A 72,089-nucleotide genomic window follows, 5' to 3' on the forward strand; every position below is an offset into this window, starting at 1 on the left:
TTGTCACACACCACTTTGACGATCTCCAGTTGGTGCGGAGTCAGCCACTTATCCACCTGTGCAATCAGGGCGGACAGGAGTGCTGGTCCGGTGTGACTTTCTGCTTTCAGGCAAGTCAACCCCAAGACGGCGTGACACTGTCGTATCTGGGATGTGGAATAGCCCCTGGGGAGTTGGGGGGGGCAGTTGATGTGGAGCAAGACGCAGCAGCAGAAGAGGACTCAGCCGAGGAGGTTAGCGAAGAGGATGGAGTAGGAGGAGTAGAGGAGGTGGCAACAGGCCTGCCTGCAAGTCGTGGCGGTGTCACCAACTCCTCTGCAGAGCCACGCATTCCATACTTGGCAGACGTCAGCAGGTTTACCCAATGCGCAGTGTAGGTGATATACCTGCCCTGACCGTGCTTTGCAGACCAGGTATCAGTGGTCAGATGGACCCTTGCCCCAACACTGTGTGCCAGACATGCCATGACTTCATTTTCCACAATAGAGTACAGGTTGGGGATTGCCTTTTGTAATAAAAATATTTGGCCGGGTACCTTCCACTGCGGTGTCCCAATAGCTACAAATTTTTTGAAGGCCTCAGACTCCACCAGCTTGTATGGTAAAAGCTGGCGGGCTAAGAGTTCCGACAAACCAGCTGTCAGACCCCGGGCAAGGGGGTGACTCTGTGACATTGGCTTCTTACGCTCAAACATTTCCTTGACAGACACCTGACTGTGGGCAGAACTGCTGAAGGTGAGAGGCGGAGTGGCGGGTGGTTGAGAGGGGGCAAGGAGGACAGCAGTGGTTGACGTGGCTGAAGATGCTGGACCAGGAGGAGGATGGTAGCTTTGAGTTTGTGTGCTGCTTGTACTCATCATGTGTTGATGCCATAGGCGTTTGTGATTTGAGATCATGTGCCTTCGCAAAGCAGTTGTACCTAGGTGGGTGTTGGACTTCCCACAACTCAGTTTCTTTTGGCACAGGTTGCAAATAGTATAGCTGTTATCAGAGGCAGACACACAAAAAAAGCCACACTGCTGAGCTTTGCAATGATGGCATTCTGGTGGTGGCAACAGCAGGCGTTGATTGGCGTTCTGTCTGGCTGACCCTGGGTGCCGATACATGCTGTCTGACTATGCCACTAGCTCCTTGCGACTACCTCCCCCTGCTTCCAACTCGTCTCCTCCTCCTCTCTGTCTTCCCATCTGAACTTTCCCCCTGTTCTTCTTCTCTTCGAGCGGGCACACACGTGACATCCACGGACAAATCGTCATCATCAACCGCTTCACTTGTATCTGACAACTCAGCAAAGGAAGCAGCAGCGGGTACAACATCATCATTATCACACCGTACGTCCATGTGTGTAATGCTGCTTGACTGAGACATATTCCTGTTATCTACATCCTCTGGCAATAATGGTTGTGCATCACTCATTTCTTCCAACTGATGTGTAAATAACTCCTCTGACAGATCAAGTGAATCAACTGTGGTGCTAGTGTTGGTGGAGGCGGCAGGCGGGCGAGTGGTAACTTGAGAGGTGCCCGAAGCTGAGCTGGAGGAGGATGGTGTGTCAAGGTTCCGAGCAGGGCCGGCCTTTGGGGTGTGCGACCTGTGCGGTCTCACAGGGCGTTTTGGCAACAGGGGCGCGCGGCGGCCGACACAGCTCGCAGTCGGTCTCTACAGGCTACAGCAGCCGGCCCGACCTGAGCCGAGATTGGGCGCAAAATTGCAGGGGGCGCCAGGCAGCAAACACTAAAATGAGGATCATGGGAGCCTATGGCTCCAGTCCCCTCCGTTCTTCCTCATAGGCTTCAGCGCCTGAAGCCTATGAGGCAGTAGAGCGAGCAAAGTGTCTAGAATGTAGTTGATCCTAGGAGGTATGATGTCAGGGAAAGAGGCGGAGTCTCGTCATCCAGGGGGCGGGGCCTAACGATGTGCAGGAGATTCTACAGAGCAGGAGCAAAGTCTGCAGATAAGTATGTGGAGGAGAATAGTGACTGTTATTTTTACTTGGAGGGCTTTTTGCAGGGGCTGAATGGAGAAGGAATCATCTTTGTACTGGAGACTGTATGTTAGAGGGGTCTGAAGAGAGGGTAGTTGGGGTGATATTATTTACATGGGACTGTATGCTGGAGAGGCTGAAGGCAAGGGGGTGATATTATTTTACATAGGACTGTATGCTGGAGGGGCTAAGGCAGGGAAGTGATGTGTCTTACATGGGACTGTATGCTGGAGGGGCGTTGTATCTTACATGGGACTGTATGCTGGAGGAGCTGAAGGCAGGGGGAGTGATATATTTTACATTGGACTGTATGCTGGAGGGACTGAAGGCAGGGGGAGTGATGTACTTTACATAGGACTGTATGCTGGAGGGGCTGAAGGCAGGATGAGTGATGCTTTTTACATGGGACTGTGCAAGAAGGACTGGAAGGCAGGGGTGTGATGTATCTTACATGGGACTGTATGCTGGAGGGGCTGAAGGCAGGCGGCAAAGAGAGGGAGTGTGATATTATTTACATAGGACTGTATGTTGGAGGGGCTGAAGGAGGGGAGTGATGTATTTTACATGAGACTGTATGCTGAAGGGGCTGAAGGCAGGAGAGTGATCTACCTTACATGGGACTGTATGCTGGAGGAACTGAAGGCAGGGAAGTAATGTGTCTTACATGGGACTGTATGCTAGAGGGGCTGAAGGCAGGGGAAAGGTTGTATCGTACATGGGACTGTATGCTGGAGGGGCTGAGGGGGGGCATAATTATTACTATAATACTACAGAGGGGGCCATTGAAATATTAATAATAATAATAATAATAATAATAATACAGAGGAGGAAATAATAATAATAATAATAATATAGAGGGGCCAGTATATATTATAATTATACAGAGGGCATTATAGTTATGGGCACTACGGGGGAGGGGAGGTCTGTTATCTGAGGATGATAGTAAAGTGAGAAATCCCCAAAGTTATCATGACGGTCCTATCTCCGAATGAAGATGCTGAGGAAAGTCTACATTACAGGAGATGTCACTGGATGTAACAGGTATGGTGCGGTACTCTTTTTTTTTTTTTTTAACCATATATCTTTCTTTAAATGGGGCCTGGGGGCAGGGGACTGGATAACGATAAGGGTGACAGACACTGGGTATGATTAAGGGGGCAGAGGACTGGATAAGGTGGGTGACACCGTGACAGTCACTGGGTATGATTAAGGGGGGATGCGGACTGGGTAAGGGTGACACTGGGTATGATTAAGAAGGGCAGGGGACTGGGTAAAGGTGACAGGGTATGATTAAGGGGGGCAGGGGACTGGCTATGGGTGACACTGGGTATGATTAAGGCCCTTATTCATACCCAGTGTCACCCAGAGCCAGTCCACTGCCCCCCTTAATCATACCCTGTCACCCTTACCCAGTCCCCTGCCCCCCTTAATCATACCCTGTCACCCTTATCCAGTCCCCTGCCCCCCTTAATCATACCCTGTCACCCTTACCCAGTCCCCTGCCCCCCTTAATCATACCCTGTCACCTTTACACAGTCCCCTGCCCTTCTTAATCACACCCAGTGTCACCTTTGCCCAGTCTCCTGCCCCCTCAATTAGACCCTGCCCCCCTTAATCATACCCAGTGTCACCCATAGCCAGTCCCCTGCCCCCCTTAATCATACCCTTTCACCTTTACCCAGTCCCCTGCCCCCTTAATCATACCCAGTGTCAACTAAAGCCAGTCCCCTGCCCCTTTGTCATACCCAGTGTCATCCTTATCCAGTGCCCTTCCCCCTTAATCATACCCAGTGTCTGTCACCCTTAATTTAAGAGGGGCAGGGACTAATTAAGGGGGCAGGGGACTGGGTAAGGGTGACACTGGGTATGATTAAGAAGGGCAGGGGACTGGGTAAAGGTGACAGGGTATGATTAAGGGGGGCAGGGGACTGGCTCTGGGTGACACTGGGTATGATTAAGGGGGGCAGGGGACTGGGCAAAGGTGACTGGGTATGATTAAGGGGGGCAGGAGACTGGCTATGGGTGACACTGGGTATGATTGTACTTGTTTGCACTTGCACGGTGCCACGAGATTAGCTCGCACAGGGCGCCTGAACACCTAAGGCCGGCCCTGGTTCCGAGCGGAAGCTGTAAAAGATTGGGTGTCCTGTGTTAGCCATTCAACTATGTCCTCAGAACTTTTTGAGTTCAGGGTACGTGGCCTCTGAACACTGGGCATTATTCTAGGGCCAAAGGAAATCACAGCACCACGACCACGACGGCCCCTGCGGGGTGGCCTGCCTCTGCCTGTCATTTTTTTTTCGATTAGTGGTACTATGCGTGCAAGGTACTGTGCCACCAGATATGAGTGGTGGGCACTGGCAGTAGTGGGTACAGTACACGCTGTGGGCCTGACACACACTGGCAGGCAACTGCAATTATATTACAGTGAAAAAATTGTTTTACTGTTTTAAATGCAAGCTACTGTGACACCAGATATGAGTAGTAGGCACAGTACATGCTGTGGGCCTGACACACATGCTGGCAGGCAACTGCAATTATATTACAGTGAAAAACTTGTTTTACTGTTTTATGTTATGTTATGTTATGTTACTAAGTCCTTGTATAGCGCTCTAGAGGAACTCAATCCGACTGTTTTAAATGCAAGCTACTGTGACACCAGATATGAGTAGTGGGCACAGTACACACTGTGGACCTAACACACACGCTGGCAGGCAACTGCAATTATATTACAGTGAAAAACTTGTTTTACTGTTTTAAATGCAAGCTACTGTGACACCAGATATGAGTAGTGGGCACAGTATACGCTGTGGGCCTGACACACACGCTGGCAGGCAACTGCAATTATATTACAGTGAAAAACTTGTTTTACTGTTTTAATGGCAAGCTACTGTGACACCAGATATGAGTAGTGGGCACAGTACACGCTGTGGGCCTGACACACACGCTGGCAGGCAACTGCAATTATATTACAGTGAAAAAATTATTTAACTGTTTTAAATGCAAGCTACTGTGACACCAGATATGAGTGGTGGGCGCTGGCAGTAGTGGGCACAGTACACGCTGTGGGCCTGACACACACGCTGGCAGGCAACTGCAATTATATTACAGAGAAGAAAAAAAGCAGACTGATGTACTAGCCCTAAAAAGGGCTTTTTGGGGTGCTGTTTGGACGCTGTCCTTACAGCAGATCAGATGAGTCTTTGAGGACTGGAGTGGACACAGAACACTGGCCTAGCTAACGATTTCCCTATTAAATTAGCAGCAGCTGCACTGTCCCTGCTCTCACTAACACTGCAGCTTCCGAATGAATCTAAGATGGATGCTGTCCATGCTTTTTGATAGGAGGTGGGAGGGTCTGGGAGGGAGGGTATGCTGCTGATTGGCTGGAATGTGAGGTACAGGGTCAAAGTTTGCTCAATAATGACGTATAGGGGGCGGACCGAACATTGCATATATTCGCCCGCCGCGGCGAACGCGAACAAGCTATGTTCGCTGGGAACTGTTTGCCGGCGAATAGTTCGGGACATCTCTAATGCTCGGCACATGGCGCTCGAGCGCCATGCTTGAGTCTCCTCCCCGCACGTTTCTTGGCTGCCAAGAAACGTGCAGGTAAATACAGCCCTCACCGTAATGCCAGTAGCCATGTTGGCTACTAGCATTACAGGGATTGGCTGGCTGGAACGCATCTCACCCGATGTTCGGCTCATTCGTAGTCAGGGAGAGCTGAGCATAGGAAGGGACAGAGAGTGTAGGGAGTGTAATTGAATATTTTTTCTGTACAAAAACGTTTCAGAGACCAAAGGTTCTTGTAAGGACTATTGTGTGTGACAGCAGCAATATATGTTTGTAGTGCAACCTGTGCTAAATTGCTCAGTGTTAGGGAGAGCTGTGCAGAAGAAGGGACAGACAGTGTAGGGAGTGTAAAAAACTTTTCAGAGACCAAAAAGTCCTTGTGTGACAGCAGCAATATATATATATATATATATATATATTTTTGTGCATCCTTTCTCTAAATACCGTGTAATTGGCTGCTGTGGACAGTTACATTATTACATTATTCGCGCCACATCTCCTGGGTAAAGTGTATGCATCCCTAAAATATCAGTGACATCAAGTATACTTTTTCCATAGACTGTGTCCGCTGCGGACAGTTAAATTATCCACGCCACATCTCCTGTTTAAAGTGTGCACATCTCTAAAATATCAGTGACATCCAGTGTACTTTTTCCATAGATGGTGTCCGCTGCGGACAATTAAATTATCCGCGCCACATCTCCTGTTTAAAGTGTGCGCATCCCTAAAATATCAGTGACATACAGTGTACTTTTTCCGTAGATACTGCGAGCAGTGACAATTAAATTATCTGCGCCACATCTCCCGTTTAAAGTGTGCGCATCCCTAAAATATTAGTGACATTCAGTGTACTTTTTCCGTAGACGGTGTCTGCGATGGACAGTTAAATTATCCACGCCAAATCTCCTGTTTAAAGTGTGCACATCTCTAAAATATCAGTGACATCCAGTGTACTTTTTCCATGCTGGTGTCCGCTGCGGACAATTAAATTATCCGCGCCACATCTCCTGTTTAAAGTGTGCGCATCCCTAAAATATTAGTGACATTTAGTGTACTTTTTCCGTAGACGGTGTCCGCTGCGGACAGTTAAATTATCCACGCCACATCTCCTGTTTAAAGTGTGCGCATCCCTAAAATATCAGTGACATCCAGTGTACTTTTTCCGTAGATACTGCGAGCAGTGACATTACCTGTGGTACCTGTCCTGTATAACATTTCCTCATCACATATACCTTTGTAAAAAAAAAATGCGCATACACTTCCATACTATCAAGCATTAAAATGAAGAAGGCGAGCAGTAAGGGACTGGGAAGTGGCCATGATGCTGATGGTGCACGCAGAGGCCGTGCCCTGGGCGAGGAGAAACTGTGCCTGCTGCCAGAGCACAAGAAAAACAATCATCCACGATAACTAGCTTCATGTCCCAGTGTGCAGGGCGGCGCAGCACAACGCTCTCAAAGTCAGCCCAGTGCAAGCAGCTGGTTGGTTGGATTGCAGCAGATAATGCTTCCAGTTGGTTAAGCACCACCCTGTCTTCCACCAAGTCCAGTCTCAATAGCCAGGAATCTGGTCAACACAATCCTCACCCTGATCCTCCTTCCTCCCACCATGTACAGTCTGGCCAAACAAGTGATCCCACACTCGGATATTCTGAGGACCTCTTTTCATTGCCACTACTTGACTTGGCACTCTCGCCAAGCACACTTGAAGAGGGACATGACATCTTGTGCCCTGATTCCCAACCTCTTGAGCATCCACAGTCACAAGAACATGACGGTGGAAAATGACAATTAGTGTTTAATGAGGTGGATGATGATGAGACACAGTTGCCAATGAATCAACTGCAATTACTGTCTCAAGAGGTTGATGAAGAGGATGAGACACAGTTGTCAATCACTGAGGTTGTGGTTAGGTCAACAAATCAGAGGGATGATCAGAGTGAGGAAGTGGAAAAGGAGGTGGCGGACGATGAGGTCACTGACCCAACCCGGGAAGGTGGAAAGCCGAGCGAGGACAGCAGTACAGAGGGGGAGGGATTTGCAGCACCGCAACAGGCTGCAAGAGGCAGTAATGTACCAAAAGGGAGAAGGCGGGCCACACTAAACAGGCCCGAAACTGTTCCACGGAGCACCCATTTGCTGCAATCTCCCTTGCCAAGGGGTAGATGTTCAGCAGTATGGCGCTTTTTGAGGAAAGTGCGGACGACAAATGAATAGTAGTTTTCAACCTGTACCATACAAAAATGGGCCGGAGAGCGAACACTAGCAACCCCACCACCACCAGCATGATCCGCCACATGGAATCCAAGCACCGTAATAAGTGGGACGAACGCCTGGGTCCACAATCTGTTTCTGTGGGTCACACCACTGCCTCCTCCTCCCCTATGTTATGTGCTGGCCAATCCCCTGTCGAAGGGCAAGGCCCGGATGCCTCCCGCATTGCACCTGGACCTTCGCAAGCACCATCAGCGACCACATCTACTTCCGTGTCCCAGCGCAGCGTCTAAATGTCCTTACCATAGGCTTTTGAACGCAAGCAAAAATACCCAGCCACCCACCCACATGCCATAACACTAAATGCGCAGCTTTCCAAATTACTCACCCTCGAAATGTTGCCATTAGTCTTGTGAACACTGGAGCCTTCCGCAGCCTGATGTCGGCGGCCATCCATCGTTAAGCAGTCCCCAACCGCCACTATTTTTCAAGGTGTGCCATGGCCGCCTTACACCAACATGTAACAACCAAAAAAGTATTTCCCAAAAAGAGTTGGATACACCTAAATAAAATGGGAATGGTTGGTGATATTAACTTCCTGTTTGTGGCACATTAGTATAAGATGGGTGGTGACCATGGCGGCCATTTTGAAGTCGGCGATTTTGAATCCAACTTTTGTTTTTTCAATAGGAAGAGGGTCATGTGACACATCAAACTTATTGGGAATTTCACAAGAAAAACAATGGTGTGCTTCGTTTTAACGTAACTTTATTCTTTCATGAGTTATTTACAAGTTTCTGACCACTTATAAAATGTGTTCAGTGTGCTGCCCATTGTGTTGGATTGTCATGCAACCCTCTTCTCCCACTCTTCACACACTGATAGCAACACCACAGGAGAAATGCTAGCACAGGCTTCCAGTATCCGTAGTTTCAGGCGCTGCACATCTCATATCTTCACAGCATAGACAATTGACTTCAGATTGTGGAAGCGCCATTGTGGAAGCGCTCATCTCCAGTTATCTGTATCGCAGTCCTCAGGACAGCCATACAGATGCCTGCCTGTGCTGTGGTAGGGGAGGGAGAGGCGTGTCCCTTTCCCTTCCTCTGATAGGCTGCCGGCCTAGTGCCTGGTACTAGCGGGGGCTGTTATTACTGGCAAAGGGGGGGCTGTTTCTTATTACTGGTAAAGGGGGGGCTGTTATTACTGGCACAGAGGGGCTCTTATTACTGGCACAGAGGGGCTCTTATTACTGGGGGCTGTTATTACTGGCACAGAGGGGCTCTTATTACTGGGGGCTGTTATTACTGGCACAGAGGGGCTGTTATTACTGGAGGCTGTTATTACTGGCACAAAGGGGCTCTTATTACTGGGGGCTGTTATTACTGACACAGAGGGGCTCTTATTACTGGGGGCTGTTATTACTGACACAGAGGGGCTCTTATTACTGGGGGCTGTTATTACTGGCACAGAGGGGCTCTTATTACTGGGGGCTGTTATTACTGGCACAGAGGGGCTGTTATTACTGGGGGCTGTTATTACTGGCACAGAGGGGCTCTTATTACTGGGGGCTGTTATTACTGGCACAGAGGGGCTCTTATTACCGGGGGCTGTTATTACTGGGGGCTTTTATTACTGGGGGCTGCTATTACTGGCACAGGGGGGCTGCTATTACTGGCATAGGGGGCTATTATTACTGGCACTGGGGGGGCATTATGGTGGGCTTTATTACTCCCCCATGGTATGACCCCCTAGTAGCAGCACCAGCCTCTCCCTGCTCTGCTATCCCTCTGCACCTTCTCCAAATACTTATTATGAAATCTTTCTCATTAGGATAAAACACCTCATCAGCTCCACCGAGCCCCCGGCCAAAGTGTGGAAGTGGCGTCCGAGATCCCCAAGGGCCAAGCCAAGTAACTGTAAGTTTTCCGGCCCTTTGAGGGTGACCAAACTGCTGATGCGGCCCCCGATGAATTTGAGTTTGACACCCCTGGGTTAGATCATGTGATATTTAGATATAGACCAGGTTGTCACGGATGCGGCGATACCTAATATGTATACTTTTTTTTATTTATGTAAGTTTTACACAATGATATCATTTTTGAAGCAAAAAAATCATGTTTTAGTTCCATAGTCTGAGAGCCATAATTTTTTCAGTTTTTGTGCGTTTACCTTGGGTAGGGTATTATTTTTGCAGGATGAGATGACAGTTTTATTGGCACTATTTTGGGGTGCGTGTGACTTTTTGATCACTTGCTATTACACTTTTTGTGATGTAAGGTGACAATTTTTTTTTATTTAGCACAGTTTTTATTTTGAATTTTTTACGGTGTTCTTCTGAGGGGTTAGGTCATGTGATATTTTTATAGAGCCGGTCGATACGGATGCGAAAATACTAAATATGTATACTTTTTTTATTTATGTAAGTTTTACACAATGATTTCATTTTTGAAGCAAAAAAATCATGTTTTAGTGTTTCCATAGTCTGAGAGCCATAATTTTTTCAGTTTTTGTGCGATTACCTTGGGTAGGGTATTATTTTGCGGGATGAGATGACGGTTTTATTGGCACTATTTTGGGGTGCGTGTGACTTTTTGTTCACTTGCTATTACACTTTTTGTGATGTAAGGTGACAAAAATGGTTTATTTATCACAGTTTTTATTTGAAATTTTTTACGGTGTTCATCTGTGGGGTTAGGTCATGTGATATTTTTATAGAGCCGGTCGATACGGACGCGGCGATACCAAATATGTATACTTTTTATTTATTATGTAAGTTTTACACAATAACAGCTTTTTAAATTAAAAAAAAATATGTTTTAGTGTCTCCATATTCTGAGCCATAGTGTTTTTATTTTTTTGGGCGATTGTCTCAGGTAGGTGCTAATTTTTTGCGGGATGAGGTGACGGTTATATTGGTACTATTTTGGTGGGCAAACGCCTTTTTGATCACTTGCTGTTGTACTTTTTGTGATGTAAGGTGACAAAAAATGGTTTATTTAGAACAGTTTTTATTTTTATTTTTTTTTCATCTGAGGGGTTAGGTCATGTGATATGTTTATAGAGCCGGTCGATACGGACGCGGCGATACCTAACGTATACTTTTTTCTGCTATTTTTTACCAATTTTTTTTTACTTTATTTGGGGAAAATTAGGTTTTTGTTTATTTTTACTTGAAACTTTATTTTTTTGGGGGAAAACTTTATTTTTTCAACTTTTCTTTTCACTTTATTTTTTGTCCCACTTTGGGACTTGAACTTTTGGGGGTCTAATCCTTTACAATGCATTCCAATACTTCTCTATTGGAATGCATTAGCTGTATGAGTAATACAGTGTGTATTACTCATACAGCTTCCGGCCTGTGAGATCCAGGGGGCTGGATCTCACAGGCTCGTCACCGGAAGGCAGCGCAGATGCCTCAGGAAGGCATCGCGCTGCCTTCCATGCCATCAGGTCCCCCCCCGCAGCCCCATGGGGACCCGATGGCACCGCCGCCGCACCAGGTAAAAGCCGCAAACCGGAGGTCTGAATTGACCGCAGGTCACGGGACCCCCCTGCGCATTTAGCCGAGGTGCCTGCTCAATGATTTGAGCAGGCACCTTGTTCCGATCACCGCCCGCCGGGCGGTGGTGATCGGAACAACACATGACGTACCGTCTTAAGGACTCGGGAACCATGCCGTACCGATACGTCATGGGTCCCTAAGGGGTTAAAATATTAAAACAAAAATGACTGATGGTACAGGATAATAAAGTGCTAGTGCAAATTTAGCATAGTCAGTAAATAAGCTACTCAGTGCAAAATATTCACCACAAAGACTGTATAAATGGCAAACAAGCTGAGTACACAGATGATTAAACTCCTGACTAACATGTAAGTAATTCATAATCATAAGCACTGTACTGATCCGAGAAGAGATTCCCATCACAGAAATGCACCACCAGTCCACACCCCGACACGCGTTTAGCGTGCTGCTTCCTCAATTTTTGTTTACCATTTATTTAGTCTTTGTGGTGATTGTATGGTATTTATGTATCTAGTCTCGTTATTTATTAATTGTTCACTGGTGTGATCTATTCTTTTACTATGGATGAATGTACCTTGGGTATCTATTAGGTACTAAACTTGGCTGCAGATATAAAAAATCTCACAGCATTTTCTGAGCTAGCTATAAATTTTGCACTGAGTAGCTTATTTACTGACCATGATAAATTTGCACTAGCACTTTATTATCCTGTCAACAGTTATGTACCATCAGTAATTTTTGTTTTAATATTTTAAATGTTGTGTATTGTCAATCATGTGAATAGATATCATGAAGTGATGTACTAATAAAATATATTTTTTGATATGTATATGGTGTAACACCAACATGTGTCCTGTAACATTACACGTGCCCTGACCAACTCAGTTACTGGGAAGGTCCACTTAACCACGGACACATGGACAAGTGCATTCGGCCAGGGACGCTACATTTCCCTGACGGCACACTGGGTGAATGTTGTGGAGGCCGGGAGGGAGTCGTACCCTGGGATGGCACAGGTGCTAACAACGCCAAGGATTGCGGGCCCTAATTCCATCAGGCTTTCCGCCATTACCTACGTTAGTGGTTCCAAACCCCACTTCTACTCCTCCTCGTCCACTTCCACCTCTGAATTATCTGCATGCAGCATCAGTCAGTAGCTCTAAGCAGTGTAGCACTGCAGTGGGCAAGCGGCAACAGGCCGTGCTTAAGCTGATATGTTTAGGGTACAAACAGCACACCACTGCAGAGCTGTGGCAGGGGATAAAAGACCAGACTGAGCCATGGCTCTTGCCACTCAACCTACAACCAAGCATGGTTGTGTCTGATAATGGCCGTAACTTGGTGGCGGCTTTGGAGCTCGGCAAGCTCAAACACATCCCATGCCTAGCCCACGTGTTCAACTTAGTGGTTCAGCGGTTTCTCAAAACCTACCCCAATTTGCCTGAGCTACTGGTGAAGGTGCCCAGCGTGTGTGCACATTAGTCATTGACAGCTTCAGCCGGTCTGTCAACGCTGTAGCAGTGCTCCAAATTACCAGCTCATCGGCTGTTGTGCGATGTGAGCACGCGCTGGAACTCCATGTTCCACAATTTGGCCAGGCTTTGTGAGGAGCAGAGGGCAGTAGTGGAATACAGCTTCCGCTATTGACAAGCGAGGAGTGGGCATGGATGTCTGACCTCTGTGAGGTTTTAAGAAACTTTGAGGAATCAACACAGATGGTGAGTGGCGATAACTAGAGTTGAGCGAACACCTGGATGTTCAGGTTCGAGAAGTTCGGCCGAACTTCCCGGAAATGTTCGGGTTCGGGATCCGAACCCGACCCGAACTTCGTCCCGAACCCCATTGAAGTCAATGGGGACCCAAACTTTTCGGCACTAAAAAGGCTGTAAAACAGCCCAGGAAAGGGCTAGAGGGCTGCAAAAGGCAGCAAAATGTAGTTAAATCCCCTGCAAACAAATGTGGATAGGGAAATGAATAAAAATAAAAATAAAATAAATAAAAATTAACCAATATCAATTGGAGAGAGGTCCCATAGCAAAGAATCCGGCTTCATGTCAGCAGAGAATCAGTCTTCATGTCATAGCAGAGAATCAGGCTTCACGTCACCCACCACTGGAACAGTCCATTGTCAGATATTTAGGCCCAGGCACCCAGGCAGAGGAGAGAGGTCCCATAGCAGAGAATCTGGCTTCATGTCAGCAGAGAATCAGTCTTCATGTCATAGCAGAGAATCAGGCTTCATGTCACCCACCACTGGAACAGACCATTGTCAGATATTTAGGCCCCGGCACCCAGGCAGAGGAGAGAGGTCCCATAACAGAGATTCAGGCTTCATGTCAGCAGAGAATCAGTCTTCATGTCATAGCAGAGAATCATGCTTCACGTCACCCAACATTGGAACAGTCCATTATCATATAATTTAGGCCCTGGCACCCAGACAGAGGAGAGAGGTCCCATAACATAGAATCTGGCTTCATGTCAGCGACTCAGCAGAGAATCAGTCTTCATGTCATAGCAGAGAATCAGGCTTCATGTCACCCACCAATGGAACAGGCCACTGTCAGATATTTTTAGTCCCGGCACCCAGACAGAGGAGAGGTTCATTCAACTTTGGGTTGCCCTGCAATATAATGGTAAAATGAAAATAAAAAGAGGATTGAATGAGGAAGTGCCCTGGAGTACAATAATATATGGTTAAGGGAGGTAGTTAATGTCTAATCTGCACAAGGGATAGACAGGTCCTGTGGGATCCATGCCTGGTTCATTTTTATGAACGTCAGCTTGTCCACATTGGCTGTAGACAGGCGGCTGCGTTTGTCTGTAATGACGCCCCCTGCCGTGCTGAATACACGTTCAGACAAAACGCTGGCCGCCGGGCAGGCCAGCACCTCCAAGGCATAAAAGGCTAGCTCTAGCCACGTGGACAATTTGGAGACCCAGAAGTTGAATGGGGCCGAACCATCAGTCAGTAAGTGGAGGGGTGTGCACACGTACTGTTCCACCATGTTAGTGAAATGTTGCCTCCTGCTAACACGTTCCGTATCAGGTGGTGGTGCAGTTAGCTGTGGCGTGGTGACAAAACTTTTCCACATCTCTGCCATGCTAACCCTGCCCTCAGAGGAGCTGGCCGTGACACAGCTGCGTTGGCGACCTCTTGCTCCTCCTCTGCCTTCGCCTTGGGCTTCCACTTGTTCCCCTGTGACATTTGGGAATGCTCTCAGTAGCGCGTCTACCAACGTGCGCTTGTACTCGCGCATCTTCCTATCACGCTCCAGTGTAGGAAGTAAGGTGGGCACATTGTCTTTGTACCGGGGATCCAGCAGAGTGGCAACCCAGTAGTCCGCACACGTTAAAATGTGGGCAACACTGCTATTGTTGCGCAGGCACTGCACCATGTAGTCGCTCATGTGTGCCAGGCTGCCCAGAGGTAAGGACAAGCTGTCCTCTGTGGGAGGCGTATCGTCATCGTCCTGCGTTTCCCCCCAGCCACGCACCAGTGATGGGTCCGAGCTGCGTTGGGTTCCACCCCGCTGTGAACATGCTTCATCCTCATCCTCCTCCACCTCCTCCTCATCCTCGTCCTCCTCGTCCTCCAGTAGTGGGCCATGTCTGGCCACATTTGTACCTGGCCTCTGCTGTTGCAAAAAACATCCCTCTGAGTCACTTCGAAGAGACTGGCCTGAAAGTGCTAAAAATTACATCTCTTCCTCCTCCTCCTCCTCCTCCTGGGCCACCTCCTCTTCCATCATCGCCCTAAGTGTTTTCTCAAGGAGACATAGAAGTGGTATTGTAACGCTGATAACGGCGTCATCGCCACTGGCCATGTTGGTGGAGTACTCGAAACAGCGCAACAGGGCACACAGGTCTCGCATGGAGGCCCTGTCATTGGTGGTGAAGTGGTGCTGTTCCGCAGTGCGACTGAACCGTGCGTGCTGCAGCTGAAACTCCACTATGGCCTGCTGCTGCTCACACAGTCTGTCCAGCATGTGCAAGGTGGAGTTCCACCTGGTGGGCACGTCGCATATGAGGCGGTGAGCGGGAAGCCCGAAGTTACGCTGTAGCGCAGACAGGCGAGCAGCGGCAGGATGTGAACGCCGGAAGCGCGAACAGACGGCCCGCACTTTATGCAGCAGCTCAGACATGTCGGGGTAGTTGTGAATGAACTTCTGCACCACCAAATTCAGCACATGCGCCAGGCAAGGGATGTGCGACGAGATTTCGCCCATTATCGCACACCACCAGGCCGGGCTTGAGGCTCACCGGCAGCAACCACTCGTTGTTCTGTTGTTCTATACCCCCCCCACAACTCCTGTGCGGTGTGGGGCCTATCCCCCAAACATATGAGTTTCAGAATGGCCTGCTGACGTTTACCCCGGGCTGTGCTGAAGTTGTAGGTGAAGGTGTGTGGCTGACTGGATGAGCAGGTGGAAGAAGAGGAGGAGGAAGCTGAGTAGGAGGAGGAGGAGACAGGAGGCAAAGAATGTTTCCCTGCGATCCTTGGCGGCGGACGGACGTGCGCCAAACAGCTCTCCGCCTGGGGCCCAGCCGCCACTACATTTACCTAGTGTGCAGTTAGGGAGATATAGCGTCCCTGGCCGTGCTTACTGGTCCATGTATCTGTGGTTAGGTGGACCTTGCCACAGATGGCGTTGCGCAGTGCACACTTGATTTTATCGGATACTTGGTTGTGCAGGGAAGGCACGGCTCTCTTGGAGAAGTAGTACCGGCTGGGAACAACATACTGTGGGACAGCAAGCGACATGAGCTGTTTGAAGCTGTCTGTGTCCACCAGCCTAAATGACAGCATTTCATAGGCCAGTAGTTTAGAAATGCTGGCATTCAGGGCCAGGGATCGAGGGTGGCTAGGTGGGAATTTTCGCTTTCTCTCAAATGTTTGTGAGATGGAGAGCTGAACGCTGCCGTGTGACATGGTTGAGATGCTTGGTGACGCAGATGGTGGTGTTGGTGGTACATCCCATGTTTGCTGGGCGGCAGGTGCCAACGTTCCTCCAGAGGCGGAGGAAGAGGCCGAGGCGGCAGCAGCAGAAGAGGCCGAGGCGGCAGCAGCAGAAGAGGTAGAAGGGGGAGCCTGAGTGACTTCCTTGTTTTTAAGGTGTTTACACCACTGCAGTTTATGCTTTGCATGCAGGTGCCTGGTCATGCAGGTTGTGCTAAGGTTCAGAACGTTAATGCCTCGCTTCAGGCTCTGATGGCACAGCGTGCAAACCACTCGGGTCTTGTCGTCAGCACATTGTTTGAAGAAGTGCCATCCCTGGGAACTCCTTGAAGCTGCCTTTGGGGTGCTCGGTCCCAGATGGCGGCGGTCAGTAGCAGGCGGAGTCTCTTGGCGGCGGGTGTTCTGCTTTTGCCCACTGCTCCCTCTTTTGCTACGCTGTTGGCTCGGTCTCACCACTGCCTCTTCCTCCGAACTGTGAAAGTCAGTGGCACGACCTTCATTCCATGTGGGGTCTAGGACCTCATCGTCCCCTGCATCGTCTTCCACCCAGTCTTGATCCCTGACCTCCTGTTCAGTCTGCACACTGCAGAAAGACGCAGCAGTTGGCACCTGTGTTTCGTCATCATCAGAGACGTGCTGAGGTGGTATTCCCATGTCCTCATCATCAGGAAACATAAGTGGTTGTGCGTTAGTGCATTCTATCTCTTCCACCCCTGGTGAAGAGCTAGGTCGATGCCCTTGGGAAACCCTGGCAGCAGAGTCTTCAAACAGCATAAGAGACTGCTGCATAACATGAGGCTCAGACAGTTTCCCTGATATGCATGGGGGTGATGTGACAGGCTGATGGGCTTGGTTTTCATGCGCCATCTGTGCGCTTTCTGCAGAAGACTGGGTGGGAGATAATGTGAACGTGCTGGATGCACTGTCGGCCACCCAATTGACTAATGCCTGTACCTGCTCAGGCCTTACCATCCTCAGAACGGCATTGGGCCCCAACAAATATCGCTGTAAATTCTGCTGGCTACTGGGACCCGAGGTAGTTGGTTCACTAGGACGTGTGGCTGTGGCAGAACGGCCACGTCCTCTCCCAGCACCAGAGGGTCCACTAACACCACCACGACCATGTCCGCGTCCGCGTCCCTTACTAAATGTTTTCCTCATTGTTACCGTTCACCACAATAAGAAAAATATTATTTGGCCCAATGTATTGAATTCAAATTCAGGCCTTTTTTCACAGACACCTAACACTATTTGGCTATCTATTTAGGTACCGTATTAAACTAATACAGACACAGCAGTAATGACAGATTTAGCTGAATATAAATTTGAGGCCTATTATTTAGGCGCTGGGTGACAGGTATACGTTTACAGACAGAATTAGACTTGGATATGCACAGTAGCGTGTGTGTGAAGTTATTGAGAATGACCCTATCAGCCCCTTGAATCTAATATACCCTTTTAGGGATAGATTTAAAGTAGGCCTGATACAGCAGAAACTGCTAATTTAGGAAATTGCTAGGTTGGGAATTGTATTTCAAACCAGAACAAAAACTGTGCTTTGACGGACACAATATAACTTAACCAGCTACAGCAATAGCCAGAGATTTAGCTGAATATAAATTTGAGGCCTATTATTTAGGTGCTGGGTGACAGGTATACGTTTACGGACAGAATTAGACTTTTTTTTTTTTTTTTGCAAATATTTTTTATTGGTGTCACCAACATATAAAGTTTACAATACTTTCGGTTACATGAGCAAAATGGCAATACACATTTTAATTTTAATACAAGACCCAAAACCCCACACCCACCCCCCTCCCCCAACCAACTAAGTCACATCAGCACATGCCCACCTCTCTATAATTCCAACAGATTTTTAATGATTTTCCCCATCATCTTAGACGTTTACTATAGGACCCTGTATAGTCAAATGGCCAGTTTTCCCAAAGTGCCTTTGAGGGTTTCCAAGTTGTACCATTCTGTATACTTGAATGACTGCATAATCTCGCCAATAACCTCTTGTTTGAAGTTGTTTGCAATAAAAGTTTTCCATTTTTTTAAAAACCCTTTAGTTTTCTTATCTTTATTAGATTCTGTGTCAAGTTTATCAATATACATGAAACGCACCAACTGTGACTTAACCTCCTGAATCCCAGGAACCTCAGGTTTCAGCCACCTCTGAAGAAGACAACGCAGTGAAACCAACAAAACCACGTCCACTATCAAAGGGGTATGATTTTGAGAGTCTTCAAAATCATGGGAGAGCATAATTTCAGGTGTTAGATTCAGATCCACTTTCCAAATTTCCCCAAGCCAACATCTGACCTGACTCCAAAAAGCCTGCACTTGAGGACACAACCATACACAATGAGCCAGATCTGCTTTATCCACCCCACACTTCGGACATGCAGTAAGAAAATCTGTCTTATTTGGCTTTTTAGGGAAAGTGAAAGCATAAATGGCTGAGTGCATTAAACGCAAATGAGATTCCCTCCACACCTCACAAGGCACCGCCTTGCACACTCTGAGCCAACCCTGAAGAACTTTTTCGGGTGCGACTGCAACACTTAACGTCTTTTCCCATTTTTTAAAGAGAAACTGGGCTGAGGCTTTGTTACCTGACTCCCTTAACACTTTATATATATAAGATATAGAGAGCCTGGACTTGTCCGCTCCCAGGGAGAAAATCAATGAGGCCCCTGCACATTCACTTGCTACATCTCTTAACCTATCCCTGCAAAACAGATACACCTGCTGAAAGGGTAACATATGATGTTTATCTAGACTATATTTTTGGCAGAGTTCTGGAAAAGTAAGATATCTTTTATCTTCAACTTGTAGAAGGTCAAATAATGTTTTAATGCCCCTAGATCTCCAGACCTGGAACATCTTGTTCGTCACTCCTTGCGGAAATTCGGGATGCTGCCAAATACCCATTACTCTAGAGGCTAGATAAGGTTTTTTGGATAGTTTACGGACCTCCTTCCATGCCACCATAGTATCACGGATTATCAAAGAGTGTTTCAGAGGCTGGGGCAGAGCCTGTCTCCTAGAGTGCAGTAGATTCACTAAAGGCCAAGGGTGAGTCAGCTGTGTCTCCAGGTCATAATTGGAAAAATGGCTAGTCTTGTGCACCCAATCTAAACCATGCCTAGTAAGGCATGCCAAGTTGTACAATCTAATGTTTGGTACGTTAAGGCCACCCAACTCTCTAGGTAACATTAACTTGGTTAAGGCTATACGGGGTCTTTTACCTGCCCAAATGAATCTAGTGATCACTGACTGAAGGTCACGCACATCAGAGTGTTTCAAAAGTACTGGTACCGTTTGTAGAGGATAGAGTAATCTAGGAAAACATATCATCTTCAGTAGATGACATCTTCCAGACAAAGACAAGGGGAGGCTCTGCCACCTGCTGAGATCAGATTTAATTTTTTTTAAACAAGGGGAGATAATTCAAACTATAAAGAGAAGAAGGAGATTTTCCTATTTTTATGCCTAAGTAGGTGATTTGGGAATCACTAATCCCGATACCCTCGCATACACTGGGAAATCTGCCTCCAGCCATCACTGGTTTTAGTGGCATTAGAACACATTTATCACGGTTTATTTTAAACCCAGACACTAGCTCAAAGGAGTCCAGGAGACGAATAACATTCTCCATGTCCTCCAAAGGATTGGCCATGAACAGGAGAACATCATCAGCGAAAAGTGACGTGAATAATTCCTTCTGCCCCACCTTGATCCCTCTAAAGACCTCTCCCCCTTCTAACATACGAGCCAAGGGTTCTAAAGTGAGATTAAATAATAGCGGGGAAAGCGGACACCCCTGACGTGTCCCCCTGCTCAACGGGAATGAAGGAGACAAAAAGCCAGGAATAGCAATCCTCGCCCTAGGGGAAGTATAAAGCGCTGAAATAAAGGTTCTAACTGGGCCACCAAAACCCATCCTATCTAGTATCTCATCCATCCAATCCCACCTAACACTATCAAATGCCTTCTCCGCGTCGATCGCCAAAAGCGACGGACACGGAGAAGGACAAGTGTTCCACTGAACCACATCCAGTACCGCCAGCACTTTTCTGATGTTGGAAACAGCTGCTCTACCCTTGACAAAGCCCGACTGGGATGGAGACACCAACCCCGGCATATATGAAGAGAGTCTGTCTGCTATAATTCTTGCCACCAGTTTCAAGTCCACATTAATTAAAGATATTGGACGGTATGATGAGGGGTCCGTTGCATCCTTTCCCGGCTTTGGTATTAATTTAATATACGCCAAGTTGTCGAATGAAGATAAAGGGGCACCCCCCAGCATACCGTTAAATACCGCATGTAGGGGCTCTTTTAGTTCATCCCCTAACATTTTATAGAATTCCCCCGTAAACCCATCTGGACCCGGGGCTTTATGCAGACCTAGTCCTTTGATGGCTATACAGATTTCCTCCTCAGATATAGGGGCGTTCAATGCATCTAACTGGGTTGAGGAAAGAGTAGGCAGATTAATACATTTAGAGAGAAAGGAAGACAACCGGGACTTAGGACCCGGATCACAATATAAATTCTTGTAAAAATCCCCTAAGATAGAGACTATTTCCTCCGGTTTATTATGCATTCTACCTCCAGTATCAGCTATTTTCAGGATGTGGTTCTGACGTCTAGAATTCTTAATAAGATTGGCCAGCATTTTACCAGGTTTATTTCCCCCCCTAAAATACCTATTCTCCAAGTTAGACATGTCACATTTCATTTTCCTCTCATACCAGAGCTCAAACTCCCTTTTAGCAAAAATCCAAGATTCCTTGTTTTGTGAGGTCGTACTAATCTGGTAGTTTGTATATGCTCTCCGCAGGGAGGAACTGAGTTCCTGGAGACGGTCAGAGATTTTTTTTGTTCAATCCCCTAGCATAAGCTATTATCCTACCTCTAAGGACCGCCTTTGCTGCGTCCCAAAACAAAGATGGATTTCCAAGACTAGATATATTATCTCCTCTATACTCTAGATACCAACCTCTAAGAATCTCCCTAAAATTCTCGTCATTATATAGGTAAGCAGGAAATCTCCAAATAATATCCTGGCCCTTTGGCTGGATTTCAGACATTGTTATAGATATCGGGCTATGGTCCGAAATCACCATGTCATGTATCTTTGAATCCACCACTCTCGTCCTCAGAGATTCCGAAACCAAAAGGTAGTCGATCCTGGACCAGGAGTCATGAGGAGATGAATAAAAGGTGAAATCCCTGTCGTCAGGATTGGCCACTCTCCAGGTATCAATTAAGGCTGTGTCTCTCAAAAAGGGCTCCAGCACTGTATCATGAACATGAACATGAGGGAGATCTGACCCTCTAACTGCACGTTTCCTGTCCTCTAAAGTGTTGAGCACTGTATTCAAATCACCCCCAACTATCTGTTTGGCCACCAAACCTCTATTTATTCTGTTTACCAATTCAGCAAAAAAGGTTTTATTCTCAGCATTGGGGCCGTATACGTTGTGTAATTTAATTTCTTCTAAGTTGAACTTCAAATGTAACATACACCAACACCCTGAATCATCTGAATCAACTCCTAAGATCTCATACTTTAGATTTTTATGTATTAGGAACATTACCCCTGCCTTATGATGCACTGCAGGAGAACCCACAACTCTTCCCACCCAGGATTTCTCCATGCGCTTGAAATCATTTTCCGTGAGATGGGTTTCCTGAAGCATGGCTATATCGGCTCCTAGGTGCTTTAAACGTTTCAAGATCATATTACGCTTTTGTGGGGAACGTAGCCCTTTAACGTTCCATGACACTAATTTCACCATTGCACAGCAGGAGAAAACAGAATCAATTGAGACAGACATTCGCGTGTGACTAACATGAATCCCTCATTAAAACCAACCCCCCGCCCCCCCAACTTATATAACATCCCTAGAGCAAAGCGCACTACAGATCTATCTAGTGCCCACTTTCTAGCTCTCATAACCTTCACTTTTTTCCTCATGTGATATCAGGCTAAAACTCCCTCACTCCCAAAACAGTTGAAAGTAAAATAAAATATAAAGCAGAAAATTAAGGCATAGACAGAACTGACGACATCCACCACTCCTGCTTGTACATCAGTCCTATCACCACCATCTCCTTTATCAGGAGGAAACGTCCTTAGACCATGACTGACAGCAATAATACATTACAAATCGGTATTCAGCGCAGTCTCTTGGGACGGGGATCATCCTGCTGGTCAGAAGTCTGCGCCAAATCTTCCTGCGCACCTTTCAGTAGGTTCCGTTGGCCTCTCGTCACTGGACCCATTTTACCCTCAAGTTCAGCTGCCGCTTTTTCAGGTGAAGGTCTTGCTGGAACCGTCCAGTTTGAACACTCTCAAGGTGGCCGGGTAAATTAGAGCGAATCTAACTCCTCCTCGATGTAACTGAGTGCACAGTGGGGAAAAAGCTTTACGCTTCTTGGTAACCTCAGCGGAATAGTCACCGAACAAGAGAATCTTCATGCCCCTCAGTATGACCGGTTCCTTGTGAGCTTTAAAAGCCTTGAAGATGGCCTCTTTGTCAGAATAGTCCAAGTACCGCATGATCACCTGCCTTGGGCTGCTTGGCTGATTTTCAATGACAGAGCGAGGAGGACCCACTCTGTGAGCCCGCTCCACTTTACAGCTCCTTGCTATCCCCAAGGCCTGAGGTAACTCCTGCTCACATATGGTAAGTAGATCTCCTTGAGGAATAGATTCTTTAAGGCCCACTAACCGTAGGTTGTTGCGCCGGGATCTATTTTCTAGATCTTCAATCTTCTCCCACAAGCGCTTGTTGTCAGCTACCGCTGACTGGAGTTTTGATAAAATCGACTCCGTGGTGTCCTCCAGCACTTGAATACGGCCCTCTGCTTCATCCAGCCGAGTCTCATGCTGCTGGACCGCCTCTTGTAGCTGTCGCATGACATTGGTAACCGATGTCGCTAAGGTTTCCCTCATGTCCGGTGCCAGCAATGTAGCCACCTCGACCGCAAGAGCTTTATAATCAATTTGTGGCGGAACATTTGAGTGTCCCGTCCGCTCGACCGCCTCGCCCGCTTCAGGTACCTTAGGCGCCATTTTTGCGTCAGCCTGGTCCTCAGACCGCGAGGGAGAAACCGCTCTGCCTTTCGTTTTTTTGCCCATATTAGTCAGAAATCGATCCATGCGTTGTAGTCGATGGTTCAGAGTCGGTATGCACTCGAATTCCGACGAAATACAGGCAATTTGCAACTATATGGAATACAACTGCATCGGAGCTCTCGTGCCTGCCGCTTTCACATGTCGGCGCCGGAACCGGAAGTCCCAGAATTAGACTTTGATATGCACAGTAGCGTGTGTGTGAAGTTATTGAGAATGACCCTATCAGCACCTTGAATCTAATATACCCTTTTAGGGATAGATTTAAAGTAGGCCTGATACAGCAGAAACCACTAATTTAGGAAATTGCTAGGTTGGGAATTGTATTTCAAACCAGAACAAAAACTGTGCTTTGACGGACACAATATAACTTAACCAGCTACAGCAATAGCCAGAGATTTAGCTAAATATAAATTTGAGGCCTATTATTTAGGCGCTGGTTGACAGGTATACAATTACAGACAGAATTAGACTTGGATATGCACAGTAGCGTGTGTGTAAAGTTATTGAGAATGACCCTATCAGCACCTTGAATCTAATATACCCTTTTAGGGATAGATTTAAAGTAGGCCTGATACAGCAGAAACCACTAATTTAGGAAATTGCTAGGTTGGGAATTGTATTTCAAACCAGAACAAAAACTGTGCTTTGACGGACACAATATAACTTAACCAGCTACAGCAATAGCCAGAGATTTAGCTGAATATAAATTTGAGGCCTATTATTTAGGCGCTGGTTGACAGGTATACAATTACGGACAGAATTAGACTTGGATATGCACAGTAGCGTGTGTGTGAAGTTATTGAGAATGACCCTATCAGCACCTTGAATCTAATATACCCTTTTAGGGATAGATTTAAAGTAGGCCTGATACAGCAGAAACCACTAATTTAGGAAATTGCTAGGTTGGGAATTGTATTTCAAACCAGAACAAAAACTGTGCTTTGACGGACACAATATAACTTAACCAGCTACAGCAATAGCCAGAGATTTAGCTGAATATAAATTTGAGGCCTATTATTTAGGCGCTGGGTGACAGGTATATGTTTAATCACAGAATTAGACTTGGATCTGCACAGTAGCGTGTGTGTGAAGTTATTGAGAATGACCCTATCAGCACCTTGAATCTAATATACCATTTTAGGGATAGATTTAAAAAACCACACTTTTGATGGTTAAATGGACTTGGTGGCAGCTTGCCCCTGATGTAGGATATAGCCAAAAAATAACCACACTATTGATGGTTAAATGGACTTGGTGGCAGCTTGCCCCTGATGTAGGATATAGTAAAAAATAACCACACTATTGATGGCTAAATGGATTTGGTGGCAGCTTGTGCTGGCGCACCACAAGCCACAAAATGGCCTCCAATCACCCCAGAAAAAAGTGACTGAAAAACGCTCTGGGCAGCCTAAAAACAGTGAGCAATTGAATAGCAGCAGTTCAATGATCCACAGCTGTAGATCGATCACTGTCTTAAGTGTTTTGGAGGAGTTAATCACTGCCTAATCTCGCCCTAACGTCGCAGCTGCAACCTCTCCCTTACACTTGTAACAGCAGAGTGACGTGCAGCGCTACGTGACCCAAGCTTATATAGAGGCTGGGTCACATGCTGCACTAGCCAATCACAGCCATCCCAATAGTAGGCATGGCTGTGATGGCCTCTTGGGGCAAGTAGTATGACGCTTGTTGATTGGCTGCTTTGCAGCCTTTAAAAAAGCGCCAAGAAAGCGCCGAACACCGAACCCGAACCCGGACTTTTACGAAAATGTTCGGGTTCAGGTCCGTGTCATGGACACCCCAAAATTCAGTACGAACCCGAACTATACAGTTTCGGTTCGCTTATCCCTAGCGATAACACTATTATCAGCGTAACCATCCCACTTCTGTGTCTACTCAAACGCTCGTTGCTCACAATTAAGGACGACGCTTTGCATGTGGAAGAGGTGAAAATGGGGGAAGACATTACACAGGGTGACAGCAAGACCACCCTCAGTTCATCTTCTCAGCGTGAATTGGATGATGAAGAGGAGGAGGAGGAGGAGCAGGAGACAGTTGCCTCTGCTACAGATGGTAGTACCCATCAAAGTTAAATTCCATCTGTTCAGCATGGGTGGGTAAAAGAGAAGGAAGAGGATGAGGAGATTGAGAGTGATCTTTCTGATGACGATAGCGAAGTCTTGCCTGTTGGTACTCTGGCACACATGGCTGATTTCATGTTAGGCTGCCTTTCTAGCGACCCGCGTGTTATACGCATTTTAGACAACATGGATTACTGGTTGTTCACTCTTCTCAACCCCCGCTACAAAGAGAACTTCTTATCTCTCATTCCTCTGGTGGAGAGGACGAGCAAAATGGTGCAATACCAGAAGATCCTTGTTGAAAAATTGCTCCAAAAATTTCCATCTGACAACGCTGGCGGCAGAGTCCGTAGTTCCTTGTCCAACCGAGGAGGGGAGACAAGGGAAACACACAGCTGTTCCAGCAGAGGCAGGGCAACACTCTCCAAAGCCTTTGCACGCATGCTGCCTTGCTTGGATGTGGTAGACTTAGCTGTTTCTCAGGCTCACTCTCCGGAATCGCACAATGATTCCCCCATTACCAGTGGTCACCATGGGTTGCGCTGAAACCAACATCGAAAGTTGATAAGGCAGACATCTGAATGGATCGTCATGGATCGTCGCCGTCACAGGGACGTGCGATTGGCCCCAGGTTATCTAGAGTCCCTCAAGGCTGTGTATGATGCCCTTCTCTATGTGTAACAAATGGTGTATTGAAGTGCCGGTTCCTTATAATTTTTGGCTGCCCTTTCATTTAGTGCATAGGCTTTATGACTGTAGGAGTCCCACTACATGAACAATTGTACCACAATCACTTTGGTGCGTATTATTGTCAGTCTGTAAAAGTGGCGTACTACTCGGACAACATCATTCCCAGCAGCGACCAAGATGCATCCAGACTTCTTCCTCATGATGTTCCCTAACCATTTCAATGACGTTTCCATCAATTTCTGACCTTTTCCTATGAACCAGGCACCCTCCCCTCTTCAGAGAAGGGGGTGCCTGGTTTAATGCTCGGGTTCTCCCATTGACTTTCATTGTGCTCGGGTCTCGGTAGAGCACCCGAGCATCCAGATGTGTTCGGCCCGAGCCCCCGAGCACCCAAGCACTATGGTGCTCGATTAACACTAGTCCTGAGTCATGGGTCTAAGATAAAAAAAAATTATGTCAGGTTTCTGTCTCAAAGAGTAAGTGATTTTGTACAGAGACTAAAGACTCCAGTTGTGCACAAGACTGCAGAATTGGACTGCACGTATAACAGTCACCTTTACCACATCTTAAGTGTAGCTTATTGTACTCAGATACACACAGGACAGTATGACTAAATTGCATAACAACTGGATGGTCGAATAATAAATATAAATGAAGCAAGTATGGATTTTGGCAGAAAAAAACACACAAACTTACTGGTAGATTACAGGAACTGAATGCTAAGAGTTATGGAAGGAAGCATTGATCTAGTAATGTAGTGGATGATAGATGTATGTCATATACAGTACAGACCAAAAGTTTGGACACACCTTCACCTTCTCATGCCTTTCATGACTATGAAGGCATCAAAACTATGAATTAACACATGTGGAATTATATACATAACAAACAAGTGTGAAACAACTGAAAATATGTCATATTCTAGGTTCTTCAAAGTAGCCACCTTTTGCTTTGATTACTGCTTTGCACACTCTTGACATTCTCTTGATGAGCTTCAAGAGGTAGTCCCCTGAAATGGTCTTCCAACAGTCTTGAAGGAGTTCCCAGAGATGCTTAGCACTTGTTGGCCCTTTTGCCTTCACTCTGTGGTCCAGCTCACCCCAAACCATCTCGATTGGGTTCAGGTCCGGTGACTGTGGAGGCCAGGTCATCTGGCGCAGCACCCCATCACTCTCCTTAATGGTCAAATAGCCCTTACTTTCAAAGTTTTCCCAATTTTTCGGCTGACTGACTGACCTTCATTTCTTAAAGTAATGATGGCCACTCGTTTTTCTTTACTTAGCTGCTTTTTTCTTGCCATAATACAAATTCTAACAGTCTATTCAGTAGGACTATCAGCTGTGTATCCACCTGACTTCTCCTCAACGCAACTGATGGTCCCAACCCCATTTATAAGGCAAGAAATCCCACTTATGAAACCTGACAGGGCACACCTGTGAAGTGAAAACCATTTCAGGGGACTACCTCTTGAAGCTCATCAAGAGAATGCCAAGAGTGTGCAAAGCAGTAATCAAACCAAAGGTGGCTACTTTGAAGAACCTAGAATATGACATATTTTCAGTTGTTTCACACTTGTTTGTTATGTATATAATTCCACATGTGTTAATTCATAGTTTTGATGCCTTTATAGTCATGAAAATAAAGAAAACTCTTTGAATGAGAAGGTGTGTCCAAACTTTTGGTCTGTACTGTATATACATATATATATATGTATGATTAAAAACACCAAATCAGAGTAACAATGGAGCTGGACCCTCCGTGTTAGAGTAGGTCCCACCTGATAAGAAGCTACCTTGTCGTCTGGTAGGTGGGCCCGACATATTTTTGATCAATAATATGCGCTAAGAGCTTCTTCAGTAAGTATTGGCGTCATGTATTTGACCCTGTTCACACATTCACCTGTTCACTCAGTCTTAGTGCATTTAGTGGTGTGCTGCTACTATTTTTGTTTGCTGTATTATTGCCGGGTAGCTTGCACCTGCGATTTGTCTCAGGAGGTGCTGTTCCGTTTTTTGGTTATATGTATAATATAGAGGACTAGGCATCCTCTCTGGAACTTAACACTCCCCGCCCATCCCCCACCCCTTGGTATTTTTAATCAGAGTAACAATAGAGCTGGACCATCCGTGTTAGAGTAGATCCCACCTGATAAGAAGCTACCTTGTCGTCTGGTAGGGGGGCCCGACATATTTTTGATCAATAATATGCGCTAAGAGCTTCTTAAGTAAGGAGTGGCGTCATGTATTTGACCCGGTTCACACATTCACCTGTTCACTCAGTCTTAGTGCATTTAGTGGTGTGCTGCTACTATTTTTATATACACTCACCTAAAGAATTATTAGGAACACCTGTTCTATTTCTCATTAATGCAATTATCTAGTCAACCAATCACTTGGAAGTTGCTTCAATGCATTTAGGGGGGTGGTCCTGGTCAAGACAATCTCCTGAACTCCAAACTGAATGTCAGAATGGGAAAGAAAGGTGATTTAAGCAATTTTGAGTGTGGCATGGTTGTTGGTGCCAGACGGGCCTGTCTGAGTATTTCACAATCTGCTAAGTTATTAGGATTTTCACGCACAACCATTTCTAGGGTTTACAAAGAATGGTGTGAAAAGGGAAAAACATCCAGTATGCGGCAGTCCTGTGGGCAAAAATGCCTTGTGGATGCTAGAGGTCAGAGGAGAATGGGCCGACTGATTCAAGCTGATAGAAGAGCAACGTTGACTGAAATAACCACTCGTTACAACCGAGGTATGCAGCAAAGCATTTGTGAAGCCACAACACGCACAACCTTGAGGCGGATGGGCAACAACAGCAGAAGACCCCACCGGGTACCACTCATCTCCACTACAAATAGGAAAAAGAGGCTACAATTTGCACGAGCTCACCAAAATTGGACTGTTGAAGACTGGAAAAATGTTGCCTGGTCTCATGAGTCTCGATTTCTGTTGAGACATTCAAATGGTAGAGTCCGAATTTGGCGTAAACAGAATGAGAACATGTATCCATCCTCTGATGGCTACTTCCAGCAGGATAATGCACCATGTCACAAAGCTCGAATCATTTCAAATTGGTTTCTTGAACATGACAATGAGTTCACTGTACTAAAATGGCCCCCACAGTCACCAGATCTCAACCCAATAGAGCATCTTTGGGATGTGGTGGAACGGGAGCTTCGTGCACTGGATGTGCATCCCTCAAATCTCCATCAACTGCAAGATGCTATCCTATCAATATGGGCCAACATTTCTAAAGAATGCTATCAGCACCTTGTTGAATCAATGCCACGTAGAATTAAGGCAGTTCTGAAGGCAAAAGGGGGTCCAACACCGTATTAGTATGGTGTTCCTAATAATTTTTTAGGTGAGTATATATATATATATATATATATATATGGAAAATGAAGACGCAGCACACTTTCTTGGTTGGGTGCAAAATCAGGCCAGTGTGAACCAGCACCAGGGTCCCATTCAGTAAGACGGAAAAAGCCAGCAGCACACCATTGGGATCAAAGAAACACGTGCGTTTTTTTTTTTTTTTTATATATTGAAAAAATAAATAACCTTACAATATATATATATATATATATAGTATAGATATTGCATTCTTGCAATCGTACTGACCTGGAGAATGAAAGTAACAGGTCAGTTTCATCTCATAGGGAATGTCGTAAAAAACAAAATCTATTTTTTTGCAATTTTACTCCATTTGGAATCTTTTCCAGCTGCCCACTACATTGTATGCAGTATAAAATGGTGGAATTAGAAAGTGGAACTTGTCTTACAACAAACAAGCCCTCATACGGCTTTGTGAATGGAAAACTAAAAAAAATTACGGTCCCAGAAACACAGGGAGTGAAAAATGAAAACATTAAAGTGAAAAAAAAAAACTCTGAAGCTGAAAGAGTTAAAGTCCTGAGTTCTGGTGTATACATACTGTGCAAGTTGGGAGGAGTTAAAATGTTATAGTATATGGATATTTTGAGGGCAAAAGAGGTTTCTAAGCAATCATAGGGCGTCTATAGACAGAGAAAACCTCTTTAGGAAGGTGGTTACAATTCAACACCACCACAATGGCCTGTATACCAAAATGCCATGTTTTTAAATGATTGAAGTATCAAATATTCCATTACGTTCTACGTAACATAGTAGTAACATAGTAACATAGAAAATAAGGCCGAAAAAAGACACCTGTCCATCCAGTTCGGCCTGTTATCCTGCAAGTTGATCCCGAGGAAGGCAAAAAAAAAAAAAACTGTGAGGTAGAAGTCAATTTTCCCCACTCAAGGGAAAAAGAATTCCTTCCCGACTCCAATCAGGCAATCAGAATAACTCCCTGGATCTCTAGTAGCTATAGCCTGTAATATTATTACACTCCAGAAATACAGTCCTGATCAAAAGTTTAAGACGACTTGAAAAATGGCAAAAAATCATATTTTACATTGTTGAATCTTAACAAGGTTCCAAGTAGAGCTTCAACATGCAACAAGAAGAAATGAGAGTGAGACAAAACATTTTTTGAGCATTCAATTAATTAAAAATAACGATTATACTGAAACAGGCTGTTTTTCAGCTGATCCAAATTTTAGGACCACATGCCTTTAAAAGGCCAAATCTGTGCAAAGATGTGGATTCATTGTCATTTTCTGTCAGGTAGTCACATGTTGTGATGGCAAAGGCAAAAAAACTCTCCTTTTTTGAACATGGTCGGGTTGTTGAAATGCATAAGTAGGGCCATCGTTGCTGAGGTGGGACGTAGTAAGACAGTCATTTGGAATTTCTTAAATGATCCTGAGGTTTATGGAACAAAAATGTCAAGTGGAAGACCCCAAAAAATTTCATCAACACTGAGCCGTAGGATCCAATTGGCTGTCTGTCAAGACACTGGACGATCCTCGACCCAAATTAAGGCCCTTACTGGTGTTGACTGCACCCCCATAACCATCAGACGGCATCTGAGACTGAAGGGCTTCAAAAACAAAAAACTCCTTCAAAGACCTCGTCTCCTTGAATGCCACAGAACAGCTCGTTTGGACTTTGCAAGAGAGCACCAAACATGGGACATTCAAAGGTGGAAAAAAGTTTTATTCTCTAATGAGAAAAAATTTAACATTGATGGTCCTGATGGTTTCCAACATTACTGGTATGTAAGCAGATCCCACCTGAGATGTTTTCTACGTGCCACAGTGGAGGGGGTGCCATAATGGTCTGGGGTGCTTTTTCCTGCAGTAGAACAATGGAGCTTCAGGAAGTGCAGGGGCTTCAAACGGCCGCTGTCTATGTCCAGACGTTGCAGAGAGCATTCCTCATGACTGAGGGCCCTCGTCTGTGTGGTAACGGCTGGGTTTTTCAACAGGACAACGCTACAGTACACAATGCCCGCAGGACAAGGGACTTCTTCAAGGAGAATAACATCACTCTTTTGGCCCATCCTGCGTGTTCCCCTGATCTAAATCCAATTGAGAACCTTTGGGGATGGATGGCAAGGGAAGTTTACAAAAATGGACAACAGTTCCAGACAGTAGATGGCCTTCGTGCGGCTGTCTTCACCACTTGGAGAAATGTTCCCACTCACCTCATGGAAACGCTTGCATCAAGCATGCCGAAACTAATCTTTTAAGTGATAAACAATAACGGCGGAGCTACTCATTACTGAGTTCATGTTTGGAAGTTGGATTTCTGTTTTGGGGAGGTTTAGTTTTCTTTTGGAGGTGTAGTCCTAAACTTTTGATCAGCTGAAAAACAGCCTGTTTCAGTTTATTCGTTGTTTTCATTAAATTGAATGCTCAAAAAATGTTTTGTCGCACTCCCATTTCTTCTTGTTGCATGTTGAAGCTCTACTTGGAACCTTGTTAAGATCCAGCCATGCTAAATATGATTTTTTGCTATTTTTCAAGTGGTCTTAAACTTTTGATCAGGACTGTACATCCAGGCCCCTCTTGAACTATTTTATTGTACTCACCATCACCACCTCCTCAGGCAGAGAGTTCCATAGTATCACTGCTCTTACCGTAAAGAATCCTCTTCTATGTTTGTGTACAAACCTTCTTTCCTCCAGACGCAGTGGATGTCTCCTCGTCACAGTCACAGTCCTGGGGATAAATAGATGATGGGAGAGATCTCTGTACTGACCCCTGATATATTTATACATAGTAATTAGATCTCCCCTCAGTCATCTTTTTCCAAAGTGAATAACCCTAATGTTGATAATCTTTCAGGGTACTGTAGTCCCCCATTCCCGTTATTACTTTAGTTGCCCTCTTCTGAACCATGGTTGGAAAGAGTTAAAAATATATTTTTTTAGGGCTTGTTATTATCTATGTTGGATGCTCCGTTCAGGGCCTCAATCGCAGATTTCATCAAAAAGACAAGACAAAAAAGTCCTGCATGCAGAACTTTTTTATCCAGTAAAAAAACTGGTTTCTGAATGGAAACTGAACAGACTTCATGTTCATCTCAGTTATGTGCTGAATCCAGCACTTCACTTATTTTCATTGTTTTGCTCCTGTAATGGAGCAGAATGTTGGGAATAACTAGCGTTGATGTCAATGTACCCTTATTTGATGTGACAATAGTCATTTTTAGGGTATAGCCACATGGTCAGGTTTCTGTATGCAGTTTTCGAAGCTAGAACCAGGAATTAATTTTTAAAAATGTTTATGATCCTTTTTGGCTTCCAAAACTGCATGCAGAAACCTGACTGTGGCCGTACCCTTATGGCTCATTTACACAAACCTATTTTCTTTCTGTGTCCGTTCAGTTTTTTTTGCGGGCCGTATGCAGAACCATTCATTTCAATGGGTCCACAAAAAAAAACTAAGTTACTCCGGGTGCATTCCGTTTCCATATGTCGATATTTCCGTTCTGCATAAAAAAGAACATGTCCTATTTGTGTCCGCATTACTGCTGTTCTATTAGAGGCCAGCTGTTCCATTCCGCAAAATACGGAACGCACACAGACGTCATCCGTATTTTTTGTGGATCCGTTTTTGCAGACTGCAAAATACATACAGTCGTGTGCATGAGCCCTTTACCTGCAAAAATGTAGTGAACATCATTTTGCTTTTGACATGTCCAAAATGCTTGGCAGAATGGCCTGTGTTGTTGTGCAAACTGCAGTGCTGGCAGCAAACATAATTCAAACTGACTGCCTCCAACACAGTGGATAGCAAGCATCATTACCTGTGTAGGATACCCATAATATTAACACATTTTCCTCAGCAACACTATAATTAGCATTCCATCACATGAACATATGTTCTCTGCTTTTTAAATAGTTAAGAGATTCCAATGAATAGCCGTTTCAATTTCCATTTTTAATTTACAGAATGCAATTGAACCAGCAATCATATTTTAAAATACTGTATCCTCAGAAAATGACATATATTTAAATAGAGTTTTATTATACATAGGGGAAAAATAATCGCGCCCTGCACTCCAGAATTCTGGCTTCAAAAAGTTGTAAAATAGGACTTTTTGGGGCTTATTTGTGTAAAAATGTTACAAGTTTGCAACATTTAGCAATTTTACACCACTTGCTCCAGCTTTAAAAAGTAGGTGGGAAAGTGGGCATGGTTTAAGCCAGATTCATTCATTTTTGCAAAAAATATAAAAATTGTTCAGTGAAGGGGTGGCATAGAAAATGATGTAACATCACAAGAAAAAAGAGGCACCAAATTCATAAAACATAGAGGGCTATTGATCAATGCAATTTACGCCACTACTGTGATGAAAATAGTGTTGAGCGAATAGAAGTCCACGAAGTGAACTTCGTTTCGAATTTCAGGATAAATTTCCTTGTGCTTTGTGGTAGTGAATTGATTTAAACTTAACAAAAAAAAAAACTAAAAGAAAATCATACTTACCTGCTCCATTTACTCACAACAGGCCGGCCGAAATCCTGTGCGTGGTGACGTATGACAATTTTGCTCCAGCTCTTCAAGCAAGATGGTGATGGCCAGCCCATCACGAGCAAATGGAGCAGGTACGTACAGGTATGATTTTTTTTTTAAATGTACACCGTGTTATGTACAGTGGATATAAAAAGTCTACACACCCCTGTTAAAATGTCAGATTTCTGTGATGTAAAAAAATAAGACAAAGATAAATCATTTCAGAACTTTTTCCACCTTTAATGTGACCTATAAACTGTACAACTCAATTGAAAAACAAACTGAAATCTTTTAGGTGGATGGAAGAAGATGAAAAAAACTAAAATAATGTGGTTGCATAGGTGTGCACACCCTCTTATAACTGGGGATGTAGCTGTGTTCAGAATTAAGCAATCACATTCAAAATCATGTTAAATAGGAGTCAGCATACACCTGCAATCATTTAAAGTGCCTCTGATTAACCCCAAATAAAGTTCAGCTGGAATATCTGGCAAGTACTGGCTGTGTGGTACATGTGACAACAATCTCGCGTATTCTTCATATGTCTGGGCTATGGGGTAGAGTGGCAAGACAAATGCCTTTTCTTACGAAGAAAAACACCCAAGCCAGGCTACATTTTGCAAAAACACATCTGAAGTCTCCCAAAAGCATGTGGGAAAAGGTGTTATGGTTTGTTGAACTTTTTGGCCATAATTCCAAAAATATGTTTGGCGCCAGGGCCGTTTGAAGGAATTTGGGGGCCCCAAGCAAAATAGACATGGAGGCCACCTTCCTCCACGCCCTCCCCACCTTACGCACGCAAAGCCTACAGGAACCACAGTATAGCCATACAGTTTAAGTTCACCCACACTTTATATAAATAAAAAAGGAGGTTTACAGTGCAAATACTGCTGTTGCATTTAATGTGCATGAAATTTGAACATTTTCAACAAATGTCCTACTTACTCTCCCCCTCCCTGTTTTTTTTTTTTTTTTTTACTCCCTACCCTACCTTAGATAAGTTAATTCAGTCCTCCGGCTCCTTCCCTGGACCCTGTAGCGTGGCCGAGCTCCTCGCTCTCTACCTCCAGTCCTGGCTGTCACTCAGTGCGGCCGGGAACCGCGTGGTACAGGTCAGGAGATTCAGTTTCCTGTTCCCGGCCGTGGCCGGACTAAAAGGAAGTGAGCACTCAGTGTACACTTCCTGTCAGTCTGGCCGGGAACAGGAAACTGAATCCCGTGTTCCTGTACCGCGCGGTACCCGGCCGGACTGAGTGACAGCCAGGAGGTAGAGGAGGAGAGCTCGGCCACGCTACTGAGCAGTAGTCAGCAGAGGAGGAACTCGGGAGGTAACCAGGAGTGCTGCAGCCACCTGAGCAGGGGCGTAGCTAGAAATTCATGGGCCCCATAGCAAAAAAATGCCATCCACAGATCTCCCCCCTAAACAGTGCCATCCACAGATCCCCCCCCTAAACAGTGCCATCCACAGATCCCCCCCTAAACAGTGCCATCCACAGATCCCCCCTAAACAGTGCCATCCACAGATCCCCCCTCCCCTAAACAGTGCCATCCACAGATCTCCCCCCAAAACAGTGCCATCCACAGATCCCCCCCTAAACAGTGCCATCCACAGATCCCCCATAAACAGTGCCATCCACAGATCCCCCATAAACAGTGCCATCCACAGATCCCCCCTCCCCTAAACAGTGCCATCCACAGATCTCCCCCCTAAACAGTGCCATCCACAGATCCCCCCTAAACAGTGCCATCCACAGATCCCCCCTAAACAGTGCCATCCACAGATCCCCCCTCCCCTAAACAGTGCCATGATGGCACTGTTTAGGGGAGAGGGGATCTGTGGATGGCACTGTTTAGGGGGGATCTGTGGATGGCACTGTTTAGGGGAGGGGGATCTGTGGATGGCACTGTAGGCGGATCTGTGGATGGCATTGCCATCCACAGATCCCCCTACAGTGCCATCCACAGATCCCCCTCCCCGACGCTCACAGCAGTATATTTATAAACTAATCAGTAACTACTTTAACTTTAATCATTGCTCATTGCTGAGCTCTTTGCTTGGATTATTTGGATATCTTACTTTGTCTTAGCTACGGTAATAGCAGGCAGTGCGGGGGTCGGCGCTCACTCACTGACGTCACGCGCCTGCGCCGCCTAGTGGGAGGAGCAGGCGCGTGACGTCAGTGAGTGAGCACCGCCCCCCGCACTGCCTGCTATTACCGGAGCTAAGACAAAGTAAGATATCCAAATAATCCAAGCAAAGAGCTCAGCAATGAGCAATGATTAAAGTTAAAGTAGTTACTGATTAGTTTATAAATATACTGCTGTGAGCGGCGTGGCCCTGTATATTCTAACCCCCAGGCAAGCGTCCCTGTCACCATGGGAATGCCTGGGGGTTAGAATATACCATCGGATTTGAGTTTTTACGATCTCACTGAGCTCGTAAAACTCAGATCCGATGGTATATTCTAACCCCCAGGCAAGCGTCCCCGTCACCATGGGAATGCCTGGGGGTTAGAATATACCATTGGATCTTCTGAGTTACTCAGTGGCCTGGCTGGAGCCTCCGCAGCCACTGTGTGGGCCCGGCCCTGCGTGCGCCCTGCTCCAGTCCTGACTCCTCCCCAGCCAGGCCCGAGCCTCGGACCGCCCTCTTCCCGCCCTCGTCCCGCCCACTACACTAGTCTAGTGTAGTGGGCGGGCGGTCCGCGGCTCGGGCCTGGCTGCCTGTGTGTGGTTGGTGTGTGTGTAAATTTAAAAAAATAAAATAAAAATAAAAATCAACAGAAGGCGGCACGGACGGGCCCCCAGTGGCGTAGGGCCCCATAGGCCCACTGCTATGGTTGCTATGGCGATCCCTACGCCACTGCGCCTGAGGCTCTCTATAGAGCGCTCAGGCGGCTGCAGCCTTAAAGGAAGCAAAACAAGCACTTGCTCTGCTTGGCCCCGGGCCAGCTCGGGGCCCCAAGCAATTGCTTGTTTTGCCTGTCTGTTAGCGATGGGCCTGCTCCTTCCCATACTGTGAAGTAGATCGCTGCATGTAATAGCAGCGGTCTTCCCCACTGACGAGTAGGTCATTGCTGGGAAGGAATGCTTCCCTCCCGAAAAAACGCCTGCATAATCTGCTTGTCTAATACAGCCTTTAGGTGCAAAGAGTTTACTAAACTATGATAAAATATATAGACACAAAGATATACAAATATAAACAACAGTTAGTGATGAGCAAAGTATTTTAAAATTCAATTCGGATGCTTCGCAAAATTTTACAAAAAAATTTGCTTAGTGACAAATTACTTTGTCACGAAGCGCATTTCTTTGTAAGTAGTGGGTGAAATTACAGGGAGCGGCGAGTGCACCCCCCCCCCCATCATTTTACCCCTCAGATGCCGCGTTAATACATGATAATACACTGTGTAAAATTAAAATTAAAATTAAAAAATCTTACTTACCTGATCCATTTGCGGGCCAGCCGTCATCCTGCTGGAACAGCTGACGCAAAATCTCGCACGGTCTGAGATGACACCGCGCATGGGATTTCAGCCAAGATTTTCAGGCAAGATGGCGGTGGCCAGACTTTCGTGAGAAAATGCATCAGGTAAGTATTATTTTTTTTTTTGCACTATTTCAGGTTACATTTATTCGCTACCACAAAGAACGAGGAAATTCAGCTTCATGCCAAATTGAATTTATAGTGGAATTCGGATCAAAGTCCACTTTGTGGACTTCGATTCACTCAACACTAGTAAAAACCATTGAAAGTCGTCAAACAGATAGATGGGCTCCAGATCAACCAGCGCCCTTCGAGAGGTGATGGTAGCAAGACATCTTAACCTGGTGATGACCTCAATGGAGCTGGGCTCCTTGTTCCAAAACTAAGGGGAGAATTTTTCATGAAGGGAAAATTTTAAGTCAGTTTTGCTTGAGCAAATGTTTACTTGATAACTTTGTCTTATCTTTAGACATGAAGCTTGTGTACACCAGTTATCCTACTCCACCCTCCTCCTGGAGTGAGATTGCAACTTTTTTGAAAAAGTCTCAATATTAAATCTGAAGTAAAACTGATTAACATAGCTAACCACACCCACTTTCCCACCCACATTACAAAACTGGATTGAGTTGTGCAAAAAATGCAAAAAGTTGCAAAATTTCGTGCAAGCTAGTGCAAAAGAGTTGCAAAATTTTGTGCAATTGCTTACATTTTGTGCAAGCAAGTACAAAAAGTTGCCAAAGCTCCATTTCAGCGACTTTATGAAGCCAGAAATCTCAGGTTTCTGTTATGTAAAAAAATTAGACAAAGATAAATCATTTTAGAACTTTTTCCACCTTTAATGTGACCTAAAAACTGTACAACTCAATTGAAAAACAAATTGAAATCTTTTAGGTAGAGGGAAAAAAAAATATAAAAATAAAATAATATGGTTGCATAAGTGTGCACACCCTTATACTAATACTTTGTTGAAGCACCTTTTCATTTTATTACAGCACTCAGTCTTTGTGGGTATGAGTCTATCAGCATTACACATTTTTACTTGGCAAGATTTGCCCACTCTTCTTTTCAAAAACACTCCAAATCTGTCAGATTGCGAGGGCATCTCCTGTGCACAGCCCTCTTCAGATCACCCCACAGATTTTCAATCAGATTCAGGTCTGGGCTCTGGCTGGGCCATTACAAAACTTTAATCTTCTTCTGGTGAAGTCATTCCTTTGTTGATTTGGATGTATGCTTTGAGTCGTTGTCATGCTGAAAGATGAAGTTCCTCTTCATGTTCAGCTTTCTAGCAGAAGCCTGAAGGTTTTGTGCCAATATTGACTGGTATTTGGAACTGTTCATAATTCCCTCTAGCTTAACTAAGGCCCCAGTTCCAGCTGAAGAAAAACAGCCCCAAAGCATGATGCTGCCACCACCATACTTCACTGTGGGTATGGTGTTCTTTTGGTGATGTGCAGTGTTGTTTTTGCGCCAAACAGGCCCGTTGCTAACAGACAGGCAAAACAAGCAATTGCTTGGGGCCCCGAGCTGGCCTGGGGCCAAGCAGAGCCAGTGCTTGTTTTGCTTCCTTTAAGGCTGCAGCCGCCTGAGCGCTCTATAGAGAGCCTCAGGCGCAGTGGCGTAGGGATCGCCATAGCAACCATAGCAGTGGCTATGGGGCCCTAAGCCACTGGGGGCCCGTCCGTGCCGCCTTCTGTTTATTTTTATTTTATTTTATTTTTTTTAATTTACACACACACCAACCACACACAGGCAGCCAGGCCCGAGCCGCGGACCGCCCGCCCACTACACTAGACTAGTGTAGTGGGCGGGACGAGGGTGGTCCGAGGCTCGGGCCTAGCTGGGGAGGAGTCAGGACTGGAGCAGGGCGCACGCAGGACCGGGCCCACACAGTGGCTGCGGAGGCTCCAGCCAGGCCACTGAGTAACTCAGAAGATCCAATGGTATATTCTAACCCCCAGGCATTCCCATGGTGACGGGGACGCTTGCCTGGGGGTTAGAATATACCATCGGATCTGAGTTTTACGAGCTCAGTGAGATCGTAAAAACTCAAATCCGATGGTATATTCTAACCCCCAGGCATTCCCATGGTGACAGGGACGCTTGCCTGGGGGTTAGAATATACAGGGCCACGCCGCTCACAGCAGTATATTTATAAACTAATCAGTAACTACTTTAACTTTAATCATGTCTATTTTGCTTGGGGCCCCCAAATTCCTTCAAACGGCCCTAGGGAGGAGCAATCATACGAACGCTCATTAGCATTTTCCTGAATTTCAGGTCCCACAAATATTGAAACACTAAAATGCTAAAATCAGATAATAAATTGAGTATTGCATACATTCCAATTAAGTATTACTAATTTAGTATATGCATTATATAGTGTGCAAATGCTGCCTAGGAACAGCAGTGGTATTTTTTTTTAGACGTATTTCTTTTACTAGGAAAGCAAACATAATTATGCCAAAAAAGTAACAATTTCCATTTTGTCACAAAAATTGGCATTATCTACACAGCTGGAAAAATATAAACCAACAATTCAAAATATCAGTTGCTGAGTTCAGTTATAATGGGCAACATTTCTTGACACATCAGAAAAGCAGTCTGTGCCTGCAGATTGCCTGAAAGGCTTAGACCAACTATTCTACTGTTCATTAGGCAAGAAACGGAAATGTGTCAGGGAAGGAATGCATCAGAGGCTTCGAAATGAAATCGTGTTTGTGCAAATGAAAGGAACAGTGAATTTCTGCAAACTCTCACCTAGGTAAACAAAAAGTGATGGTGGAAAAGTTTAAAACTAAAGACGGGCATTTATCAATACATTATCGCCAATATTGTGGAGTAAATAAATCATAAATGATGGCGCACGCCATATGTGCACCATAATTTGCGACTTTGTAACCTCATTACTTTTCTAAAGTGGCAGAAAAGAATCTGGGGCTTTGCACAGCCTGCTAGATTTATTTTAACAAGCCAGTTTGTGGTGGAAGTTATAGATGAAGTTTTCAGCAGCACCTAGCAGGCATAGACTGTTTTCTGGCGCACAGACTGCCAGAGATGTGCCTAATTTGATAAGAGGCATCTGTCTCTTAATAAATTAGGCGCATCTCACTCCAGTGCAAAGGGATAAAGACTGGCTTATGGGAACGCTAGTCTTGATAAATGTCCATCAAAGAGTTGGAAATTTGGTAGAACATGAAAAATGGTTGAACTTGGAAGCTACTTTAATGTAACAGCATTTGAGTTTTATCATCTTGTTGGTTGGCTAATTACTAGTACATCTCCATGGAAATTGGTTTAAAACATATAAAAACCTTAATGCGTACCTTTATTTTATTTTTTTAAGTTTACATAATGGCTGTGTTTCTTTGTACAATCATAATTGTGAAGAAATAGGTCTTTTTTAGGCTTAGCTAATGTCTCTTTAAGCCATATTATTCCCTTTTTAAGATGCAGAGCTAGATGCATTTCTCTCCCAAGCAGGGGGTGTATCCCTTCTGTGGAATCTGCCAGCACTGTTACTTTTGTGATTTTGTCACCGCCAGTTCTCTGAGAAGGTCTGGCAGACGTTCTTCTCTACCTCTTGCATGATGTTCTTTGTTTTGGTTTCACTTTGTCATCTCCTTTCCTTCTCCCAGTTGTCACCTATTTACACTAATTGCCTCCCTTTATATTCCCTCCCATACTGCATCACTTTGCGGTTTATACTACTTCCTAAATTGAAGTTGTTCACTGCTGGAGACTTCTGTTACTGCTTGTTCAGATAAGTCCTTTCATGTATTGTGTTTCGTTGCTGGCTTGATTCTAGGTGACCCTGACTCCCTCCGTATTAAATGCAGGGAGCCGGTGGTCGCGTCCCCTCACTATTATAGGGTTTTCAGGTGTCACACAACCCAGGTACGAGGGCATGCAATCGTCTACCTCTGAGACCCTTGTATGTGCTTAGCAGTCAGGGTGAGCTCTTAGGGTTTTATAGGGGTCACCTTTATGCTCCTTAGTTTGCGATCAAGCCAGTCGGATGTTTATCCATAACTTCCAGCTATCTGCAACATCATCCGTGACAGATGTCCTTTCCATTACTTTCCACTATGTTTGTTTTCAGCTCTGGAGCTCACAGAACACATAATGAAGGGGGGGGGGGTCACACTTAGACACACAGGAGACTCCTAAAATCTTCAAAAACTGTGTAGAAGTAGTTCTTTTATCAGGCAGGCTCATGATGTGAGCTAGCTCAGACACACCCTTCTATGTCTCCTTTATGAAATTGTGTGAAAGTATAGTAGACTTTTTAACTCTTCAATTCCTATAAAAAATGGGAACACAGGTCTTCATAGGGAAACTTTCAAATAAATAAATTATGCTTCCTGGGGTACCTGGTTGTGCACCAGAAACCACACTGCTGTAAACTTGTTGGGATGTATCCAGTTGCTGCTGCCTTTCCTTCACTGGGTCTGTAGGATCTGGTGCACAATGCAAGGTTCAGATAAAAAAATATATAAATAAAACAGAAAGATCTTGATTAGAGATGTGCGATGTTCTGAAAAATTTGATTCTTCCGATTGGATGAATTTCGTCAAGAAATCTTATTAGTTACTAATTAATTTGTCACGAATCGTAATAAATAAGGTATACCCAGGCCACTCTGCAAGGTTCATATCTAATCCCTTCTGTTAAACAAAAAGAAAAAATACAGCACCCTTCAGTAAAGCAAAAAATAAATAAATACTGTGTGCACCCCTGCAGTAAAATGGCTCCTTAGTAAGACAAAATAAAAAAAAAATGGAGTAAGCACCAGAAAAGTAGTGGAGAAAAAAAAAAGTTCCTTTAGTGCATCTTGTGGAAGTTCAAACACATGCTTTTTAATCCATTCTGAAGTAGATTTACTGTGCATCAGTATTACAGGTCACTGTTATCATCAGGTCTAATTTATCGCGGTGAATTTAACTGTGCAGTTTCCCAAGAGTCAAGTAGTGGCCCCATGACAGCATGGGGAGGGTGGCAGCAGTGGCAGTAACAATGACAATAGTGGCTCTATGACAGAGTGGGGAGGGTGGCGGCAGTGGCAGTAACAATGACAATAGTGGCCCCATGACAGAGTGGAGATGATGGCAGCAGCAGCAATGGCAGCAACAGCGACAATAGTGGCCCCATAACTATGGTGTCATAAACTCCAACTAGCAATACCTAAGTGTAATAAACTCAAAATAAACAACCGCTCAAAATTAATAATTAAGTTTTATTAATGGATTATAATTGGCCACAGTGTCTAATGTTACCCAGTAATCATTCAAAGTAAACCACAATAATCTATCAACAACGTTAGGTATTGCCAACAATTAATAAATACCTAGTCCACTCGGAGAGTGATTATTACCCCATCCGCCATATAGTAACCTACCTGGCTAACCTACACCACAGCCCTTTTTAAAAAAAATTGTAATCCAACACTGAAGATGTCCAATCCAATATCGGATTAAGTTTGTTTAGAATTATCGCATAAACCTTCCACAAATCCTTCCAATTCAACATGTCTGTAAGACAATTCATTAAAAGTGGACATTACTTTTTCCATGTTCTTGTTTATACTGATTCTAATTGAATATTTTCCTAGCTATTGTAACGGAAAATATACATTCTATTGAAGACAGGAGGCGAACATTGTGCGTAACTTTCTTTTACTACTCCCATAGCAGCAAGAATTATTACAACAGGTGTATGTCATATTTTTTTTTCAAAACAGTTAATCAGTAATGTAAGTGAGCAATGCAGGTAACCAATCAGTGTGCGTCTCAGTGCATATAAGGTGAAGCGAGCATAGACCCCGCCTCTTTCTTGATGACAACCAGAGAAGAAGTGAAACTGGCTTGAAGTAATCCGAATATGGTAGCAATGGAATAAACGTAGAACTAGGTGATAAAAGACTGGAATAAAAGGAACTTCTGAGTATAAAGTGGTATCTAGGTTCAGGAGGTTTCCTAAAACGTATGCCCTTCATAAGTCTGCAGATCATTGGGTGTTTACCAACAGGGATGGAGTTAACGGGGGCATGTTCCGCTGATATCGCGGAACGGTAAAGGTCGCGGAACGGTAAAGGTTTACGGTTCTTCCCAAATTCAAAGGATGCCGTTAAGAAGTTTAAGATACAGGTAATAGATGTATGAACGGGATCCAAATCTCGTTGAGAGCACTAATGAAGCCAAATTTTCCAGGCTGATCTATAAGCCTTTCTGGTACCTGGGGCCCATGCATCAGAGAGGATGATTGTGAAAGGTCTTTATCGAATACCGATTGCCTGAGATCAACCAGGCTACTAATGATGATCTCTGGAAAATTGTCTGAAGGATAACTCTGGGAATAAGGCGAAGGGGGGAAAAGCGTAAAGGCATTTCTGTGGCCAGATTTAGTAAAGAGCATCCAGAGCCAGAGCATCCGGATCTGGATGCCAGCTGAAGAAAATGGGTAAGTGGCTGTTCAATTATGATGCGAATAGATCCATGTGGAGGGGGCCCCATAAGCTGTTGATTTGTCGGAAGATGAGAGGATCCAATTGCCAGTCGCTGAAATCCGATAGGTATCGGGAATTCCAATTGACAACCGAATTGATCATAACCCATAAGGTATTCTGCTCTCAGGGTGATATCCCTGTCCAAGCAGAAATACCAAAATTCCTTGGCAATAGCGTTTAAAATTTTGGAATTCTATTCCCTTGGATGGGGAAAGAATGGATTTCTTGGAGTTGATTAAAAACCCAAGATTTGTCAGAAGGGATAAAGTCCATTGTAGATGAAGTCGGATTAGTGGAAGGGATTGTGCCATGATTAGGATGTCGTCCAAATAGATGATTAGACGTACACGTCGGGATCTTATGGATGAAACTACTGGTTTCATTAGTTTGGTGAAGCACCAAGGGGCGGATGATAGGCCAAATGGAAGGCAAGTAAATTGCGATTTTTGGTTGTTCCAGAAAAATTGTAGGTAAGGTTGATGGCAAGGGTGAATAGGTACAGTAAGGTAGGCGTCCTTGAGGTCTATCTTTATGAGCCAATCTTGAGGGAAGTAACAGATCCCTGAGAATATGGATTCCCTCCATCTTGAAGTGATGGTAAGTGACAAAATCGTTGAGGGTTCTTAAATTTATCACAGGTCTGTGATCCCCATCTTTCTTTTTTACTAGAAAGATCTTGCTGATAAAACCCAGAGATGGGGGGGAACTTAGATGATGGCTCCTTTGTACAAGAGATCTTTTATCTCTGACTCTATGAGGTTCTGATCTAGAGTAAAGAAGAATATTGGTTGAGGGATGTTGATTTGGAAAGGAGGGGATAGGAAATCTATCTGATAACCTAAGATAGTATTTAGGACCCATGAGTCTGAAGTTAGTGAAGCCCAAGTCTGGAAAAAATGTTTCAGTATTCCCCCTAGAGGTATGTGGGGATAGTTTAGGGTAAAAAAAAACTTACCTTACGTTGGTCTAGATCTAGGGAAACCTCAAAGGCCTCGAGCTCTCCATGGATGTCCTCTGGTAGGGAAGAATGGTGTAGGTATGGCAGATGATGTAGAAGTAGTAGGTCTGTCTGTGTGGTAGGAGGCCTGCTAAAATTGTCTGAAGTGTTAAGCTTGGCTGGGAAGTGGCCCTTACCTTTCCCAAACCTGCCCAAAATTTTGGGCTGACCTACTTTTTTCAGAGATGTTTTAGCTTTGTCAAGAGAGGTAAACACTCCGACAAACATTCCTATTTATTTGATGAGGGTGTCTCCGAAGAGAAGACCCTTAGCAGATGGACCAGGCTCTGAGTTGGCCAGGTCAGTGAGTTGTGGGTCTAATTTCATTAAGACATTACATCTTCTTTCCGCGCTGAGAGCAAAGTTGATATTTTCAAAGAAACATATGGCTCTTTGGGCCCAGCCGCGGAGAACTGATGTATCTACGGGTTGATTTGTAGCAGCAGCTTGCTCGGATAAGTCCAATATTTTTGTGACAGTCCCTAGTAGGTCTAGGAGTTTATCCTGGCATAATTTGAATGATCTAACAAGGCCTCTTTTGGGATTTTTTCCCGTTTTATTTAAGTATTTGGTGATAATAGGATCTAGTTCCGGAGTTTGGGATGCTTTCTGAGGTAGGGTAGGCCTTACACATTCCGCTTTCAATTTGTTTCTGGAGGATCTGTCTAAGGATTTGTTTACCCATAGAGATAAAGAATTTGAGATTTGAGGGTGGGGAACCCACTCTCCAGATCTGTGATTTTTTTTTGGGCAGGGCTGAAAAAGGGGATACCCTGACTGTCTAGGACTAGGGAGTCCGAGAGTTGGTTAGCTGAGGTTGAATTCTCATTATCATCAGAGGAGTCGTCATTAGAGTAAAATGGTAACTCGTCTTCCGACTCAAAGTCAGACTCAGTGGATGGAGATGTGGAAGATGTTTCTTTGTAAGAGATGTTTTTAGCTCTCTTACTGGCTGTCATAGCCCGTATATTGGTAGTCTACTCTCGGGCGGAGGGTCTTTTGTGGGATTCTTCGCCACGTTTATTCTTACTGCTTAAATTATGCAGGTTTTTATTTGAGTCTGGACCTGTCCAGGGCCGAATTAACGTAGGGGCGGATGGAGCTGCAGCTCCAGGCCCCTGCGTGAAAATAGGCCCAGCAGCAAGCTAGGCTGCCTCGGCCCACTGGCAGATCCAGGGGGATCTGGCGGCGCGGCCCTGGGGAAAAGTAGAGGGCAGCGGCGGCAGGGCATAGGGAAAGGAGCGCTTCCATTGTGGAAGCGCTTATCTCCATAGTCATCTGTATCGCTGTAAAAAGGGCTCAGGACAGCGATACAGATGGCTTTGCTGCGGCGGGGCAGGGGAGGGAGAGGCGTGTCCCTTCCCTGTGTCTCTGATAGGCTGCCGGCACTAGGCAGGTGCAGGCGGCGCGATGACATCATCACGCCGCCTGAGCCGTACGGTGCGGGACAAAGGCCGGAAGAGGCCTGTATCGCATCGCTGACCTGGAGGTAAGTATAAGTGTTTTTTTTTTTTTTTATATGTACAATTACAATACTTTTACTGCCACATGATGGGGGGGGGCCTCTTGTTACTGGCACATTATGGTGGGTACTGTGTTTTTTTTATATGTACAATTACAATACTTTTACCTGCACAATATGGGGGGGCCTCTTGTTACTGGCACATGATGGGGGGCCTTTTATACTGGCACATGATGGGGGGGCTCTTGTTACTGGCACATGATGGGGGGCCTCTTGTTACTGGCACATGATGGGGGGCCTCTTGTTACTGGCTGGCACATGATGGGGGGGGCCTCTTGTTACTGGCTGGCACATGATGGGGGGCTCTTGTTACTGGCACATGATGTGAGAGGCCTCTTGTTACTGGCACATGATGGGAGAGGCCTCTTGTTACTGGCACATGATAAGAGAGGCCTCTTGTTACTGGCACATGATGGAGGGCCTCTTGTTACTGGCACATGATGGGGGGGCTCTTGTTACTGGCAGATGATGGGGGGGCTCTTGTTACTGGCAGATGATGGGGGGGCTCTTGTTCCTGGCACATGATGGGGGGCTCTTGTTCCTGGCACATGATGGGGGGGCTCTTGTTCCTGGCACATGATGGGGGGCTCTTGTTCCTGGCACATGATGGGGGGCTCTTGTTCCTGGCACATGATGGGGGGCTCTTGTTCCTGGCACATGATGGGGGGTTCTTGTTCCTGGCACATGATGGGGGGGGCTCTTGTTCCTGGCACATGATTTGGGGGGCTCTTGTTACTGGCACATGATTGGGGGGTGCTCTTGTTACTGGCACATGATTGGGGGTGCTCTTGTTACTGGCACATGATTGGGGGGTGCTCTTGTTCCTGGCACATGATGGAGGGGGGTGCTCTTGATACTGGCACATGATTGGGGGCCTGGGGGGTGCTCTTGCTCCTGGAAAATGATTGGGGGGAGCTCTTGTTATTGGCACATGATTAGGGGGGTGCTCTTGTTACTGGCACATGATTGGGGGGCTCTTGTTACTGGCACATGATTGGGAGGGCTCTTGTTACTGGCACATGATTGGGGGGCATCTATGGGGGCACATTTTACTGCCACATTATTGGGGGGCATCTATGGGGGCACTTATTACTGGCCCATTATTGGCGGCACTTTTTACTGACACATTATTGGGGGCAATTTTTACTGGCACATTATTGGTGGGCACTATAGGGGCATCTACTGAGGCCTTAAAGAAGGGGTATTTTATATGGGGGGCTCTGTACAGTAGCATTTTATACTGGGACACATTATGTTGGGTACTGTGGTTGAGAGGAGTACTATGCGGTCATCTACGGGGGCACTAAGAAGGGGTATTTTATACTGGCACATTATGGGGGCACTATGGGGACATTAGCTCAACTGGGGCCATTACAAGGGGTTATTTTTTGCACATTATAAGGAGAATTATTTTGATTGGGGGGGGGCCATTATGGTGGGCTTTATTACTCCTCCCATGGTATGAGCCCCCTAGTAGCATCACCAGCCACTCCCTGCTCTACTATCCCTCTGCCCCTTCTCCAAATCCTTATTATGAAATCTTTCTCATTAGGATGAAACGCAACATCAGCTCTGCCGAGCCCCCCTGCCAAAGTGTTGAAGTGGTGCCCGAGATCCCCAAGGGCCAAGCCAAGTAATTGTAAGTTTTCATGTGAAATATGTTTATGTTATACACATATAGCATACACTGTGCACACAATATACAGTATACCTCTACACTGTGTAGTCTGTTCTATAAGCACCATTGTTTTTGCCCTGTGAGTTCATGCCTGGACCTTCTTTGACAAACACACATCCCGTATGCGCTGTGAATGAGGATTGCGGTGCATGCACAGTCTCAGGTTCCTAGAGACTCCACATTTGTGTACCGCAATCCCCATTCACCCATTCATGGCACATGCGCAGGATCTAAACACGTCGCTGTCAAGTGAGCCGTTGGTGTCAACCAAAGGAGCGGGCGTGACATCACATGGGAGAGGTGTTACGGTCTGGAGGGGTTACGGTCTATGTAAAGGCTAAACAGATTCTATAAAGGTATGCAAGGTATTGATACAACAACATCTATTCAGCTATGCTGGTGATTTCATATGCATAAAACATATGACAGATGCACTTTATTTATATAGTAACATAGTAACACAGTACATAAGGCCGAAAAAAAAACATTTGTCCATCCAGTTCGGCCTGTCATCCTGCAAGTTGATCCAGAGGAAGGCAAAAAAAAAAAACTGTGAGGTAGAAGCCAATTTTCCCCACTTTAGGGGAATAAAAAATTCCTTCCCGACTCCAATCAGGCAATCAGAATAACTCCCTGGATCAATGACCCCTCTCTAGTAGCTATAGCCTGTAATATTATTACACTCCAGAAATACATCCAGGCCCCTCTTGAACTCTTTTAGTGAACTCACCATCACCACCTCCTCAGGCAGAGAGTTCCATAGTCTCACTGCTCTTACCGTAAAGAATCCTCTTCTATGTTTGTGTTCCTCCAGACGCAGAGGATGTCCCCTCGTCACAGTTACAGTCCTGGGGATAAATAGATGATGGGATAGATCTCTGTACTGACCCCTGATATATTTATACATAGTAATTAGATCTCCCCTCAGTCGTATTTTTTCTAAAGTGAATAACCCTAATTTTGATAATATTTCAGGGTACTGTAGTTGCCCCATTACAGTTATTACTTTAGTTGCCCTCTTCTGGACCCTCTCCAGCTCTGCTATGTCTGCCTTGTTCAGTGGAGCCCAGAGCTGTACACAGTGCTCCATGTGTGGTCTGACCAGTGATTTGTAAAGTTGTAGGACTATGTTCTCATCACGGGCATCTATGCCCCTTTTGATGCAACCCATTATCTTATTGGCCTTGGCAGCAGCTGCCTGACACTGGTTTTTGCAGCTTAGTTTGCTGTTTATTAAAATTCCTAGATCCTTTTCCATGTCAGTGTTACCGAGTGTTTTACCATTTAGTATTTACGGGTGACTTGCATTATTCCTTCCCATGTGCATAACTTTACATTTGTCAGTGTTAAACCTTATCTGTCACTTATCTGCCCAAGCCTGCAATCTATCCAGACCCCTCTGTAGTAGTATACTGTCCTCTTCAGTGTTAATTACTTTACACAGTTTAGTGTCATCTGCGAAAATTGATATTTTACTATGCAAGCCTTCTACAAGATCATTAATAAATATATTGAAGAGAATAGGGCCCAATACTGATGACCCCTGAGGTACCCCACTAGTGACAGTGACCCAATCTGAGTATGTACCACTAATAACCACCCTCTGTTTTCTATCCCTCAGCCAGTTACTTACCCACATACAGACGTTTTCTCCCAGTCCGAGCATTCTCATTTTATATACTAACCTTTTATGTGGTACAGTGTCAAATGCTTTGGAGAAGTCCAGATATACGACATCCATTGATTCGCCGCTGTCAAGTCTAGAACTTACCTCCTCATAGAAACTGATTAAATTAGTTTGGCATGACCGATCCCTCATGAAGCCATGCTGATATGGCGTTATTTGCTTATTTCCGTTGAGATGCTCTAACATAGCATCTCTCAGAAAACCTTCAAACAGTTTACCCACAACAGATGTTAAACTTACCGGCCTATAGTTTCCAGGCTCTGTTTTTGGACCCTTTTTGAATATTGGCACCACATTTGCTATGCGCCAATCCTGTGGGACATTCCCTGTCAGTATAGAGTCTGCAAATATCAGAAATAAGGGTCTGGCTATGACCCTTATTTCTGACCCCTCCCCCTCTCCGGTTTTGACGATCTTTTCTGAACAGACTGTAACCTCGTACATTAACTGCCCAGTCATAGCTATCATCCAGCCATGTCTCAGTTATTCCCACTATGTCATAGTCCTCCTCACACATCACAAATTCCAGTTCCCCAGTTTTATTTGTCAGGCTTCGGGCATTAGTATATATACATTTGAGAGGTTTATGTATATTTTTTACCCTACACCTTTCCTTCTGAACTGTTCTAGTCCCTCTTTTCATTCCTCCCCCAGTCCCACTACCTTGCCCCCGGTCTCTATCTGCACTATCTTCCCCTGCTATAATGTAATTTTCCTCCCCTCCAGTCCCTAGTTTAAACACTCCTCCAACCTTCAAGCCATCTTCTTCCCCAACACAGCTGCCCCTTCCCCATTGAGGTGCAGCCCGTCCCTACGAAAGAACCTGTAGCCGATAGAGAAGTCGGCCCAGTTCTCCAGGAACTCAAACCCCTCCTTCCTACACCAGTTCTTGAGCCACTTGTTAATCTCCCTAATCTCCCGCTGCCTTTCTTGTGTGGCCTGTGGTACCGGTAGTATTTCAGAAAATACTACCTTTGAGGTCCTTACTCTAAGCTTTTGACCTAAATCCCTGAAATCATTTTTAAGGACTCTCCACCTACCCCTAACTTTGTCATTGGTAACGATATGGACCATGACCGCTGGATCTTCTCCAGCCCCTCCCAGTAATCTGTCAACCCCGATCCGCGATGTGTCGAATTCTAGCGCCAGGAAGACAGCACACTGTTCGGCGATCACGGTCTTTGTGATAGATTTCCCTATCTGTTCCCCTAATAATGGAGTCTCCCACTACCAGCACCTGTCTGGCCTGCCCTGCTCTCCTGGTCCCCTGCTTACTGGAGCTGACATTCCCCTGACTGGCAGAGGAAGTGTCCGGCTGCAGCAGTGCCATCCCCTCATCTGCCAAACGTGCAAACTTGTTGGGGTGTTTCAGATCAGGGCTAGCCTCCCTGGCACTCTTCCCTCTACCCCGCTTTCTAACTGTTACCCAGCTAGCTACCTCACTTTCCTCAGCCTCCTCTCTGTCACCTCCCCCTCATCTACCCCAAAGAGTGCTTGCTTGGTGAGAAGCAAACTCTTTTGCAAATTGTCAATGCCTCTCACTGTTGCAACTTGCCCATTTAGAGACTCGATTTGCGATTCCAAACGGGTCATTTGCTCACATCTTAAACAAAGATATACACCCTCGAACAGCTATTCCAGGACTGCATACATCATGCAAAATGTGCACCGGACTGCGTTGTAAATTGTGCAACACATACTAAATGGGGATTACACCACAAAAGCGAAAAATACAATATAATGTAGTACTAAGAAACTGGCTAATTGCAGTCCCCCACTGAAGTTCCTGAATTTAAAGTCACTTAATCTTAAGTCACACACTTACGCAACCACACTTAATCAACCATGCGTCGCGGTCAAACTCGCGTTATATATCTGCCTATATAAATATAAATGAAGCTCACTACACCAGCCTGGTTTGTTTTCCCTCTGGATTCAAAAAGGCTGTGCTGCTCTCACTGCAGGACTTTTATAGTCTCCTAATTAGACCGCCACACCCTAATTAGACAGCTACACCCTAATTACTCACCTGTAGAGTTGAGCGAACACCTGGCTGTTCGGGTTCGAGAAGTTCGGCCGAACTTCCCGGAAATGTTCGGGTTCGGGATCCGAACCCGACCCGAACTTCGTCCCGAACCTGAACCCCATTGAAGTCAATGGGGACCCGAACTTTTGGGCACTAAAAAGGCTGTAAAACAGCCCAGGAAAGAGCTAGAGGGATGCAAAAGGCAGCAACATGTAGGTAAATCCCCTGCAAACAAATGTGGATAGGGAAATGAATTAAAATAAAAATTAACCAATATCAATTGGACAGAGGTCCCATAGCAGAGAATCTGGCTTCACGTCAGCAGAGAATCAGTCTCTTCATGCCATAGCAAAGATCTGGCTTCATGTCAGCAGAGAATCAGTCTCTTCATGCCATAGCAGAGAATCTGGCTTCATGTCAGCGCAGAATCAGTCTTCATGTCATAGCAGAGAATCAGGCTTCACGTCACCCGCCACTGGAACAGGCCACTGTCACACATTTAGGCCCCGGCACCCAGGCAGAGGAGAGAGGTCCCGTAACAGAGAATCTGGCCTTATGTCAGCGCAGAATCAGTCTTCATGTCATAGCAGAGAATCAGGCTTCACGTCACCCACCACTGGAACAGGCCACTGTCACATATTTAGGCCCAGGCACCCAGGCAGAGGAGAGAGGTCCCGTAACAGAGAATCTGACCTTATGTCAGCACAGAATCTGTCTTCATGTCATAGCAGAGAATCAGGCTTCACATCACCCACCACTGGAACAGGCCACTGTCACACATTTAGGCCCCGACACCCAGACAGAGGAGAGGTTCATTCAACTTTGGGTTGCCCCGCAATATAATGGTAAAATGAAAATAAAAATAGTATTGAATGAGGAAGTGCCCTGGAGTAGAATAATATATTGTTAAGGGGAGGTAGTTAATATCTAATCTGCACAAGGGATGGACAGGTCCTGTGGGATCCATGCCTGGTTAATTTTTATGAACGTCAGCTTGTCCACATTGGCTGTAGACAGGCGGCTGCGTTTGTCTGTAATGACGCCCCCTGCCGTGCTGAATACACGTTCAGACAAAACGCTGGCCGCCGGGCAGGCCAGCACCTCCAAGGCATAAAAGGCTAGCTCTGGCCACGTGGACAATTTGGAGACCCAGAAGTTGAATGGGGCCGAACCATCAGTCAGTACGTGGAGGGGTGTGCACAGGTACTGTTCCACCATGTTAGTGAAATGTTGCCTCCTGCTAACACGTTCCGTATCAGGTGGTGGTGCAGTTAGCTGTGGCGTGGTGACAAAACTTTTCCACATCTCTGGCATGCTAACCGTGCCCTTAGAGGAGCTGGCAGTGACACAGCTGCGTTGGCGACCTCTTGCTCCTCCTCTGCCTTCGCCTTGGGCTTCCACTGGTTCCCCTGTGACATTTGGGAATGCTCTCAGTAGCGCGTCTACCAACGTGCGCTTGTACTCGCGCATCTTCCTATCACGCTCCAGTGTAGGAAGTAAGGTGGGCACATTGTCTTTGTACCGGGGATCCAGCAGGGTGGCAACCCAGTAGTCCGCACACGTTAAAATGTGGGCAACTCTGCTGTCGTTGCGCAGGCACTGCAGCATGTAGTCGCTCATGTGTGCCAGGCTGCCCAGAGGTAAGGACAAGCTGTCCTCTGTGGGAGGCGTATCGTCATCGTCCTGTGTTTCCCCCCAGCCACGCACCAGTGATGGGCCCGAGCTGCTTTGGGTGCCACCCCATTGTGAACATGCTTCATCCTCATCCTCCTCCACCTCCTCCTCATCCTCGTCCTCCTCGTCCTCCAGTTTTGGGCCCTGTCTGGCCACATTTGTACCTGGCCTCTGGTGTTGCAAAAAACCTCCCTCTAAGTCACTTCGAAGAGACTGGCCTGAAAGTGCTAAAAATGACCCCTCTTCCTCCTCTTCCTCCTGGGCCACCTCCTCTTCCATCATCGCCCTAAGTGTTTTCTCAAGGAGACATAGAAGTGGTATTGTAACGCTGATAACGGCGTCATCGCCACTGGCCATGTTGGTGGAGTACTCGAAACAGCGCAACAGGGCACACAGGTCTCGCATGGAGGCCCAGTCATTGGTGGTGAAGTGGGTCTGATCCGCAGTGCGACTGACCCGTGCGTGCTGCAGCTGAAACTCCACTATGGCCTGCTGCTGCTCGCATAGTCTGTCCAGCATATGCAAGGTGGAGTTCGACCTGGTGGGCACGTCGCATATGAGGCGGTGAGCGGGAAGGCCGAAGTTACGCTGTAGCGCAGACAGGTGAGCAGCGGCAGGGTGTGAACGCCGGAAGCGCGAACAGACGGCCCGCACTTTATGCAGCAGCTCTGACATGTCGAGGTAGTTGCGAATGAACTTCTGCACCACCAAATTCAGCACATGCGCCAGGCAAGGGATGTGCGTCAAACCGGCTAGTCCCAGAGCTGCAACGAGATTTCGCCCATTATCGCACACCACCAGGCCGGGCTTGAGGCTCACCGGCAGCAACCACTCGTCGGTCTGTTGTTCTATACCCCCCCACAACTCCTGTGCGGTGTGGGGCCTGTCCCCCAAACATATGAGTTTCAGAACGGCCTGCTGACGTTTACCCCGGGCTGTGCTGAAGTTGGTGGTGAAGGTGTGTGGCTGACTGGATGAGCAGGTGGAAGAAGAGGAGGAGGAAGCTGAGTAGGAGGAGGAGGAGACAGGAGGCAAAGAATGTTGCCCTGCGATCCTTGGCGGCAGAAGGACGTGCGCCAAACAGCTCTCCGCCTGGGGCCCAGCCGCCACTACATTTACCCAGTGTGCAGTTAGGGAGATATAGCGTCCCTGGCCGTGCTTACTGGTCCACGTATCTGTGGTTAGGTGGACCTTGCCACAGATGGCGTTGCGCAGTGCACACTTGATTTTATCGGACACTTGTTTGTGCAGGGAAGGCACGGCTCTCTTGGAGAAGTAGTGCCGGCTGGGAACAACATACTGTGGGACAGCAAGCGACATGAGCTGTTTGAAGCTGTGTGTGTCCACCAGCCTAAATGACAGCATTTCATAGGCCAGTAGTTTAGAAATGCTGGCATTCAGGGCCAGGGATCGAGGGTGGCTAGGTGGGAATTTACGCTTTCTCTCAAATGTTTTTGAGATGGAGAGCTGAACGCTGCCGTGTGACATGGTTGAGATGCTTAGTGACGGAGGTGGTGGTGTTAGTGGTACATCCCATGTTTGCTGGGCGGCAGGTGCCAACGTTCCTCCAGAGGCAGAGGAAGAGGCAGAGGCGGCGGCAGCAGCAGAAGAGGTAGCAGGGGGAGCCTGAGTGAGTTCCTTGTTTTTAAGGTGTTTACTCCACTGCAGTTCATGCTTTGCATGCAGGTGCCTGGTCATGCAGGTTGTGCTAAGGTTCAGAACGTTAATGCCTCGCTTCAGGCTCTGATGGCACAGCGTGCAAACCACTCGGGTCTTGTCATCAGCACATTGTTTGAAGAAGTGCCATGCCAGGGAACTCCTTGAAGCTGCCTTTGGGGTGCTCGGTCCCAGATGGCGGCGGTCAGTAGCAGGCGGAGTCTCTTGGCGGCGGGTGTTCTGATTTTGCCCACTGCTCCCTCTTTTGCTACGCTGTTGGCTCGGTCTCACCACTGCCTCTTCCTCCGAACTCTGAAAGTCAGTGGCACGACCTTCATTCCATGTGGGGTCTAGGACCTCATCGTCCCCTGCATCGTCTTCCACCCAGTCTTGATCCCTGACCTCCTGTTCAGTCTGCACACTGCAGAAAGACGCAGCAGTTGGCACCTGTGTTTCGTCATCATCAGAGACGTGCTGAGGTGGTATTCCCATGTCCTCATCATCAGGAAAAATAAGTGGTTGTGCGTTAGTGCATTCTATCTCTTCCACCCCTGGGGAAGGGCTAGGTGGATGCCCTTGGGAAACCCTGGCAGCAGAGTCTTCAAACAGCATAAGAGACTGCTGCATAACTTGAGGCTCAGACAGTTTCCCTGATATGCATGGGGGTGATGTGACAGACCGATGGGCTTGGTTTTCATGCGCCATCTGTGCGCTTTCTGCAGAAGACTGGGTGGGAGATAATGTGAACGTGCTGGATCCACTGTCGGCCACCCAATTGACTAATGCCTGTACCTGCTCAGGCCTTACCATCCTTAGAACGGTATTAAGCCCAACCAAATATCGCTGTAAATTCTGCTGGCTACTGGGACCTGAGGTAGTTGGTTCACTAGGACGTGTGGCTGTGGCAGAACGGCCACGTCCTCTCCCAGCACCAGAGGGTCCACTAACACCACCACGACCATGTCCACGTCCGCGTCCGCGTCCCTTATTAGATGTTTTCCTCATTGTTCCCGTTCACCACAATTTTGAGAATGGCAAATTTGGGAATAGTTTTTCAACCCAGAACAAAAAGTGTGCTTTTACGGTCACTACAAATAACTTGACCAGCTAAAACAGTACGGATTTGGTTGAATAGAAATGTGAGGCCTGTTTTTTTTTGCGCTGTGTGACAGGTATAGGTTTAATCACAGAATTAGACTTGTATCTGCACGGTAGCGTGTGTGTTAAATTTTTCTGAATGACACTATCAGCACCTTCAATGTAAGATATCCTTTTTGGGATAGATTTCAAGTAGGCCTCATATTGCAGAAACTAGTTATTTTGAGAATGGCAAATTTGGGAATAGTTTTTCAACCCAGAACAAAAAATGTACTTTTACGGTCACTACAAATAACTTGACCAGCTAAAACAGTACAGATTTGGTTGAATAGAAATGTGAGGCCTGTTTTTTTTTGCGCTGTGTGACAGGTATAGGTTTAATCACAGAATTAGACTTGTATCTGCACGGTAGCGTGTGTTAAATTTTTCTGAATGACACTATCAGCACCTTCAATGTAAGATATCCTTTTTGGGATAGATTTCAAGTAGGCCTCATATAGCAGAAACTAGTTATTTTGAGAATGGCAAATTTGGGAATAGTTTTTCAACCCAGAACAAAAAATGTACTTTTACGGTCACTACAAATAACTTGACCAGCTAAAACAGTACAGATTTGGTTGAATAGAAATGTGAGGCCTGTTTTTTTTTGCGCTGTGTGACAGGTATAACCTCAGAATTAAATAAGGGGTTGGGTCAGCACAACCTGCCTGCAGGTGCAGATCACTATGGCGAAATACATATACAAATGGAAAATGCAAATGTGATCGCACACTACATCCAGCACTCTGCCCTCCATGCTGGATGAGACATTGGTTTATATTTTGGCCAAAGCATAGTAAGCCACTCACCGCGTCAAGGTTGCCTCATGAGTGGTCCCTAACTCTTGTTCCTACCTGTTCATGGGTCATGACAGCCACATAAAATCCAGGGAATGCAGGTCAGCATGCAAGCCAAGTACACTTTGCTTGTAACCCCGTCCGGTGCCATTACAGCTTTCATCGGATCCAGGGATGCAAGTACCAACATGCATGCTGAACCCACCATATACTTCTCCTGGAGCCAGATGGCTAATGGTAGGTTCTATACAAGCAGACTCAGTTTTATACTGACTTTAAAACCAGCCTCAAGGACAGATTAACTGGTCAGGTGTGCAATGACTCCAAGGAGATCGCCACGCCTCCAATATATACTACAAAGAAAAAAATAAGGGGTTGGGTCAGCACAACCTGCCTGCAGGTGCAGATCACTATGGCGAAATACATATACAAATGGAAAATGCAAATTTGATCGCACACTACATCCAGCACTCTGCCCTCCATGCTGGATGAGACATTGGTTTATATTTTGGCCAAAGCATAGTAAGCCACTCACCGCGTCAAGGTTGTCTCATGAGTGGTCCCTAACTCTTGTTCCTAACTGTTCATGGGTCATGACAGCCACATAAAATCCAGGGAATGCAGGTCAGCATGCAAGCCAAGTACACTTTGCTTATAACCCCGTCCGGTGCCATTACAGCTTTCATCGGATCCAGGGATGCAAGTACCAACATGCATGCTGAACCCACCATATACTTCTCCTGGAGCCAGATGGCTAATGGTAGGTTCTATACAAGCAGACTCAGTTTTATACTGACTTTAAAACCAGCCTCAAGGACAGATTAACTGGTCAGGTGTGCAATGACTCCAAGGAGATCGCCACGCCTCCAATATATACTACAAAGAAAAAAATAAGGGGTTGGGTCAGCACAACCTGCCTGCAGGTGCAGATCACTATGGCGAAATACATATACAAATGGAAAATGCAAATGTGATCGCACACTACATCCAGCACTCTGCCCTCCATGCTGGAAGAGACATTGGTTTATATTTTGGCCAAAGCATAGTAAGCCACTCACCGCGTCAAGGTTGTCTCATGAGTGGTCCCTAACTCTTGTTCCTACCTGTTCATGGGTCATGACAGCCACATAAAATCCAGGGAATGCAGGTCAGCATGCAAGCCAAGTACACTTTGCTTGTAACCCCGTCCGGTGCCATTACAGCTTTCATCGGATCCAGGGATGCAAGTACCAACATGCATGCTGAACCCACCATATACTTCTCCTGGAGCCAGATGGCTAATGGTAGGTTCTATACAAGCAGACTCAGTTTTATACTGACTTTAAAACCAGCCTCAAGGACAGATTAACTGGTCAGGTGTGCAATGACTCCAAGGAGATCGCCACGCCTCCAATATATACTACAAAGAAAAAAATAAGGGGTTGGGTCAGCACAACCTGCCTGTAGGTGCAGATCACTATGGCGAAATACATATACAAATGGAAAATGCAAATGTGATCGCACACTACATCCAGCACTCTGCCCTCCATGCTGGATGAGACATTGGTTTATATTTTGGCCAAAGCATAGTAAGCCACTCACCGCGTCAAGGTTGTCTCATGAGTGGTCCCTAACTCTTGTTCCTACCTGTTCATGGGTCATGACAGCCACATAAAATCCAGGGAATGCAGGTCAGCATGCAAGCCAAGTACACTTTGCATCCCTGGATCCGATGAAAGCTGTAATGGCACCGGACGGGGTTACAAGCAAAGTGTACTTGGCTTGCATGCTGACCTGCATTCCCTGGATTTTATGTGGCTGTCATGACCCATGAACAGGTAGGAACAAGAGTTAGGGACCACTCATGAGACAACCTTGACGCGGTGAGTGGCTTACTATGCTTTGGCCAAAATATAAACCAATGTCTCATCCAGCATGGAGGGCAGAGTGCTGGATGTAGTGTGCGATCACATTTGCATTTTCCATTTGTATATGTATTTCGCCATAGTGATCTGCACCTGCAGGCAGGTTGTGCTGACCCAACCCCTTATTTTTTTCTTTGTAGTATATATTGGAGGCGTGGCGATCTCCTTGGAGTCATTGCACACCTGACCAGTTAATCTGTCCTTGAGGCTGGTTTTAAAGTCAGTATAAAACTGAGTCTGCTTGTATAGAACCTACCATTAGCCATCGGGCTCCAGGAGAAGTATATGGTGGGTTCAGCATGCATGTTGGTACTTGCATCCCTGTATCCGATGAAAGCTGTAATGGCACCGGACGGGGTTACAAGCAAAGTGTACTTGGCTTGCATGCTGACCTGCATTCCCTGGATTTTATGTGGCTGTCATGACCCATGAACAGGTAGGAACAAGAGTTAGGGACCACTCTTGAGACAACCTTGACGCGGTGAGTGGCTTACTATGCTTTGGCCAAAATATAAACCAATGTCTCATCCAGCATGGAGGGCATAATCTCAGAATTAGACTTGTATCTGCATGGTAGCGTGTGTGTTAAATTTTTCTGAATGACACTATCAGCACCTTCAATGTAAGATATCCTTTTTGGGATAGATTTCAAGTAGGCCTCATATAGCAGAAACTAGTTATTTTGAGAATGGCAAATTTGGGAATAGTTTTTCAACCCAGAACAAAAAATGTGCTTTTACGGTCACTACAAATAACTTGACCAGCTAAAACAGTACAGATTTGGTTGAATAGAAATGTGAGGCCTGTTTTTTTTTGCGCTGTGTGACAGGTATAGGTTTAATCACAGAATTAGACTTGTATCTGCACGGTAGCGTGTGTGTTAGGTTTTTCTGAATGACACTATCAGCACCTTCAATGTAAGATATCCTTTTTGGGATAGATTTCAAGTAGGCCTCATATAGCAGAAACTAGTTATTTTGAGAATGGCAAATTTGGGAATAGTTTTTCAACCCAGAACAAAAAATGTGCTTTTACGGTCACTACAAATAACTTGACCAGCTAAAACAGTACAGATTTGGTTGAATAGAAATGTGAGGCCTGTTTTCTTTTGCGCTGTGTGACAGGTATAGGTTTAATCACAGAATTAGACTTGTATCTGCACGGTAGCGTGTGTGTTAGGTTTTTCTGAATGACACTATCAGCACCTTCAATGTAAGATATCCTTTTTGGGATAGATTTCAAGTAGGCCTCATATAGCAGAAACTAGTTATTTTGAGAATGTCAAATTTGGGAATAGTTTTTCAACCCAGAACAAAAAATGTGCTTTTACGGTCACTACAAATAACTTGACCAGCTAAAACAGTACAGATTTGGTTGAATAGAAATGTGAGGCCTGTTTTTTTTGATCTGTGTGACAGCTATAGGTTTAATCACAGAATTAGACTTGTATCTGCACGGTAGCATGTGTGTTAAATTTTTCTGAATGACACTATCAGCACCTTCAATGTAAGATATCCTTTTTGGGATAGATTTCAAGTAGGCCTCATATAGCAGAAACTAGTTATTTTGAGAATGGCAAATTTGGGAATAGTTTTTCAACCCAGAACAAAAAATGTGCTTTTACGGTCACTACAAAATAACTTGACCAGCTAAAACAGTACAGATTTGGTTGAATAGAAATGTGAGGCCTGTTTTTTTTTGCGCTGTGTGACAGGTATAGGTTTAATCACAGAATTAGACTTGTATCTGCACGGTAGCGTGTGTGTTAAATTTTTCTGAATGACACTATCAGCACCTTCAATGTAAGATATCCTTTTTGGGATAGATTTCAAGTAGGCCTCATATAGCAGAAACTAGTTATTTTGAGAATGGCAAATTTGGGAATAGTTTTTCAACCCAGAACAAAAAATGTGCTTTTACGGTCACTACAAATAACTTGACCAGCTAAAACAGTACAGATTTGGTTGAATAGAAATGTGAGGCCTGTTTTTTTTTTGCGCTGTGTGACAGGTATAGGTTTAATCACAGAATTAGACTTGTATCTGCACGGTAGCGTGTGTGTTAAATTTTTCTGAATGACACTATCAGCACCTTCAATGTAAGATATCCTTTTTGGGATAGATTTCAAGTAGGCCTCATATAGCAGAAACTAGTTATTTTGAGAATGGCAAATTTGGGAATAGTTTTTCAACCCAGAACAAAAAATGTGCTTTTACGGTCACTACAAATAACTTGACCAGCTAAAACAGTACAGATTTGGTTGAATAGAAATGTGAGGCCTGTTTTCTTTTGCACTGTGTGACAGGTATAGGTTTAATCACAGAATTAGACTTGTATCTGCACGGTAGCGTGTGTGTTAGGTTTTTCTAAATGACACTATCAGCACCTTCAATGTAAGATATCCTTTTTGGGATAGATTTCAAGTAGGCCTCATATAGCAGAAACTAGTTATTTTGAGAATGGCAAATTTGGGAATAGTTTTTCAACCCAGAACAAAAAATATGCTTTTACGGTCACTACAAATAACTTGACCAGCTAAAACAGTACAGATTTGGTTGAATAGAAATGTGAGGCCTGTTTTTTTTTGATCTGTGTGACAGGTATAGGTTTAATCACAGAATTAGACTTGTATCTGCACGGTAGCATGTGTGTTAAATTTTTCTGAATGACACTATCAGCACCTTCAATGTAAGATATCCTTTTTGGGATAGATTTCAAGTAGGCCTCATATAGCAGAAACTAGTTATTTTGAGAATGGCAAATTTGGGAATAGTTTTTCAACCCAGAACAAAAAATGTGCTTTTACGGTCACTACAAATAACTTGACCAGCTAAAACAGTACAGATTTGGTTGAATAGAAATGTGAGGCCTGTTTTTTTTTTGATCTGTGTGACAGGTATAGGTTTAATCACAGAATTAGACTTGTATCTGCACGGTAGCATGTGTGTTAAATTTTTCTGAATGACACTATCAGCACCTTCAATGTAAGATATCCTTTTTGGGATAGATTTCAAGTAGGCCTCATATAGCAGAAACTAGTTATTTTGAGAATGGCAAATTTGGGAATAGTTTTTCAACCCAGAACAAAAAATGTGCTTTTACGGTCACTACAAAATAACTTGACCAGCTAAAACAGTACAGATTTGGTTGAATAGAAATGTGAGGCCTGTTTTTTTTTGCGCTGTGTGACAGGTATAGGTTTAATCACAGAATTAGACTTGTATCTGCACGGTAGCGTGTGTGTTAAATTTTTCTGAATGACAGTATCAGCACCTTCAATGTAAGATATCCTTTTTTGGGATAGATTTCAAGTAGGCCTCATATAGCAGAAACTAGTTATTTTGAGAATGGCAAATTTGGGAATAGTTTTTCGGGTTCGCTCATCCCTACTCACCTGTGCAACCCCTGGAGAAGGATTTTTACGGATCCACTGATACATGGATCGGATCCGCAAAACACATACGGACATCTGAATGGAGCCTTATAGGGGGGTGATCAATGACAGGGGGGTGATCACCCCAAATAGACTCCCTGATCACCCCCCTGTCTTTGATCACCCCCCTGTCATAGATCACCCCCCTGTCATTGATCACCCCCCTGTAAGGCTCCATTCAGACATTTTTTTGGCCCAAGTTAGCGGAAATTATTATTTTTTTTCTTACAAAGTCTCATATTCCACTAACTTGTGTCAAAAAATAAAATCTCACATGAACTCACCATACCCCTCACGGAATCCAAATGCGTAAAAATTTTTAGACATTTATATTCCAGACTTCTTCTCATGCTTTAGGGCCCCTAGAATGCCAGGGCAGTATAAATACCCCACATGTGACCCATTTCGGAAAGAAGACACCCCAAGGTACTCCGTGAGGGGCATATTGAGTCCATGAAAGAATGAAATTTTTGTCCCAAGTTAGCAGAAAGAGAGACTTTGTGAGAAAAAAAAAAATATCAATTTCAGCTAACTTGTGCCAAAAAAAAAAAAAATTCTATGAACTCGCCATGCCCCTCATTGAATACCTTGGGGTGTCTTCTTTCCAAAATGGGGTCACATGTGGGGTATTTATACTGCCCTGGCATTCTAGGGGCCCTAAAGCGTGAGAAGAAGTCTGGGATCCAAATGTCTAAAAATGCCCTCATAAAATGAATGTGGGCCTCTTTGCGCATCTAGGCTGCAAAAAAGTGTCACACACTTAGTATCGCCGTACTCAGGAGAAGTTGGGCAATGTGTTTTGGGGTGTTATTTTACATATACCCATGCTGGGTGAGATAAATATCGTGGTCAAATGCCAACTTTGTATAAAAAATGGGAAAAGTTGTCTTTTGCCGAGATATTTCTCTCACCCAGCATGAGTATATGTAAAAAGACACCCCAAAACACATTGCCCAACTTCTCCTGAATACAGCGATACCACATGTGTGACACTTTTTTGCAGCCTAGGTGGGCAAAGGGGCCCACATTCCAAAGAGCACCTTTAGGATTTCACAGGTCATTTACCTACTTACCACACATTAGGGCCCCTGAAAAATGCCAGGGCAGTATAACTACCCCACAAGTGACCCCATTTTGGAAAGAAGACACCCCAAGGAATTCCGTGAGGGGCATGGCGAGTTCCTAGAATTTTATATTTTTTGTCACAAGTTAGCGGAAAATTCTGATTTTTTTTTTATTTATTTTTTTCTTACAAAGTCTCATATTCCACTAACTTGTGACAAAAAATAAAAACTTCCATGAACTCACTATGCCCATCACGAAATACCTTGGGGTGTCTTCTTTCCAAAATGGGGTCACTTGTGGGGTAGTTATACTGCCCTGGCATTTTAGGGGCCGAATGCGTGAGAAGTGGTTTGAAATCAAAATCTGTAAAAAATGGCCGGTGAAATCCGAAAGGTGCTCTTTGGAATGTGGGCCCCTTTGCCCACCTAGGCTGCAAAAAAGTGTCACACATGTGGTATCGCTGTACTCAGGAGAAGTTGGGCAATGTGTTTTGGGGTGTCATTTTTCATATACCCATGCTGGGTGAGAGAAATACCCAAAACACACAGCAAAAGTGGTGAATAAATGGTTAGCAGACAACAACATTAACGTTTTGGAGTGGCCCACCCAGACTCCAGACTTGAATCCAATTGAGAATCTTTGGAGGGAGCTAAAGATCAGGGTGATGGCAAGAAGACCCTCCAACCTGAAAAATTTGGAGTTCAATGCTAAAGATGAATGGGCAAAAATACCTGTGGAGACATGCAAAAAGCTGGTCTGCAATTATAGGAAGCGTTTGATTGCTGTAATAGCCAATAAAGGCTTTTCTATTGATTATTGAGAAGGGTATGAATAATTTTGGACTGGACACTTTTTGCTCAAATGTAAATAAAAGCTGAGAAATGTTTTTTTTTTCACAATAATGCCTCTTGTACATCGTCTTATTATCTTTTGGGAGACACCTATGTCATTTCCCGTCAAAAAATTACTTGCTGGTTGAATAAAAGTAAAAGTCAAAATTTGCCAGGGGTATGAATAATTATGGGCAGCACTGTATATATATATATATATATATATATATATAGAAGATGAGAAAACGGACAGCACTCCAGGTAAAAGTCAGTGGTGTTTTATTCACCCATGTGGATGGCAACGTTTCAGCTCATACAAGAGCCTTTGTCAAGCAATGAACACAATACAAAGGGGGGTATATAAAGGCCAACCCCTATGACATCACAGTGCAATCAATTAACAGCCAAATATAATAAAGTGCAAATAGTGCATGTATAATACATAAAAATGTAGATATAACAGTGTAAAATACAAATATAAATCGATAATATATATCAAATACATTATATGATGAATGCATAATCGCAAACAAAGTGCAAACAGATAAATTGATAAATCAATATATATCAGGTGTGTACCAGAGTGTATATTAGGTGGGAGGGACCGAAACGATGCTGCCAAATGGAGGAGGAGCGATGACATACCCAGTGTCACCATCCGTGCCATACATGTCAAACACCGCCACGTCCGGCGTTCAGGTGGATGCAGTGCGCAGGCGCCAAGTCGCGTGAGGAACAAGATGTAACTTCCTCCTATGACGTAACCGGAGTATGCGCATAGATGTAAAAAGCTATGTCGGCCATCTTAGAAGTGGTAGAAAACCTCAGATGAGATACAGCGCAAGGAAAAACCGCATCATGGACGCGATATAGTGTAGTAGCCTCACATATAGCGGTGAGAATATGCGCAAGATGACAAAACACTAGAATCAAACAAAAAGAAAATAGCTAATGTTGATCACTGTGTGTGCGCATAGCCTGATAATGAACAGAATAGCGCAAAACGGAAATAATGCCGTTTATCCAATTCTGTATCCATAAGGGACAGGGAGAGGAGAGCGCATACCAAGGATGCAACTCATCTCCCAAATGCGCCATTTGAAGCAATGCACCAAGCAACAAATGCTACGGGCATGCCGCAAAAGGGCCCACAATCCCCAATGGACACACATATATCATAGGACACACAGTAGACCACACAATGCACAAAATATACAAAAGGTTTGAAAAAATGTAACCAAAGCAAAAAACAACATAAGTACTGCATGAAAACATGTAGGCAAATACGGAACACATCGGGTACGTCTCACATTCTCCAACCTGCAGCATCATTCTTGTCTGTGCAAAGAGAAAAGAGAGAATAAAAATAAGAAACTGGCTTAATAGTGTTCATAATACACTAAATACCCTCAAAAGGTAGACACATATCGCACAGATAACAATTGAGGGGCAAACCACTCCTCTAAACATATAACCCCGGGTTGTAATCCGCATTAAGCCCATTGGGTCTCAGGCTGTTAAGAGTATAGATCCAAAAGAGCTCTCTTTTTCTAAGGATCAACACCCTGCTGCCCCCACGTCTAGGCATGGGAATGTGGTCAATAGCCCAACATTTGAGATCTCTTTCGGAGTGTTGAAGCTCCGTGAAATGTTTGGCAACAGGGAGGTCCTTTCTTTTTTTGCGTATGGACAATCGATGATTGTTCAACCGCGTTCTGAGATCCGTCGACGTTTCACCCACATACAATAATTTACATGGACAAGTCAAAACATAAATTACATAGTTTGAATTGCATGTAAGGTGAAATCGAATTGGGTAAGAAACTCCAGTGGTGGGATGGACAAAGGTAGAACCCCTACCCATATATTTGCAGTCAATGCAACATAAACAGGGAAAACTACCTTTGCCATGTGTGGTTAGGGAGGTTTGAACAGATTTGGACCTAGGCCCAATGTCCGCTCTGACAAGTTGGTCACGTAAATTTCTAGATCGACAGAAGAAAAGAGGGGAGGGGATCTAAATTCTACGATCTCACTGTGACAACCACCCAGGATCCCCCAATGTCGCTTGATAATGCGATTAATGGCCTCACTTCGTTCCGTATATTTGGAGATGAAGGGTATCCGACTGACAGACCTATCCGACACCCTCCTCTCCAAAGTGCTGTTCCTATCTACACTACGGACCTTTTGTATGTGAGAATCAAGGAGCTGGGTGGGATACCCCCTATTCTGAAATTTCCTGGACATGTTGTCCAAAGCCAGGTCAACCTGTTCAGGTTCAGAAACAATGCGTTTCACTCTAAGAAACTGAGAAAAAGGCAAACACTTAAGCATACTACGGGGATGCCCACTATTAAAACAAAGAAGGGTGTTTTTATTCGTGGGCTTGGTGTATAGTCGAGTATGCAGCTTACCCTGATCATAAATGACCGTGGTATCTAAAAACTGTAGTTCAGTCTCAGAGTGGACCAAGGTGAATTGAAGGTCCCTATTGACACTATTGAGAAACAGATGAAAATCATCAAGTTGGGCAACACTACCTGTCCATATGAGGAAGATGTCGTCGATGTATCTCCACCACCGCAGCAGATGGCTGCGGTGGTGTGATACATGGACGACATCTTCCTCAAAGCACCTCATAAAGATATTTGCATACGTAGGTGCTACATTAGAGCCCATAGCCACGCCCCTTTGTTGTTGAAAAAATGTGTCCTGGAAAAGGAAGTAGTTGTGTCTTAAGATAATTTGTAGTAGATCAATAATAAACTGTCTAGCAGCCATGGAGTAAGATGAGGAACCCAACATGCGTTCGATGGCACCAATACCCAGATCATGGTCAATCGAGGTATATAACGAGGTGACATCGAAGGATGCCAGGTGGACCTCATGGAAACCAGTAAAATCAATTTTGTCCAATCTACACAGGAAATCAGTCGTATCCTGTATATACGACTCAGCCCCTGTAGCAAAGCCATGCAAGACTTTATCAAGGAAAATGGCGATGCAACTAAAGATGGAGTCTGAACCAGCCACAATAGGGCGTCCGGGTGGATCCACAAGCGACTTGTGCACTTTGGGAAGAATATACAGAACAGGTGTGACCGGATGGTCAACAGTAAGAAAAGTGCACAAGTCCTCATCGATAGTGCCAGCCAACATGGCCTCAGCCAAGCATTCCCTGATAAGTCTAGCTATACCAAATTTCGGGTCAGTCTGGAGGACCGAATAAACCTCCTTGTCATCCAGCTGACGTAGAATCTCATTGATATATTTACTGGTGTCCATGATGACGACAGCACCACCCTTGTCCGCAGGTTTAATTGTCAAAGAAGGGTCCTGTCTAAGTTGGTCAAGTGCCTCAGCCTCTAACCTGGAAAGATTAGGATGTTTAAAAACATGATCCCTACATCTTAATTTATATGCATTTATATCAGATGTAACAGCAGTAATAAAAGCATCAACAGAGGCCTCATTGACAATGGGAGTAAAATGGCTCTTGATGGACAGATCGAGGCGTCTCAGGGAGAATTCGCTAGCCTGAGCCGGTTCAGACTCCATCTTTAGTTGCATCGCCATTTTCCTTGATAAAGTCTTGCATGGCTTTGCTACAGGGGCTGAGTCGTATATACAGGATACGACTGATTTCCTGTGTAGATTGGACAAAATTGATTTTACTGGTTTCCATGAGGTCCACCTGGCATCCTTCGATGTCACCTCGTTATATACCTCGATTGACCATGATCTGGGTATTGGTGCCATCGAACGCATGTTGGGTTCCTCATCTTACTCCATGGCTGCTAGACAGTTTATTATTGATCTACTACAAATTATCTTAAGACACAACTACTTCCTTTTCCAGGACACATTTTTTCAACAACAAAGGGGCGTGGCTATGGGCTCTAATGTAGCACCTACGTATGCAAATATCTTTATGAGGTGCTTTGAGGAAGATGTCGTCCATGTATCACACCACCGCAGCCATCTGCTGCGGTGGTGGAGATACATCGACGACATCTTCCTCATATGGACAGGTAGTGTTGCCCAACTTGATGATTTTCATCTGTTTCTCAATAGTGTCAATAGGGACCTTCAATTCACCTTGGTCCACTCTGAGACTGAACTACAGTTTTTAGATACCACGGTCATTTATGATCAGGGTAAGCTGCATACTCGACTATACACCAAGCCCACGGATAAAAACACCCTTCTTTGTTTTAATAGTGGGCATCCCCGTAGTATGCTTAAGTGTTTGCCTTTTTCTCAGTTTCTTAGAGTGAAACGCATTGTTTCTGAACCTGAACAGGTTGACCTGGCTTTGGACAACATGTCCAGGAAATTTCAGAATAGGGCGTATCCCACCCAGCTCCTTGATTCTCACATACAAAAGGTCCGTAGTGTAGATAGGAACAGCACTTTGGAGAGGAGGGTGTCGGATAGGTCTGTCAGTCGGATACCCTTCATCTCCAAATATACGGAACGAAGTGAGGCCATTAATCGCATTATCAAGCGACATTGGGGGATCCTGGGTGGTTGTCACAGTGAGATCGTAGAATTTAGATCCCCTCCCCTCTTTTCTTTCTGTCGATCTAGAAATTTACGTGACCAACTTGTCAGAGCGGACATTGGGCCTAGGTCCAAATCTGTTCAAACCTCCCTAACCACACATGGCAAAGGTAGTTTTCCCTGTTTATGTTGCATTGACTGCAAATATATGGGTAGGGGTTCTACCTTTGTCCATCCCACCACTGGAGTTTCTTACCCAATTCGATTTCACCTTACATGCAATTCAAACTATGTAATTTATGTTTTGACTTGTCCGTGTAAATTATTGTATGTGGGTGAAACGTCGACGGATCTCAGAACGCGGTTGAACAATCATCGATTGTCCATACGCAAAAAAAGAAAGGACCTCCCTGTTGCCAAACATTTCACGGAGCTTCAACACTCCGAAAGAGATCTCAAATGTTGGGCTATTGACCACATTCCCATGCCTAGACGTGGGGGCAACAGGGTGTTGATCCTTAGAAAAAGAGAGCTCTTTTGGATCTATACTCTTAACAGCCTGAGACCCAATGGGCTTAATGCGGATTACAACCCGGGGTTATATGTTTAGAGGAGTGGTTTGCCCCTCAATTGTTATCTGTGCGATATGTGTCTACCTTTTGAGGGTATTTAGTGTATTATGAACACTATTAAGCCAGTTTCTTATTTTTATTCTCTCTTTTCTCTTTGCACAGACAAGAATGATGCTGCAGGTTGGAGAATGTGAGACGTACCCGATGTGTTCCGTATTTGCCTACATGTTTTCATGCAGTACTTATGTTGTTTTTTGCTTTGGTTACATTTTTTCAAACCTTTTGTATATTTTGTGCATTGTGTGGTCTACTGTGTGTCCTATGATATATGTGTGTCCATTGGGGATTGTGGGCCCTTTTGCGGCATGCCCGTAGCATTTGTTGCTTGGTGCATTGCTTCAAATGGCGCATTTGGGAGATGAGTTGCATCCTTGGTATGCGCTCTCCTCTCCCTGTCCCTTATGGATACAGAATTGGATAAACGGCATTATTTCCGTTTTGCGCTATTCTGTTCATTATCAGGCTATGCGCACACACAGTGATCAACATTAGCTATTTTCTTTTTGTTTGATTCTAGTGTTTTGTCATCTTGCGCATATTCTCACCGCTATATGTGAGGCTACTACACTATATCGCGTCCATGATGCGGTTTTTCCTTGCGCTGTATCTCATCTGAGGTTTTCTACCACTTCTAAGATGGCCGACATAGCTTTTTACATCTATGCGCATACTCCGGTTACGTCATAGGAGGAAGTTACATCTTGTTCCTCACGCGACTTGGCGCCTGCGCACTGCATCCACCTGAACGCCGGACGTGGCGGTGTTTGACATGTATGGCACGGATGGCGACACTGGGTATGTCATCGCTCCTCCTCCCTTTGGCAGCATCGTTTCGGTCCCTCCCACCTAATATACACTCTGGTACACACCTGATATATATTGATTTATCAATTTATCTGTTTGCACTTTGTTTGCGATTATGCATTCATCATATAATGTATTTGATATATATTATCGATTTATATTTGTATTTTACACTGTTATATCTACATTTTTATGTATTATACATGCACTATTTGCACTTTATTATATTTGGCTGTTAATTGATTGCACTGTGATGTCATAGGGGTTGGCCTTTATATACCCCCCTTTGTATTGTGTTCATTGCTTGACAAAGGCTCTTGTATGAGCTGAAACGTTGCCATCCACATGGGTGAATAAAACACCACTTACTTTTACCTGGAGTGCTGTCCGTTTTCTCATCTTCCATTGACGGGGTAAGCTGCTTCATCCCTGGACATAGCACCCTCCTTGTGTTATTCTTCCGGTGCCGCCATTATTTTCCTTTTTTTATATATATATATATATATATATATATATATATTAATTGTATTAATAGTATTTAAGTATATATATATATATATATATATATATATAGAGTAAAGAAAAAAGGCAGCACAAATTTGTGAGGAAAAAGGTGGATGGTTTATTCACCCATCAGACAGCAACGTTTCAGCTCTCCCACTGGAGCCTTTGTCTAGCTGAATAACATGTGCAAAATGACATACATATATAGTGCAAGTAATATCATGATTACAAATTGGTAATTAAACATTAAAGTGCAAGTGCATCAAGAGTATGACAATATAAAAAAATGCAATTCATCTGTCGCCATGATTGAATCTCATATAATGTGAACATGATCTTATAAAAAACATATCGTCATTGGTACAGTGCAAAATCCATAAACATACATGATTAGTAATCAAACATAGTGAAATGTGCACAGTGGATAACAATCAGAAATCAATGTACACTTTAAAACCTTTGAATGGATCGCGTTTGAACCATGGAGACCTGGTGGAATCTGCTGGCATCCGGAAGAACAGTCGGCGCATGCGCCGCTCCTATGTACTCACGCGAGACACGTGAAAATAACCAAGAATAGGGAACCACTTCAAAGATGGCCACTGTCAGACTTCGCTTCAGAGCGCATGCTCATGCCCATACAGGCCGGCCAGCGCCCAGCGACTAGCGCAATTATAACAGACACTATACAGTGTCCACCGGACTCCAAATGTGATATCTGTCACAGGGGGGCGGTACGGCCGTGAAAACTGCATACACCCCTCTGTCCAGAAGTGACAGCACATCCGCTCCGCGACACAACCCACCAAATGGGAATAGGGGTCCACAAATTCTGAACCCACTACCACCAATATATATATATATTGATTTCTGATTGTTATCCACTGTGCACATTTCACTATGTTTGATTACTAATCATGTATGTTTATGGATTTTGCACTGTACCAATGACGATATGTTTTTTATAAGATCATGTTCACATTATATGAGATTCAATCATGGCGACAGATGAATTGCATTTTTTTATATTGTCATACTCTTGATGCACTTGCACTTTAATGTTTAATTACCAATTTGTAATCATGATATTACTTGCACTATATATGTATGTCATTTTGCACATGTTATTCAGCTGGACAAAGGCTCCAGTGGGAGAGCTGAAACGTTGCTGTCTG

The sequence above is a fragment of the Bufo bufo genome, chromosome 6, assembly GCF_905171765.1.
Source record: "Bufo bufo chromosome 6, aBufBuf1.1, whole genome shotgun sequence".
In the NCBI taxonomy this organism is placed as follows: domain Eukaryota; kingdom Metazoa; phylum Chordata; class Amphibia; order Anura; family Bufonidae; genus Bufo; species Bufo bufo.